The 60,948-nt window shown below is 48.5% G+C and overlaps 1 pseudogene; it reads right to left on the minus strand.

The window, feature by feature from the left end:
• Positions 1-48,791: 48,791 nt before the first annotated feature.
• LOC141998819 (E3 SUMO-protein ligase KIAA1586-like) lies at positions 48,792-54,359 on the minus strand (annotated as a pseudogene).
• Between the last annotated feature and the right edge of the window lie 6,589 nt (positions 54,360-60,948).

Genomic DNA, 60,948 nt, shown 5'->3' on the forward strand with positions numbered 1-60,948 from the left:
GAACCCTGGCCCTGCCTCCCCCACAGCCCCATTGGGGGACTATGTGCCCTTGGCAGGATAGGAACACATGCCAGATCCTCAAAGGAGGAGTTAGGAGCTTAAATACCTTTGAGGATCTGGGCCATAGCAGCCTTGCCATACCCCCAAATGTGTAACTGCTGTTCTGCCAGGCTCATAGATGGGCTCATTAAGGGGGAAGACACCCACAGCACACCTGTGTCAGCACAGGCAGTCTGGCCCTGATCTTCTCACCTTGCACTTAACCTTTGGCTGGAGGGCTTTCCAAGTGCTTTTGCTAATTGGCAGCTGATCATGAGTTCCCTGGCCTCTGGCTCCTCCCATCAGCTGGAGGGAATCACACACAGTGCTGCTTTTTGTAACCTGCCCAGACAGCTGGCTTGGCTGTTTAGCTGCGATGGGCTTTGCTGGATTCATCAGAGCTCACAGGATGTGCTGTAAAATGCTGTTGCAAGGGGTCTCTGCCCTGTTAGGAGCCTAGCTCGGGCTGTAGATCTAACTCATGTCCTGTTCTGCAGGCTTGCTTTACAATTCCAATGTGAGTTTCACCTCGAAAGACCCTGTGATACGGTGCTGGGAGGCCTAGTGGGTAGTAGACCTGGCTTCCAGTCCCTTGCCTCTCTGTCAGGGCGGTAGAGGTGCCTGTTCCTGTCCCTAAATCAGGAATTTTCAGCTTTTCACCCATATCTGGGCCTCACCCCCTATGCTCCCCCCTCAGGCTCAGCCCTCTGTCTGGCCAGCAAAGAACTCCTCTCCCCTGCAGCCTGGCCACCACCCTTTGCCTGGGCTTTCGCCAGTCAGAGGGGCTGGGCTATCTGTGCCCACAATTGCCTTTTCACCCCTTTGAGCCCAGTGTAGAGGTTGTATGCCTCATCAAAGAGCCCAGATTGCTCCTCATGTAGTGGCGCTGGAAAATTTTTAATAGTGGGGGTGCTGAAAGCTAGCCCCCCTCTGTCCATCCCCCCTCCCCAGAGTTGAGTCCAGGACCCTGGGCACGTGAGGCCAGTGACCAGGACCCCCTGCACCCTTAGTTCCTGTGCCTATGTCCACACGCACACAGCATCTCCGGGGGAAGGAGCTACCACACAGAACCACCACACAACGCCAGCAGGGGATGTTTTGGGGGATGATGTCCAAGCAAAGCTCTGCTTCGATGAAGAAATGCCCCGGTCTCTTCAGGGGCCAGACACAGTGCACAAGATGGTGGATTCTTTAGGGCTCATCAGGGAGGCTCACACAGTGAACTCAGTGGTTGCATGCCCTGTTGTTGTAGCCGTTTGGGTCCCAGGATATCAGTGAGAGAAGGTCCATCAGTCCCCATCCTCAAAGGAAACCTGCACAACACATTCAAAAGACGAGCTTGGGAGCTTAAATTCATCGCTCTGCTAGACACTAAAAAAAAATTGTCTTAATGAAGACACTAGATTTATGGCTTATTACAGCAACCTGTAACCCACCCACCCCCCTTTTTGTCCTATGAGTACAGGAGTGTTAACAGGTCATTTCACCTTGAATGGTCCCATAGAATATGTGCTAACTTCTTATGCTCAATAATCTGTTTGATCTGGTATTTAGCTGTGACACTCCAGGTAAACTTTCCAGACCTGTAGAAGAGCTCTGTGGGGCTCCAAATCTGTCTCTCTCACCAACAGCAGTTGGTCCAATGAAAGCTATTACCTCACCCACCTTGTCTCTGGAAGTCAGTGGGTCAGCTTCAGAAGTGAGGCTAAATTGACATAATTTACAGGTTCTTCTGGTCTTCTCTAGGAGTATATTATACCATTTTAGGCTCCCTGATACTCTCACGGTACCAGTAAGCAAGTATAAATAGGGCTAAACCAGTGGTTCTCAACCAGGAGTATGTGTATCCCTGAGGGTACGCAGAGGTCGTCCAGGGGATACATCAACTCATCTAGATATTTGCCTAGTTTTACAAAAGGCTACAGAAAAAAGCACTAGCGAAGTCAGTACAAACTAAAAGTTCATACAACAATGACATGTTTATACTGCTCTATATACTGTACACCAAAACGTAAGTACAATATTTATATTCCAGTTGATTTATTTTATAATTATATGGTAAAAATGAGAAAGTCAGCAATTTGTCACTAATAGTGTGCTGTGATACTTTTGTATTTTTATGTCTGATTCTGTAAGTTTTAAGTGAGGTGAAACTTGAGGTACGCAAGACAAATCAGACTCCTGAAAGAGGTACAGTTGTCTGGAAAGGTTGAGAGCCACTGGGTTAAAGGGCTGTAACCTACACATTGCTTCTGGCTTTGGCCCAGGTGCCCTACCTCAGAAGGATGAAGGGGTGAGCAGACCATACTGGGATTTGTGATTTCCACAGAGCCCAAGTGCTTGACATTGGTGTAGAAGGATGGCCCAGGGGTTAGATGCTGTGGGAGACCTGGGTTCAATTCCCTTCTTTGCCCCAGGCTTCCTGTCTAAGTTTGGGGAAGTCCTTTGTGTGATGGCAGCACGTGTAGACCGACCTGAACCAGCTCAGGTAACAATAGAAGCAAAGCCTAAAGCAAGGCAGGCTGGTCCTCGGAGCTCCATCCAGAAGGCCAGGCTCTTCAAAGGGGGAGGAACTGAGAAACTAGCTGGCTTTAATCTCCAATTAACCCCCAACTGCTCTTGCTCGAGTTTCCTCTCGGCTCAGCTGTGTCCTACACAGGCGGAATGCAATGTATATATTTGGGTCAGACCCTTTAAATAGCCTGTGATTTATGGCGGAAGCAGAATTGTTTTGCCATCCCTGACAGGCAGGATGTCAGATCAATAAACTCTGTTTCCTTCAACATTCCTTTCTTCTCCACAGTTGATGCCACGATATTGTCTTGTTTTAGCTAGTTTACAAAACTCTGGAAGTCTTGGCTGGCTCTGCTGTTACCCTAAATACACTCTCAAGCCGCAGAGCCGCTTAAACAGATTCTGAGCCAGATGTTCATTTGAGCCCTCCTCTTGCCCTGCTTGAAGCTGCATTCCTCTTCTCCGACACCATATTCTTCTGTCTGCTGTCTTGTTATACCATTACGGTCCGGTCCCAGCCATGCTCCCATTGGCTTCACTAGGAAGCAGGATTGGGGGCGTGATGAGGATGTTCCTCTGAATCAAAATGCTACATCCAAACTGGAGAGTGCTGGAACTTCAGATCTGGATCCCAAATGCTGTGCCCTGGGCTCAACTGTCCTTCAGATATTTCCCCCATAAATCACAGGCTGTTTAAAGGGCCAGCCACAAATCTCTGCATTCTGGCTGTTTAGGACACAACTGAGTCAGCCCACTAGGGCTGCTGTTTGCAGCTTATAAAATCAGTAGTAATATTATGGATGTGCCGGTCGTGATTCCCTATATTCTTCATAATTGAAAGTTTTTCCTCCATCAGAAACCTTAACTCTGCTGTGCAGTGGCACTTTGCAATAACCACATTATTCTGATTTGAGTATTTTACTGTTTGTGATAGAGTAGATTATACTGATTTCTAAAGACATAGTTGATTTTTCTTTTTTCTTTTTTTTTCCCTTTTAATTTCTTGTGGTGTAACTACAGGGCAGAGTTAAGGTTGTTTGGGTGCCCTATCTGTGCATTGAACAAGTTTGGATTTCTTTTAAATGTAACCTTAGCTGGGTTTATAGCACCCGGTTTGGGGATAACTATAATCTGATTACCTCATCTGTCTATCTATCTATCATCATCCAGTCATAGCTCTCGCAATTTTAACATGTGTCCCTCAACAATATTTGGTGTTTTTCTTAAAGCCCAACTTCTAGAATAAAGAGATGGCATGAGACTCTCAGTTTCAATTTAAAAAGAGTAAGTTTCTAGCCCTCATGGTTACAGAGAACATCTTGAAAACACAAAGTGAATGCACCATAAAGGCTCAGATACCAAAGACAAATAAACAGACTGCCAATTTTATTACCTGTAAACAAAATCTCATGTTTTATAAGCAAAATGGTTTTGGGGCCTGCCTCATGATTTCTGAGTGTTTGGGGTTAACAATTCTATAATCAGCTTTCCTATCCATCAGTCACCTACTCACACTATCTAGGGACATGCAGGAAAGGAAGGGGAGGGAAAAGTAAAAGGCTGGGGAACGGCAGAGAGAGGTGGGATGGGGAAGGAGGAGAGAAGGGAAGCGTGCAAATATGCCCAATGATGCAAGCAACATGCAAACCAAGAATTATCTACAGAAGAGATCTGGTCAGTAATTCTGAATATTGAATAAATGTGAGAAAAGTCACACTCTGTTCATGGACAGAACAGGCTGAAATTCACAGAGCAAATGACTGGTTATGAATGATTTGCTCAGACAGGGTCTAGTTTAAAAATTTAGCTTTTTTAGAGAACTGCTGGTCCACTCTGAAATCCTCCTTCACTAGAATCACCCCAGAATGCATCCATTTGGGTCAGCACTGGTGTAGTCAGTCCCAGCCTGTCCCTAAGGCCTGAATCCTCAAAGGTATTTAGGCACCTAATTCCCATTGAAGTCAATGGGAGCTAGGTGCATGAAAATCTTTGAGGATTGGGCCTAGGTGATTCATAATGGGTCCACTACAAAAACTACATAATGTGGGCTTGATACTGCACCCTGTCACCCCAGTTTTATACCAATGCAATTCTATTAACTGCAATGGAGTTACACCGGTGTAATGGGGTGGAGAATTAGGCCCTGACTGGACTCTCTGTAGTAAATGACTATTTACTGGCTTCTCAGAGTAGCTATTCTTCTTCTTCTTCTATATTCAATTAAGTTGTCGTTTCATTGCAAAATCTTTTGAGTTCTACATTTAACATAATGTTGGAAGAAAACAGGTTTTACTCGAGAAAGCTAAATACTGGGCAGCACAATATGGGGAGGAGGTGAGCAGCCCTCAGTGGTGAAAGAACAGGTTAAGGACTATTTAGAAAAGCTGGACATGCACAAATCCATGGGGCCGGATCTAATGCATCTGAGGGTGCCAAGGGAGTTGGCTGAAAACTCTGAAAACTCGTGGCAATTGGGGGAGGTCCCGGACAATTGGAAAAAGGCAAATATAGTGCCCATCTTTAAAAAGGGGAAGAAGAAAAATCCGGGGAACTACAGACTGGTCAGCCTCACCTCGGTCCCCAGAAAAATCATGCAGCAGGTCCTCAAGGAATCCATTTTGAAGCACTTGGAGGAAAGGAAGGTGATCAGGAACAGTCAACATGGATTCACCAAGGGCAAGTCACGCCTGACCAACCTGATTGCCTTCTGTGGTGAGATAACTGGCTCTGTGGATATGGGGAAAGTGGTGAATGTGATATACCTTGACTTTAGCAAAGCTTTTGACATGGTCTCCCACAGTATTCTTGCCAGCAAGTTAAAGAAGTATGGATTGGATGAATGGACTATAAGGTGGATAGAAAGCTGGCTAGATCGTCGGGCTCAATGGGTAGTGATCACTGGCTCAATGTCTAGTTGGCAGCCAGTATCAAGTAGAGTGCCCCAGGGGTCTGTCCTGGGGCCGGTTTTGTTCAACATCTTTATTAATTATCTGGATGATGGGATGGACTGCACCCGCAGCAGCAAGCAAGTTTGTGGATGACACTAAGCTGGGGGGTGAGGTAGATATGCTGGAGGGTAGGGATAGGGTCCAGACTGACCTAGAAAAATTGGAGGATTGGGCCAAAAGAAATCTGATGAGGTTCAACAAGGAAAAGTGCAGAGTCCTGCACTTAGGACGGAAGAATCCCATGCACTGCTACAGGCTGGGGACCAACTGGCTAAGCGGAAGTTCTGCAGAAAAGTACCTAGGGATTACAGTAGACGAGAAGTTGGATATGAGTCAACACTGTGCCCTTGTTGCCAAGAAGGCTAACGGCATATTGGGCTGCATTAGTAGGAGCACTGCCAGCAGATCGAGGGAAGTGATTATTCCCCTCTATTCAGCATTGGTGAGGCCAAATCTGGAGTATTACATCCAGTTTTGGGCCCCCCACTACAGAAAGGATGTGGATAAATTGGAAAGAGTCCTGCAGAGGGCAATGAAAATGATTAGGGGGCTGGAGCACATGACTTATGAGGAGAGGCTGAGGGAACTGGGCTTGTTTAGTCTGCAGAAGAGAAGAGTGAGGAGGGATTTGACAGCAGCCTTCAACTACCTGAAGAGGAGTTCCAAAGAGGATGGAGCTAGGGTGTTCTCAGTGGTGGCAGATGACAGAACAAGGAGAAATGGTCTCAAATTGCAGGGAGGGAGGTCTAGGTTGGATATTAGGAAAAACTATTTCACTAGGAGGGTGGTGAAGCACTGGAATGGGCTACCTAGGGAGGTGGTGGAATCTCCATCCTTATTGGTTTTTAAGGCCTGGCTTAACAAAGCCCTGGCTGGGGTGATTTAATTGGTGTTGGTCCTGCTTTGAGCAAGGGATTGGACTAGATGACCTCCTGAGGTCTCTTCCAACTCTAATTTTCTGTGATTCTATGAACTTCAGTCCATGGCTTCATATCATTGGGATGACAATGGAGTATTCATGACCGTTTCATATATTTGAGAATGAATCTTTATTATGCCAGAAAGGTACACCAGAAAGCGTGTTATTCATTGTTTGCCATTAACCAAACCTTCCGTTTAAAAATTTTTTTCGTCCAGTTAGAGAGCATAGTCAATACCATGTGACACAGCTGGCCAATCAGACACTGCAAACAACAGTCAATATGAACAGCCCAAAGGCTGAATATTCTTCACCCAAACTACAAAATGAATAATTACAAATAAATGAGCGCACCTAAAAAAAAATTCAGGGTCCACCCACAAATTGAAAAAGGGCAAAATTCACAACAAATATTATTTGCAATTAATCTATTATTTTAAAAAGCTAGTTTCTCCTAGCTTGCCAGCTTATGGTGGCTGAGCGTAATCATTTAGGCCTAGATTCCAGAACCCTCCTCAAAGTAAACAGCATCTTACTTTACACAAACACCCATTGGAATCAACAGAGCTCCTCACAGAGTGGTACAACCCTACTGTAGATGCAGTTATAGTGGGATATCTTATTCCCATTTCCATATGGGAGTAGGCTATGCTAGTATAAGCATCTTTATACCAGTGTAACGGCAACTGCACTAGAGGCATTGTATACCAGTATAGTTAAAGCCATACAACTTTCTAGTGTAGCCAGAACCTTAGCTGCCAGCAGTTACAGCTAACAGATGAAGAAAACTACAATACAAATCTTATACAGTCTTGAATAACACCCTACCTGCTCAATGTGAAATATGAGCAAGAATCCAACACACCTGCTGAACATTACATTGAAATCCCAAAGCATTCACTATACAACTGGGCTACACCAGTGGCATTATATAAAGCTGGACACGTAGGGTCTGTCCACGCTGTAATCGGAGGTGTGACTGCAGATCAGGTAGGCATAATCTAGCTAACATGGCTAAAAGTAGCAGTGAAGACACAGCAGCACGGAATCTGGCCTGGACTAGCAACACATACCCAGGGCTCTGAGCTGCAGTGACTGCTTTCACTGAACATAAGAGCGGCCATACCGGGTCAGACCAAAGAGCCACCGAGCCCAGTATCCGGTCTTCCAACAGTGCCAATGCCAGGTGCTTCAAAGGAAATGAACAGAACAGGTAATCATCAAGCAATCCATCCCCTGTCGCCCATTCCCAGCTTCTGGCAAACAGACTGAAGTGCAGATCTTCTTAATAGGTGAGTGGAGACTTTGGATGAGCATAGATGAATACAGTTTGGATGCAATGTCAATCAGATCTGGAACTCTCTTATACTGTTTGAGGTATGCCACAGCAGAGAACAAGCCAAATAACAGCTACAGATGCTCAAAACAATCAGAGCCCTTCACATCAGGACACCCCTTGCCCTCCATCAGTACTCTGGACTCTTTTTACAATCTTTCCCCTCCCCTTCAGCTCCATTAGCCTTGAACCCCACCTTTGTCTTCTTCTTTCCTACTTCCCCGTACACCTGAAATGCTGGCTCACAGCCTCTCTCTCTTCAGTCAGTTACTTGCTAAAAGTGCACTTGGATCCTACAGGCTCTGAGACAGGCACTTATTTAACTGTAACTGGTCCCCCCCCCCCCCAAAGAAAAGTAACTGTATTTTGGGAACCATTTGCAAAGAAAAGGAGTTTTTCTTGTGTTCAAATTTTTCCATGAAATATTTTCATTTGTTTTTGATGAAATGTCTAAAAAATATAAAAATGTTGGATATTTTCTAGGTTTTTTAAAAAAATCAAATGTTTGTTTCAGCGGTAAATTAAAAAACAAAACACAAAACCCTCTCATTTTTTTAAATATATTTTCCACTGGGGAAAAAGATGGGGGGAGGGGGAAGCAAAAGTGATATTTTCCCCAAATATTCTCCCCCAAAATCAAAATTTTTCACTGAAAAACAGAAAAATCAGAGAGGCAAAAAGTTTGCAAAAAATCATTTTGGTGAAAAAAGCATTTTCTGTCAAAATATATATATATATTTAGAGACACAACGTAGGTTTATTGGACCAACTTCTTTTGGGGAGAGAGACAAGCTTTCAAGCTACACAGACCTTTTCTACAGGTCTGGGTCCTAGGAAAGGTATTCACAGTGACAGCTAAATACAAAATGGAACAGATAGTTTAATACAGCGGTTCCCTGTTTTAATGGGGTCACCAGGTTTGGTTTAGACTTGCTAGGGCATGGGGCTGAAGCCAAAGCCTGAGCCCCACCACCTTTGGCTGAAGCCAAAGTCTGAGGGCTTCAGCTTTGGCCATGGGTGGCGAGGCGCAAGTTACAGGACCCTGCTGCCCAGGACCTTTGGCCCCCGCACCGGGGGCTGCGGAGCTGGGGTGGGCTCAGGCTTTGGTCCCCCCTCCTGGGGTCATGTACTAATTTTGATTGTCAAAAGGGGATCTTGGTTCAATGAAGTTTGAGAACCCCTGGTTTAGCATAAGTAGTTAGCACATATTCTAAGGCAGTTGTTCTCAAACTTTTGTATTAGTGACCCCTTTCACATAGCTAGCCTCTGAGAGCACCCCTTTTATAAATTAAAAACACTTTTTTATATACTTAACACCATTATAAATGCTGGAGGTAAAGTGGGGTTTAGGGTGGAGGCTTACACTTCGCGACCCCCAATGTAATAACCTCATGACCCCCTGAGGGGTCCCGACCCCCAGTTTGAGAACCCCTATTCTAAGGGACCATTCAAGGGGAAGTGGCCCATTAACACCCCTGTAGTCATAGGAGAAAAGGAGGGGTAGGTGGGTTACAGGTTGTTGTAATATGCCATTACATTACAACAATCTGTAACCCATAACCCCCCTGAAGAAGAGCTCTGTGTAGCCTGAAAGCTCCTATCTCTCCCCAACAGAAGTTGGTGCAGTAAAATATATTACCTCACCCACCTTCTCTCTCTAAGGCCCTGTCTACATGACAGAGTTTTGCTGAAGCAAGTTACACTGATGATCAAAACCCGCTATAATTACATCACTTGTGCATGTTTACACAATGCTCCTTCTGTTGGCAGAGCGCGTCCACAGTTGGTACTCTAGCATTGACAGAGAGAGCAGTGCACTGTGGGTAGCTATCCCACTGTGCTACATGGCACCTTCTGCAACTAGGAGTTGTGGGAAGGCAGAGTGGATGGCAGTGCATCATGGGTGCGTGCTCAACATCCCATGATGCAGTTTTTTCTATCCCATCATTCCAGTAGTGTAGACAAGGCCTAAGAGAGGAGCTGAAGAACAAATTGAAGGCAAAGTAACGTACCCCAGAGGCTTTACAGGCAATCAAGATACTGTAAAGAAATTGGGTCTACTCCACATCTGTAGATTGAGCTCTTCAGCTTTAGTACAGATTCATAGGTTTTCATTCAAGAACGGACCATAAGATTATCCAGTCTGATCTCCTGTATAACACAGGCCTTTACATTTCACCCAGTTCCCCCTATATTAAGTCCAATAATATGTGTCTGATTAAAGCACACATTCCAAAAAGGCCCCCAGTCTTGGGGAGGGGGATGTTGCAATAGTTCCTGTCGCTCACTGTCAGAAATGTGTGCCTTATTTCTAATTGGAATTTGCCTGGCTTGAGCTTCCCTCCTTGGACTCTTGGTATGCCTTTCTCCCCAAGCTCTAAAATACTCCCATTATGGATTAGGGAAAGCTTACCCAACTCACAAAGAGTCTAAGGGTGCTGCATGCACTCCAGGATGTCCACGTACCCTAGGGGATCGGATGTTTATCTAGTCTGCATGAGCCCTGGGTTCTGTTCCAAGCACTGACCAGCTGTGTGACCTTAGGCATGTTGCTTTATCTACTTCCACTGTAACCTCGTTGGGGTGGGGACTCTCTTTCACTCTGTGTTTGTGCAGCACCTGGCGTAATGGGACGCTGACATTTCATGGGCCTCTGTGCTACTGTAACAAAAACTATTGATAGAAATCCCATAGCTGGTATCAGGCAGATAAAACATATTAAGGAAAATGGCTGTTTCTTCTAGGTGTCTTTTGTGAGTAAATTGACTCATGGGCAAGCCAAGGCCGGTAGGTGGCTGTGGGGCCATTTAGCATACATACAGCTGGAGATGGGAGCATACCCCGGACACCAGGAAGGATGGTTTCAGACACAGATTCTGGAGTCTATTCCCTGCTCTGCCACAGGCTGCCTGTGTGACCTTGGGCAAATCACTTGGGCTGCCTGTGCCTCAGTTTCCCCATCTGTGCAATGAGGGTAACAGCACTGCCCTGCCTCACAGTGGTGAAGTGAGGAAAAATCCATTAATGTCTGGGAGAGGCTCAGATACTAGCTAGGTAGATAGATCCATATGCCGTGCTAGACATATTCCCGTGGGCTGATAACTCAGTTTCTGGAAATGCAGAATGGGGACTGGATTTCAGCAGAGCAGACTTGGGAAATGCAAGGGCCAGATTCTCCAGGGCATTGAGGCTGCTTTGTCTCACCCCATCAGCGTAACTTAGACTCATTGACTTTAAGGTCAGACGGAACCATCATGGTCATCTAGTCTGATCTCCTTCACATCACAGGCCACAGAACCTCACCCACCCACTCCCGTCATAGACCTCTAACCTCTGGCTGAGTTACTGACATTTTCAAATCATGATTTAAAGACTTCAGGTTACAGAGAATCCGCCATTTACTCTAGTAAGTAATCCACCATTTACACGCCATTTACCAGCAAGTAACTAGTGCCCCATGCTGCAGATAGGGTGACCAGACAGCAAGTATGAAAAATCGGGACAGGGAGTAGGGGGGTAATAGGAGCCTATATAAGAAAAAGACCCAAAAATCGGGATTGTCCCTATAAAATCGGGACATCTGGTCACTCTAGCTGTAGAGGAAAGCAAAACCCCCACCCCCACCACGTCTCTGCCAATCTGACCTGAGGGAAAATCCCTTCCCGACCCCAAATATGGTGATCAGTCAGACGCTGAGCATGTGGGCAAGACCTGCCAGGCCGATACCTGGGAAAGAATTCTCTGTAATAACTCGGAGACCTCCCCATCTAGTGTCCCAAAACTGGCCGTTGGAGATATTTGCTGCTAGCAGTTACCGATGGGCCACATGCCACTGTAGGCAGTCTCATCATCCCATCCCCTCCATAAACTTATCAAGCGCAGTGCCCCTGCTCAACATACAACTGGCTTAGTGAGGCCATAGAGGATCACCGCAGAGCAAGGACAATCTTCCAGAGCAATGGTGCCACTCACTCTCACTGCTGTCCTTGCACCAGGAGGAAGGGGGCAGGGCTAGAGACAAGGGGTGTGGCCAACTCCACCTCACTGATTAAATAGCTCTTGGCATCCCCTTCTACAGGGCAAAACACCAGGGAGAGAAGTCCATGCCCTGGCTGGATGATTTATAGGACTGAACCCAGGCCCTCAGGATAGAAACACACAAGCCTCTATGGCACGAGCTAATAGGTCCTTGTCGCCAATGTCCCAGGCAGTACCAGAATCAAACTTCCATACATTGCGTAGCCACTAGAGCGCAACTGCGAGGCACTCTGGTAGCTTGGGGTTACATCCTTGCCTGTCTTGGGTATTTGGACACCAAAGTGCCTTAGGGCAGCAGGGGTGGATTAGACCAGCTCACACAGAGGTAGGACATGGATCCTGACCCCTCGACTTCTGCTCTAGCCACCAGACAGGAGTATAGAAAACCATTCCCCAAACCATTATCTCACCAGTTCATCCAATGGAGCAAGGAGACACGTGTCACTTGCCACCTACTCAGGAGGTGGTTTCTCCTCAGAGGTGAGCAGCTAGTCGTTAATGCCATATCACAGCGAGGGATTCAGCATGCAGCTTCTGCCATCCTGCTTCCCTCGCCTGCCTGAGCCTAGGAACTGCACCTGTCCCTTTCTTGTGGTACTGCAGCTACTTGCTCGAGTGAGACCAAAGCCAACAGAGGGGGCAGCAGCAGGACTATGCCTTGGCTTGCTTTCACAGCTTGCCTCTCTTGGTGACAGGGCAGGACCATGCCAGTTACTGGCACTAGGACTCCCAGCAGAGAATTCTCCCTGTTCCCAAAGCCACCCAGCTGATTTGGCCTGACCATGCATTAAGGATGACTAGAGCTAATCAGAAGCTGATATTGCACAGCCCAGGCCTCACACCCACACAGGGACTGTGGGAAACAATGGGATCCACCCGGGACTTCACACTCCAGCTGCCACGTTATCTCATGGAAACACAGGGAAAAAACTTGAGCTGGAGCTATTTTATTTTCAGCTGAGTAAAATCATGTTGGTTTTATATTAGACCGGGAGCCCAAGGGAAATTAATTCACCCAACAGCAGAAATTCTGTCATCACACATATCAGTCAGTCTGGATAATAGGAAACTCCAGGTTACACCAAACAAGTGTATGTGGGGGGTCTGGCCTAAAATAATGATCAAGGGAGGCCATGAGAGAGCAAGCGAGCCAGAGATTTTCTTCCTGACTGCAAATTCGTGTAAGTGCACAACAGAGGTGCAGGGCAGTTTTCCTTACACCCAAGACAGGAATATTGCCAGTCATAGAAAGGAGTTTGCACAAGGCAGCATGATTGTGAGCCTGGGGCCTCATCTTGTAAGATGCTGAGCACCTCGTCCCTGGTGTGATGGGAGGGTGCTCAGCACCTTGCAGGACTGGCTCCCTGGTGCATCAGGCACATGTTGCACAATCCATTTGGTGCTGTTGGCCAGGCCCCGTTTCTCTAGCCCTGTCCTCTTTTCCCCGCTACAGCAGCGAAGCGGGGAGTGGCATTACAGCCCCTGTGTCAGCTCCATTGCTCTGGAAGATCATCCATCCACTGGGGCGCATTACACTTCCCCTTTGGGGACCTCTGATTCTCTTCCCGCCCTTTGTCTGTTCGGACGGCACGCTCTTCTGGGCAAGGGCCGTCTCTGTGTGTGCATCTGTGCAGCACTCCGCACGGGGGGCCAGCTCTAGGTGCTACTGGAATACACAGAATCGTCATTAGGTGAGTTCTGCTGCCCTCGATGGACCGAACGGCCCCTCTGACGGGCGGCAGGGAGCCTCCCCCAGGAGCAGGCTGGTGACTGCCCTTCTCATTGCCCACCTTTTCTCTGCACATTTGTCTCCTGAAAGCCAAATGCCGAGACCAGCTCCTGAGAGCTGAAACGTGTCATCAAAGCACACTGGCAGGTGGCAGCATCCCCCCATTGTCCTCCTAGATCTGAACCCCCGATTAATGCAGCTCGAGGGCCCTTTAATTGCTTTGGTCGATGAAATCCACTGCTTAGTGTCTGTTCCAGGTCCCCTCTGTTCCGGGTCCAGGGAGGCTATGAGTCTATTACAGCCCCAGCTTGGGACCTTTAGTTGGAGCTGTAGTTGCTCATGCTATTGGCACTAGAGAACCGGTTCAATCCCCCATGGGCTGGCACAGCCCCCTTTTGCTGTCTGTCTGGTTCAGGGGCACCGGGGTGTGTCCTTGGCATGCAGACTCTCTGCAAAAGTCGGGTCCTGTTGAGCCAGCAGCTCCTTTGGGTGTAATTCACAAGGATGACCACCACTTCCAGCAAACAGTGACCTCCAGAATCCCAGTCTGTTATGCTCAGCCAGCACTCCAGCCAGGACATGCAGGCGGTCACCCCTCAGCCAGGCTGAAGATGCCTTTGGAAGCCTCAAGGGCCCAATCCTCAGCACCGTACAGGCTCGGGTCCTAAGTTCGTGTTGCATTAGATGCGCCTGACGGGGGCTGTGATTCCCAAGGTAAAAGCTGTGAGGCTATAAGATCCTGGGGCAATCAGCCATTACATCAGACCATGGACAGCTGTAAGCACACGGATTGTTTTTGTGGTAGCACAACATGACAGCTACATGAAATGAGCTGATGATTTCACTCCTAGCACACAGGTGGCTCCATCCCATGCCATTGTCCTCATGGTAGGTTTCATCTGCTCTATTTATTACATGGGGAAACTGAGGCACATTGTGGCAAGGGGAGGGGTTTTCAAAGGGCTCCTAAGTCATTTAGGTGCTAAATCACACTGAAAGTCAATAGGCCTTGCCACTGAGCCCTTCTGGAAAAACCTGCCCAGGGAGTCCGTGGAGTAGCTGAGGCTAGAAGGTCACAACCTGTCTTCATCCCTGGAGGCTGGGTGGCCACTTTAATTCTGAATAATAATAATAATACCAATCCCTAGCTCTTACCTAGCACGTTCCACCCCCTGAGCTCAGAGCACCCTCCAAAGCAGGTCAGGAGCATTAACCCCCCATTTACAGATGTGCTGCGCTTTCCCCACCTGTAAAACAGGGACCATGACCCTCCCTCCCACCGCTCCCCACCATGGCAAAGAGCTCGGATTGTTACACGAAAGGGCAGAACGAGCAGGTGGCAAAGGCAGCATTTCATCGTCGCTATTTGTACTGCGGTAGCACCAAGGAGCCCCAGTCATGGCCCCGGGCCCCTTGTGCTAGGCGCTGTCCAGGCAGAACAAAGAGACGGACCCTGCCCCAGAGAGTTTCCCATCTCAGCGTCTGATCTGGCCTCGGAGGCGGGGAGCTCCGCACTCATGGCAGACTAAGAGCTCACTGAGGGGAAGGGAAGCGCTGCTCGCTGACACCTCCCCCAGCCCACCCCGCTCTGGTTGGTGAGGCGTAGAGAAGGGGTGAAGTGAAGGGGAGCTAGGACACAGATAACAAAGAGCGGGAGATTTGCTTGATCCTTCCTCCCTGTCATAAATATAAAGGAAAGGGTAACCACCTTTCTGTATACAGTGCTATAAAATCCCTCCTGGCCAGAGGCCAAATCCTTTCACCTGTAAAGGGTTAAGAAGCTAAGGTAACCCCGCTGGCACCTGACCCAAAATGGCCAATGAGGGGACAAGATTCTTTCAAATCTGGAGGGGGGGAACAAAGGGTTTGGGCTGTCTGTGCGATGCTTTTGCTGGGAACAGATCAGGAATGCAAGCCTTCCAACTCCTGTAAAGTTAGTAAGTAATCTAGCTAGAAAATGCGTTCGATTTTCTTTTGTTTAATGGCTTGTAAAATAAGCTGTGCTGGAGGGAATGTGTATTCCTGTTTTTGTGTCTTTTTATAACTTAAGGTTTTGCCTAGAGGGATTCTCTATGTTTTGAATCTGATTACCCTGTAAAGTATTTACCATCCTGATTTTACAGAAGTGATTCTTTTACCTTTTCTTTAAATAAAATTCTTCTTTTAAGAACCTGGTTGATTTTTCGTTGTTCTTAAGATCCAAGGGTTTGGGTCTGTGTTCACCTGTACCAATTGGTGAGGATATCATTATCAAGCCTTCCCCAGGAAAGGGGGTGTAGGGCTTGGGGGGGATATTTTGTGGGAAGACGTCTCCAAGTGGTCTCTTTCCCTGTTCTTTGTTTAAAATGCTTGGTGGTGGCAGCATACTGTTCAAGGACAAGGCAAAGTTTGTATCTGGGGGAAGTTTTTAACCTAAGCTGGTAAGAATAAGCTTAAGGGGTCTTTCATGCAGGTCCCCACATCTGTACCCTAGAATTCAGAGTGGGGAAGGAACCTTGACACTCCCTTTCCCACCATCCGTGTCCCCAGCTCCAGCAGCGACTAGGGTGACTCCTCCCCTTCAGGCCCAGGCTGTGGGGGCTGGAGAAATGTGTGTCTCAAAGCCATGCCCTGGGACGAAAGCTTCCAGGCAGTGTGAGAAGGGGCATGTGGGTGGCAGGGGGAGCTGGCCTGCTCTCCCCAACAGGGGACTCCTGTGGGAATGGCAGATTCAAGAGTCCTGCCCATGGAACAGGCAGGAGAGCTTGGTGTCTGTGGGCACCGGCACTATGGAGGGCGCCCCAAACAAGGGCATCCTATCCACAGTGCCCCTCCCTGATCAGCCAGGGTCAGTTACTATAAACATACAGCCCCAGCAAGCGCCATGGGCCACAGCCCCTCTTCCCCATGGGCTAAGTGCACGGGACAGGCCCACACCTATCAGCCAGCAACAACCAAGGTCCTCATGAAAACAATGGGACAAGCAAGTATTCCCAGGCTGCTCGACGTGTATGTGCGCCTGCACAGGCATGTGTAAATGAGTGTGACTCTGGAGTGGGGGTCTCCAGCTCTGCAGGGCTGGACTCTCTGCAGGGACAGGGCCCATGGAAGGAGGGTAGTGCCTGGTGTCACTCTGTAGTGACCCCCCTTCTGCTGTCTGGGAGCAGAAGGGGAATGAGGATAGGATCCCAGGGCTCTGCAGGTGCCTGAACAACCAGCCTGGTAAAGCCAAACCAAGGATTTAGAATAACTCCAAACTCTCAGAAAATACCAGCATGTTGAAACCTGGGCCCAGTGCTCATCGAGAACCCAGGGCTCTTTCCTATCACCTCCCTGCCAGCCTATTCCAGCCCCACACTTCCCCACACATAGCTCTACCAGTGTCCCTCAATCTCAACCCGCAGCCCCCTGTGCTCTTCCAGTCTTAGACCCCACCTGACCACTTCAAAGGATGCACCTCACTCCCACACAACAACCCGCTGCTGTTCCAGCCCTGGTCTCCCTCACCCCACCCCATCCCCTGCAGCTCTCCCAATGCACCTTAATCTTGACCTAAAGCCCCCCGCTGCTCCAGCTCTGGACTCCACCCTGCTTATAATAAGGCACATCAGTCCTGTCCTGCAGCACCGCTACCCCCCACGCTACCTATTCCAACTCTCAGCTCTCCACACAGCTCTGCCAATGCCCCTCAGGCCTGACCCACAGCCCTCCCTCACTGCTCCAGACCGAAGATCCCCACATACGCAGCTCTGCCATTACCCCTCAGTCTTGCTCCACTGCTATTCCCGCCCTGGGCTCCCCACACACAGACCTGTTGATGTACCTTGATCTCAAATTCCAGTCCCACCCCCTCTCACTCCAGTCCTGTGCCCCACACAGCTCTGTCCATGCTCCGTAGACCTGACCTGCCACCCCCTGTACTATTCCAGTCCGCCCCTCCCCACAGCTCTGCTAACACCTCTCAAGTCTGACCTGCAGCACCCCAGTGTCCTAAATGTGAGAGCGCGACAAAGACTGAGGCATGCTAGATCCCCCCAGGGGGCTTGTACCACTGGCAAAGAGTTCCTAGGAACCAGTGTGAGACTTTGAAAAAGTCATGTACTCTTTTGCAGTCTGGACGCTTATCTCCCTAGGCAGCTGGCCAGCACCACGCCTTGCTCCTGCGGCATCCTGCATTGTCCCGCACTGATGGAGTGGAGCCTTTGGAAACGTGTTCCTCGCGGTTAGAGCACTGTTCCACAGGCATTCTACAGACCATGTGTGTATGCAGCTCGCTGACCTTCAGTCATGATACGAGCGCACCTCCTTGCAACACAGCCCACAGGAAGCGCCCCTGCCCTGCATTTAATTCCTAGCTAGCTCTGGATTTGGGGGGGCTCAGGGCTGTGGCAGGGGGTTGGGGCTAGGGGTTGGGGCGTGGACTTACCTCCAGTGGCTCCCAGTCAGCGGCACATCAGGGGGGCTAAGGCAGGCTTCCTGCCTGTCCTGACTCTGCACTGCACCCCAGAAGTGGCCAATAGGTCTGGCTGCTAGGTGGAGGAGTGGCAGGCGGCTCTGCTCACTGCTCTTGTCCACAAACACTGCCCCTGCAGGTCCCATTGGCCACGGTTCCCGGCCAGTGGGTGTGCGGAGCCAGTGCTCAGGGTGGGGGCAATGCATGGAGCTCTGTGGCCCCCCCACCTGGGAGCTGGACCTGCTGCCTGCTTCCAGGGCACAGTGTGGAGCCAGGACAGGTATGGACTAACCTGCCTTAGCCCTGCAGCACTGCCAACCAGACTTTTAAAGGCCCAGTCGGCAGTGCTGACTGGAGCTGCCAGAGTCCCTTTTCAACCGGGTGTTCCAGTCGAAAACCAGACACCTGGTCACCCTATGCTGAACAGACATCACCAGTCATTGTCCAGCAGAGGAGTTGCAATTCAATGAATCACTCACAGGACACACACCAGGGTATTGCTTCACCTTGTGACTCAACAATGTCTGGACATGCCTGGACTTGTATTCTCCAAGCACATGGTCTAAGGGTATAAAACAGAACACAGTGGCCCCATGCTTGGCCTTTTCTCTTCCCCCTGCCTATGCTACAAACAACAAGGACACTCAGAAGACTGAAGACTCCAACAGAGGAGACGGGCCAGGTTTCAAGGGCAAAACCTGTATACTATGAACAGCACCTCCAGTGGGGTGAGAAAAACTGCTTAATGTAGATGTTGCCCAGTTTAACTGGGTTGAGAGTTTAGACTGCGTGCTCATATTTTCTTTTCTTTTGGTAACCACTTTGACTTTTTGCCTATCACTTATAATCACTTAAAATCTATCATTTGTAACCAATAAACTGGTTTTACTGTTTATCTTTACCAGTGCGTTTTCCTGAAGTGCTTGGTAAATCTGCTCAGGTTTACAAAGGCTGGTGTATATCCACTTTCCATTGATGAAGTGGTGAACCAATTAATAAACTTGCATTGCTTAAGAAAGGGTCTTGAACAGTTCAAGACAGTATATTCCTGAGGTACAAGGGTGGGAGCTGGGGGGATTTGGCTGGTGCTTTTCTCTGTGTGATTCATGAGTGGCTCAGGGAACATTCTTACAATCTAGCTGGGTGTGGGGCTCCACATGTGGTTGTGCTGAGTCATCACAGCTCCTGGAGGAGTTTGCTGCTTGTCACTAGCAAAGCATTGTGAGCAACAGCCCAGGCTGCAGAGTTAAGGGGGTACAGCTGTCCCACAGTCCCAGGCTACACCCTGGGGAACCCATCATACCCAGATCCTCCTAGACTGGGTGTGATCACCAGGTGTCCTTCAGGTGCCACCCAGGGGCCTAATTTGGCTCAGACTCATGTTAACACATGGTTATCCAGTGTGGGGTTTATACATCTGATCACAGCATCTCTTCTGGCTCACTTTTCCACAAACATTTAGACGAGTCTTTGGGGAGGTCTGTTATTCCAGTGGCTGCCTGGGATCCATGTGCAAACGTGTGTATTCATGGGACATTATGGGTTTGTTCATGCCAGAAGTGCTGTCATACCCCAGCAGCCAGAGTGTGTTACATGTCCCCTCAGTGCTGCATCTACAGAGGAGAGGTGAGTCTGCTACAGCCCCTGTCATAAATATAAAGGGAAGGGTAAATGCCTTTAAAATCCCTCCTGGCCAGAGGAAAAATTCTTTCACCTGTAAAGGGTTAAGAAGCTAGGAGAACCTCGCTGGCACCGGACCAAAATGACCAATGAGGAGACAAGATACTTTCTAAAGCTGGGAGGAGGGAGAAAAACAAAGGGTCTGTGTCTGTCTGTGTGATGCTTTTGCCGGGGACAGAACAGGAATGGAGTCTTAGAATTGAGTAAGTAATCTAGCTAGATATGTGTTAGATTATGATTTTTTTAAATGGCTGAGAAAATGAGTTGTGCTGAATAGAATGGATATTCCTGACTGTGTGTCTTTTTGTAACTTAAGGTTTTGCCTAGAGGGATTCTCTACGTTTTGAATCTAATTACCCTGTAAGGTACTTACCATCCTGATTTTACAGAGGTGATTCTTTTTTACTTTTTACTTCTATTAAAATTCTTCTTTTCAAGAAACTGAATGCTTTTTCATTGTTCTTAAGATCCAAGGGTTTGGGTCTGTGGTCACCTATGCAAACTGGTGAGGATTTTTACAAAACCTTCCCCGGGAAGTGGGGTGCAACAGTTGGGAGGATTCTGGGGGGAAAGACGTTTCCAAACAACGCTTTCCTAATAAAAATAAACCCAGATAAACATTTGGTGGTGGCAGTGGAAGTCCAAGGGCAAAGGGTAAAATAGTTTGTACCTTGGGGAAATTTTAACCTAAGCTGGTAAAAGTAAGCTTAGGAGGTTTTCATGCAGGTCCCCACATCTGTACCCTAGAGTTCAGAGTGGGGAAGACACCCTGACAGCCCCAAGTTAGGGGGCCTGGCTCTTTGGCTCCAGAGGTCTCTGTTGTGTCGGCCAAGATGGCAGACTTCATACAGGAATGATCCCCATGCACATTTGCACAATTACTTCTTGTGAATATGTGAGGGGACAAATGAATGCATAATCTGCTCTGGAGCCAGGAATTGAGGTTTAAATCCTTCTCACTCCTTCAGCCAGGAAGGATCTGCGTCCACATAGTCAAGGAGAATTTCCATCAATAGTCACCCTCTCTTCGACTTAATTTTGCTATAATAAGATTAAGAGCCCAAGGTCACCTCTACCGGTGTGGCACAGAGACTGGGAACAGCATGTGGGCTACAGGGACCCTGCTTAAATGTAAGCGGGGGAATAGTCCCGCTCTTGTGGGGAACTTTCCAGGCTTCTGCACTACCCCGGTGAAGTGGGCCAGTGAAAGGATCTGAGTCCTCGCTCCCACTTCCTTTACCCAGTGGCCTCCCTGCCCTTGAGGACTCCCCTTCCACTCTCCTGTCTGGCAGAGTCCTCGTAACCCCAACAAGGCTGGGCCCAGGATTCCTGGGGGGCTCGACCCCCAACCCTGCTGTGGTCACCTAGGACAGGGGCTAGGGTGTCCCCACTCCGGGGTACTCTCTCTGCACTGGGCACTTCTCTGACCCACTGACCATTACATACACTTTAAAGCAAATGCAAGTTATTTAATCAACAATTAATTTTAAAAAGAGTAAGGAAAAATAGGAAAGGTTAAAGGAAACACATCAACCCGCTCTGTGGCCGGGAACATCACAAACAATGTCTCTGGAATGTCAGGGCAGTTCACAGTCTGTTCCTTGTAAGTCCCAGGCCTTCTTCTCAGGCCCTGGCTGTGCTGCAGGGATGCTGTGGGTTGGACACTTGCTCTGGAGGGGCCACACGCTCTCAGGCTCTAAGTGGTAGGACCCTTCTTCCCAGTGTCGCCCCCGCCCTGTCTGGGTTACGATCCAAGCCTGGCCTGCAGAGCCTCTTGGCTGAGGCGTCTCCCTATGCTGGGCCCGCTGCCCAGGGTCCCCCTCACTCTCCCCAGCTGCTCACCACACCCAGCTCCAGACTGCGCCAGCCCCAGCTCCACCACTCGGTCTCTGCACTGCTGCTGCTGCTCTGCCTCCAGCTCCCTGGGCTGCTTCTTTGGCCCCTCTGCCTCTGGTTGCTGCAGCTCTGCTCCCAGGACAGGGTCTGCTCTCTCTGGACTGCTTTTCTGGTCCCTCTGGATCTGGCCCAGCTCTGCTCCTCAGCTTAGCTTGGGCCCCCGCTTTCTCCTTAGCTCGGCCCCACTCTGTCTGACCCAGGCAAATCCAGCTCACATGGAGGACGGGACCTCCCTGGCCTCCTGACTCTCTGATTAGCCTGCCCGCCCTGTCATTCAGGCTGACCTGGAGCACTGGCCTCTCCCCATTGTTCCTGGGGACTGTCAGTCTCAGGGTCCTGATTTCCCATCGACCCTTCCCCTTTTAGCACTGGGAGCTAGCAACTAAAACACCCCCACTGAATGTTAGTAAGGGGGCAACAGTCCCCTTACATTTAGCAATAAATGTGCTTGCTTAGAAAGGGCTGTGTGGGAACTTGTAATTGTGGCAATTGCTCCAGGTACCATCTCTGGAGGGGAAAAGCAGAACAGGCTGGCTTAGGCAGCCTGACTTTGCTGGGTATGGTCTGGAAATCCCCCCTCAGGAGGGAGAGAGACATGGGTCTCTGCTCAAGAAAGGCGATGGCTGGGGAGCTGGGCACCAAAGGTGGGTGCCCTGGCTGGACCACGAGGGTGATACAGATGCAGTTGCCCTGAACTGTGACACTCTCCATGGACAGCTGGCTAAAGGCCCCTTGGCTTATGGGTGTTCATTTAAAATGTTCCCTGAATGAAGGGATAAAACCCAAAAGGCACCTGTGGAGAACCCATGGGCTGAACTTGTGACTCATTGTGCCATTTGCAGAAGCCCCTAAAACTCAGACTCAGGAGCACACATCTCACCGACCGTCAATGGCACTTCAGCCCCTCAGTCCCTCTGATGCTTTTCAAAATCATTCCTAAATTGTTATGACATCATTATTCCTACTAACCAATTCTATTGTGGTAGTGCCTGGCAGCGCCAATCAAAATGAGGACTCCGTTTTGCTAGGTGCTGTACAAACACGTAAGACAACATGGTCCCTGCTGCAAGGAGCACTGCGATCTGCCTTGCGCTAGGTCAACGTGGCGCACAGCTATGGATGCTGTCCGAGACCCCTGGGGCAATCACTGCACACTGCCAGAGTGTATATTGCAACCTTTATACAGAGCCAGCATTCTCCTGTAGCTCCACAATAGGACCATTCCTATTGTGACGTTCTCCTCTGGTGTTGTCTGGACGGGTGATCTGCTGGGCCACTCCAATCCTTGACTCTGGGAGCCAGCCTTACCCTGCTCTGCTGTGAGAACCCCCACTCCTGGGCTGTTCATGCGCAGCCTCTGGCATGTAGGCTGCTCCCAGCTACTTGCAAGTGAATGTCTTGCCATTATCTCCGGCCCCAGACACAACCCTGGGAACCTCCACCTTGCAGTATCCAGTTATGCCCACTGGACGCTGCAAGCTTATATAAGTTCGTCAATTTAACAAAGAAATTGATATGTACCAGGCTTGTTATCCCAAGGAGAGTCTCTGACACACTTCAAACCAAACGCACTGCTTCAGGTAGAATAAACAAACAGATTTATTAACTACAGAAGAAAGATTTTAAGTGATTATAAGTCAAAGCATAACAAGTTAGATTTGGTCAAATGAAATAAAAGCAAAACGCATTCTAAGCTGATCTTAATACTTTTAATGTCCTTAAAAACTTAGATGCTTCTAACCACAGGCTGGATGGTTACTTTTCAGTCAAGCTCTCTCCTTTAATCAGCGCTTCAGTCGTGTGGTGGTGGTGGTCGTGGTGTCTGTAGATGTAGGTGGAAGAGAGAGAGCATGGCACAATGTCTCCCTTTTATCATGTCCTTTCTTTCCTCTTGGCTTTACTCCCTCCCCCCCCCCCCCAATTCAGAGCAAGGTGAGCAATATCTCATCGCAGTCCCAAACTGCCCAAAGGAAGGGGATGACTCCCTCGAGGGTCTAACAAATTCTTTTGTTGCTGCCGAAGCCAGTGTCCATTGTTCCTGTGAGGCTGGGCTGGGTTTGTCCCATCCATGCCCTGATGAGGTGTGAACTGCCTCTCTGTTCTTGGAGAGTTTTTGCATGGGCTTGCTTTAAGCCATGAGGATACCTTTTCAGCCTCATAACTATATACATGAAATTATAACCTATAATATTACTATAACATTACTGTAACAATTACTATAACATCACTATAACAACCATACTCAGTGCATAATGAGCCTTCCAAAGACACCCAACATGACAAACTTTGCATTGGATACCACACAATCATTTTATAAAGATGAACATGGGGGTGCTGGGTGTTCCCCCGAGGTACAGAGTGTCACACCTACACAGTAGGGAGAGAGGGAAGTTTGGGGGTTGGCTGTGAGTCCTGACTATAGGGACAGTCCTGATTTTAACTGTGCAATAAACTATGTCTTTAGGGACTCTTCCCCCGCATGAAAAGCCTGTGGAGAGCACGGGGAGTATCCAAAAATCCCCCTACCCCTACCAGCAAGGGCCCCGTGTATGTGGCTCAGACACACAAGCCCTCGTCTGGCAGCCCCCCCTTTCACCAGTAACAAGGATCAATGACCGACCTCAGCCCAGCCTCCCATCACATGGGCTTTGAGAGGCACAAGCAAGCTGTGTCTCGATGCCACACTCAGATACCGTGGTGATGCGTGTCGTAGGGAAACCTAGAGAACAACCCCAGATGTTCAGATCCTACAGTGGTTGGCACAGTGTAAGAACAGAATAGAAGGAATCTGCAAAGCTCCCCTTGGCTTCGATGGGGCCAGGATTTCACCCCGGGACTTTGCTCATTGACAAAGGCCAGATGAAGCCAATAGGACTCGGCACTGGAGTAATAGCCCAGATTTAGCAGGGAAAGAGGAGGAAGCTTTCTGCAATCCCGGTGGAGTCCCTGGTAGGACGGAACTGGGCTCAGAGCAGTATTGCCCCAGCCGCTGCTATGTCAGTGTTTATTGAAGGCAATAGCTGGGCAACCGCAACAGGGAAATGCTTTAAAACCCCATTACTGGGGAGTCAGAGAATCCATTAGGGCAATAAACAGCAGATGAACCTAGCAGCTGCAGCTGTCGGCATTTCCAGCCATGTCATCAGTGCAGAGCAAAGGCTTGGTCTTGCTCCCATTCCTCTCTCCTGTCTTATGTCTCAGCAGTATTGGACGTTCATGGAATATGTAAGCCAAGCAGCTTCCCATCTCCCACGGAGACATGGTGGGTTTCCCTAGCAATGCGACTCCCCCTTGCCGCAGCTCTGCAGTTGCCTAGCAATGTCAGATTGCTGCAGGAGAGGACAGGCTGCTCTCCCATTGAGCAGTGACCTTGGCAAGGTGCTGCAGGGCTCTCCTCGGTCTCTGGAAATCATTACAGGAGGATTTCACACTCCGCTACCCGGCCTTGCAGCTCAAGGGCTCTCTCGAGATGTATGTTCCCGTGGAATCTCCGTCCCACTGCAAACAGCAAGGAGACCCTGCTCACAGGGAAACTACACAATCACATCCGCAAGACATGAGGCAAATTATCAGAAGTGCCTAAGTCCCATTGAAAGTCAAGGAGACTTGGGCCCCTTATGAGCTAAGGCCACAGGCATTTAGGCACCTAACGCCCATTGATTTCACTCAAAGTTAGGAGCCTAAATACCTTCGAGCATCTGGGCCAAAGTCATTTAGGCTGGTAAGGTGCTTTTGAAAAAGTTATCAACAATGTTCAAGATGCCAGCTTACTGTGGTACTTGTGGCTGACCTCTCTCTGCCTGACATGGAGGAGGCCCAGGTGAGCAGGGGGCAGAGCTGAGTCTGGGGACCCTCCCTGCTGCCTTTCCACCCTTTCCAGCTTTTTAAACATTTAACTTTTCTCTTAGAATTTCCTGGCTTTGCAACGTCCCTGGGTTTTTAACCCTGAAGGGTTTTGCTTGCCTCTTGACCTAGCACATGTTTACAACTACCGTAACTGCGACTTAATGGAGTTCTCGGTCTGGGATCATGTAGTATCATCTGCCCAGTTAATAAAGTGCTTGAATCCCTCTCAGATTGAATGAATAAACTCTGAATGTTTTCTCAGGAAGACACCCCCCCACCCTCATTGAAAGTGACTGAATGGAGCCAGCAGCAGATTTATGGCTGAAGACAGGGAACCACTCAAGCCTTTTCTTCTTGAAGTGCAAAAACCAGTTCCCCACTCTGGGCTGATAATAATGACTTACATGGAGGGAGGCTGAAGTTGGCAGATGCTTCAGTAAAGAATGGGGCTTTGCTGGAAACAGAAGTTAAAGTTTCACACAGGCAGTTAATAGAGCATTCCAGGAGACCGGAGACCGAGGCCTGAACTGAGCTGAGATTCCTGATCAGCTCCAAGAGATGATGTAATAGTGGGCTAGAATCTGGCTTGTCTGCCACATACCTAATTTTCCCATATAAGGCCAACAAGAGCAATAGGGCTCTGGCAAGCAAATCAATAAAAACAGATGGTGGTCTTCTAATCAGAGATTAGGCACATACCGATCCAGGACAAAAAGACCATCAATCAGACGGGAAGGAGGTATTTATACTTTATATCACATTCCTTAATTCATTCAAAGTGGCCCAGAAAAAAAAGTATAAAACTGCTCTTTTTGTCCTTTGCTCTGATCTTGATTTAGCAAAGCTGCATTCTTTCTCTGGGGGAAGGGGATGGGGTAGCCACAGGAAATGTGCTGGTGAGCCGATCCTTGTCTTGCTGCTGGGAGAAGAAAGCAAGGGCTGGTCAGAGGGAAAAGAGGCACAAAGAAAATCATTTACATTCCAATGATATAAAATTCACTGGATTCCAAAGTGTGTGTGTGGCAGAGTCATCTGTATCCCAGATGGAGCACCCTCTCCCCCCCGCCCCCGCAGGATCACCTTTAACCTTCCCACACATCATTATTATTATTGATTATGTTTATTCCGGCAGTGCCTAGGGGCCAACCAAGAATGGGACACCATTGTGCTAGGTGCTGCACAAACACAGAGGAGTAGGTGGTCCCTGTCCTGAACAGTTTACAATGCATCTCTCAGACCCTGTGTCCAGTAACTAGGGTATTGGGATGAAATCGATCAAAGAAAACTCAGGCTGAATATGAAGGGAGCTTTCCAAGCTGAGAGGCTGTGGGGACATTTCAAGGAGAGAAGTGTGAGGAGATCCATTCACTGGGGACATTTCAAACAGCCTTGAACCCTGTTCTGGAGAAAACCTGGGACATGATCCTTACTGATCCCTAGGGGATGGGCTACATATGGCCAAAGAGATCCCTCCCTGTGCTCATTTCTATCACTCTGTGATGCTTCTCTGGGGAACTGGACAGGACTCCCTTTGCAGCCCATCAACAAAGAAAGCTAGTGTTTGTGGAATACTTCACATCTGCACCGCACTGCACAAATGCTGGAGTAACCCACCGTGCCTCTCCAAGGTAGGGGAGCCAGTCACGGAGAGGTTAAATGAGGCCAGAGGCTCTCTGGGAGTCAGTGTCAGAGCAGATCTCAGGGGTTCCTGGCACTCAGGCTCACCCCACCTCTTTAGTTGTTGAGGAAATTTGCCCCCTGATAATAATTCCTGGCCCTTCTGCAGTGTTTTTCCACCAGTAGGTCCAAAAGGAGGTCTCTTTACCAAGGAGGTCAGCACAGATTTTACAGATGGGGAAACTGAGGCACAGATCGGTTAAGTGACTTGTCCAAGGTCATCAAGTAGGCCAGGGGTGGAACCAGGAACAGAAACCAGGCTGCCTTCTCTCCTAGGCTGCCCTGCAGAGGTGTCAGGTGCCTGATGGGACAGGAACTCTCACATGGTGGATATTTGGCCTTCCCTCCTAAACCAGAGCAGGTAATCTTTCTATATTATTGCATACACCAAATGCAGACAGATGGGGCTATGTACCACATTATTATATGAGATGTAGTGAGAGCTCTGCGTGTCCTACGGGGACTCGGAATAGATGGGACCTATGAAAATAACCATGATCCTGATCCTGCAATCCCTTAATCCCATAGAATCACAGGACTGGAAGGGACCTCTAGACCCCCATCCCCCACTCAGTCCCAGGCCCCACCCCCACTCCACCCTTTCTCCCAAGGCCCCGCCCCACCTCTTTCTGCCCCCACTCCATTCCTGCCCCTCCTCTTCCCGCCCCCTCCCCCGAGCGCGCCCTGTCCTGTTCCTCCCCCTCCCTCCCAGCACCTCCTGCATGCTGGGGAACAGCTGTCCTGCGGCATGCAGGAGGCACTGGGAGGGAGAGGGAGGAGTTGATCAGCAGAGCCCACAGCCCCAGACATGATTCAGCCCCCTCCCTCGAGCGTGCCACCTCCCCGCTCCTCCCCCTCCCTCCCAGCACCTCCTGCATGCTGCTGAACAGCTGTTCCCCGGTGTGCAGGAGGTGCTGGAAGGCTGGGGGAGGAGTTGATCAGCGGGGCCCGAGGACCCCCTGGAGTACCCTCATGGACCCCCAGGAGTCCATGGACCTCCGTTTGAGAAACACTGATCTAGACCATACCTGACAGGTAAATACCATCTTACCTGCTCTTAAAATCCTCCAATGATGGAGTTTCCACAACCTCCCTAAGCAATTTATTCCAGTGCTTAACCACCCTGATAGTTAGGAAGTTTTGCCTAATGTCCAACCTAAAGCACCCTTGCTGCAATTTAAGCCCACTGCTTCTTGTCCTAGACTCAGTGGTTAAGGAGAATGATTGATTTTTCTCCCTCCTCCTTGTAACAACCTTTTATGTACTTGAACAGTCCTTGCTGCCCCATTGAGTGCCGGCAGAGCTGTGAGTCTCACCTCCTTTGACAATCAGACTCAAAGTACCTCAAGCTGGAGGCCCCAAATCAGATGCCCGAGTTGGGAAACATGGGCCTGAACGTCTCTGTGCCTCATTTTACCTCTCTATCAAATGGGGATAACAATGCCAACAGGCCACCGGACTCAAAGTCCACAGAACTCAGTGGAAAGACTCCCATTGATTTCAAGAGACTTGGGATCAGGAGCCTGGCACAGGGGGTGTTGTGAGGGTTAAGTAACACACATACAGTGCCAAGTGCAATAGGTGTGCCATGTATTGGCATTAATGCCATTCAGGAGTGGCTGAGGACATTTGGCGTTAGAGTTTCTGCTGCCCTGAGACCTGCGGTTTTGGCACATAGCACAACTTGTCATGCTCTCCTGCTTCCCTGCCAGCATACAGACCCGCTCATAAGGGGTGCAAGAGTATTATCAGCAGACTGCTTGAAGTTCAAGTGAATGACTGAGCACATTTTTCAGATAGAAATTACCCTATTAAAATTAACCAGCCCTATAAAAATATAATAGGCTAGTCTCTCGAGGGGACTGTTCACAGAAGTGAAGTACAATGCGACAGAGAACAAGAGACAAGCACCCTGATTAGATCTTAAAATAGACCAGAGCCTGACATCTGAGATGAAGAAGTGGATGGACAGTTTTCACCTCCCGGTAACCTCAAGCCAGTGAAGCCACAGTATGACTTGGAGCCTCACTGAGCTGCAGGGATGGCACGGTGCCTGCTGGCATCACAATGGGGTATTGTACTACGGGAAGGGTGAGCCCTGTCAATGAAATAGAAAACAGCAACAGTGCTTTGAATGTGTCTGGGCTTTTCAAGGAATCTAAGGGAGTTAAATACTTTTGAATTTCAATGGGAATTGGGTGCCTGACTCTCATAGGTTCTGTTGAAATCCCTTGTACATGTCACCCAAAATTGGACCAGCTAGTAAGCTTAGGGAGGACTTATGACCCACCAGAGTTTGGCAGAAAACAGTACGTTTATTATACTGATAGCTAAGCTCAAAAGAAAGGGGGTGGGGTCACACTCACACTCGCATACTCATGCTCCCAGGACAGGCACGGCACTGGAGATGTCAGGATCCTTCAAGGGAAGCGTCCCACAGTGCAGCGATGGACGGTGAGGAAGTCTTCCCAAGGCATGATGGAATGCAATGCGGTGAACCACTGGCCAGGCAGTCCAGGCGAAGGGCCTTCATGGGAGGTACAAGCTTGTGAGTGCACTGCTCAGCACATGGCCCCTTCCCATTTTCAGGACCTGCTCCTCATGGCCTGCAACTAGAGATGACTTGGCCGCATTTGGTTGGTCACACTCCACCTTCGGCAGTGTCCATGCATTGGGCATGTGATCACTACCTAATCAGAGTCCCAGACACCTTGTCTACCTGGGAGCTCTTCTGATCTTCCAGCTGCTCAACAGCCCATTCATTCCACAAGTATTCCAGGAGGGAGTGGGAGGGGGAAAGCCACTTCACAGGTATTCAAGGAGGGAGAGGAGACAAAAGAAGGGGGGGAAGGTGTAACAGACCTTTTGAACCTACAGGTTATAAAGAGCATACAGATCACTGCTGCTCCTACAACAATGCAGAGGACTAAACAGATGTGGGATAAAATTTTCAAAAGCATGTAAGTGACAGAGAAGCATGAGCCGCACTGAAGGTCACTCTGAGCAAAGGCAAAAGGGTTTAGGCTCCTGCATCACTTAGGTGCTTCTGAAAACATTCTCTTTCTGTTAACATCAAACTCAGATTCAGGCAGAAGTGTCACGAAGAACCACAGAGATCCTCAGCCAGGGACGTGTTTTAACAGCACAGGGTTCATGTTCACCATGGATGCTGTTTGCTTGCTACACTTCACTCAGTGGAACTTTCCAGGCCAGTTTTGTCTCTGCCTCACACCAGTGTAAATCCAGGGTAGCCTCCTAGATTTCAACAGATTTACACCAGTGTCCCCCAACCCAGAATTGGTCGCTGGTTCTCATGCACTAGCACAAGCCCTTCTGCGTACTAGAGCACTTGTGCTAACACTGAACATCATCAGTCAGCAAAGCAAGGCCTCATCCCATGAAGTGCTGAGCAACCTCAGTGCCCAGGGTGGATAATACAAACAGTGACCAGCCAGCCCCTAGCAGATTTGGGCACTTGGGGTACGTCTACACTGCACTAAAACACCCACGTCTGGGCCGGGTCAGCTGACTCATCAGCTGTGGGGCTGTTTTACTGGGGTGTAGACATTCAGACTCGGGCTGGAGTCTGGGCTCTGGGATCCTGTGAGGTCAGAGGGTCCCAGAGCCCAGGCTCTAGCCCGAGCTCGAATGTCTACACTGCAATCTGACAGCCCTGCAGTCCAAGCCCCATGAGACCAAGTCAGCTGACTGGGGCCAGCTGTGGGGGTTTATTGCAGTGTAAACATACCTTTAGAGGACAAGGGAGAAGCAAGTACAACCCATCTCCTCTCCATGTGGCACTCTGTCCCCCTCTTATGGTGGCTTGGCCCCAAGGCTGCTACCTCACCAAAGATATCCTATTCCTTTATTGAATGTGCATTGGTTATGTACAATTATTTCACCGGTGAGCCCAAACCTGCCTCAGAACCAGACCCCCAGGCTTTGTGGATGTCTGAACTTCATCCCAGATCCAAATCTTGCAGGTGACTCTATCCACCCTTATGGGAATCCAGGTTGAGTGCTTGGCCTTTCCCCATGGAGTCTGTTGTGTCATCACCCCAAGGTTTAGCCTTGAGGAAGCAGCATGGTTCCATTGAAAGGGAACTGGACAGGGAGGTATGAGGTCTGGGTTCTGCCCTGGCTCTGCTACTGCCAGCTGTGTGATGCTGGGCAAGTCTCTGTGCCTCTTTCCCCCCCCGCACACACAGACAACCACACCCCTTTGTAAGGCATTAGGGGCAGGGACTGTCGCTCACTATGCATATGCAGGACCCAGCATGATAGGGCCCTGATCTCAGGTGGGGCCTCTAGGTGCTACCATAATGCAGACAATGCTATCAGAGCATCCTGGATAACATAGCCATCTATTTGGAGTGGTCACAGACATAGGCGCCAACTTCCCCACTTTTCTGTGGATGCTTGACCCCCCCACAGCCCCCAGCCCCACCCCCACTCCACCCCTTCCATGAGGCCCTGGCCCTGCCCTGCCCCTTCCCACCGCTTCCCCTTCCCCTTCCCACCCCTGCCCCGCCCCCATTCCAACCCCTTCCCCAAAGTCCCCGCCCCAACTCCGCCCCCTCCCTGCCCCTATTCCAACTCCTTCACCAAATCCCCCCACCGGCTCTGCCTCCTCCCCTGAGCGCACCACATTCCCACTCCTACCCCCCTCCCGGAGCTGCTAACACCGCCAAACAGCTGTTTGGCAGCGGCTGGGAGGTAGGCGGAGGAGCCGGGACGCGGCACGCTCAGGTTGGGAGGAGGAGGTGGGGGGGGGTGAGGGGAGCTTGGCTGCCAGTGGGTGCAGAGCACCCACTAATTTTTCCCCGTGGGTGCTCCAGGCCCGGAGCACCCGCAAAGTGGGCGCCTATGGCCACAGCTGTCCTGCAGTCAGTCCGTTAACCTTGTGGTTTGACATGAGGAAATGGGTCACCTTTTCAAACATACCTAAGGGACGGAGGAGCCTCATTTCCATTTTCAAAAGTGACCTAGACACTTGGGAGCCTCACTGAAAGTCACTTGAAAATGAGACTGAGGGCTAGTCCACACTGGCAATGCTAAAGCGCTGCCATGGCAGCACTTTAACCCGGCTTGTGTAGTCGCGGCAGAGCGCTGGGAGAGAGCTCTCCCAGTGCTCTAAAAAACCCCACCTCCACGAGGGGCGCGGCTCCCAGTGCGTCTGCACTGTCTACACCGGCGCTTTACAGAGCTGAAACTTGCTGTGCTCAGGGGGAGTGTTTTTTCACACCCCATAGCGAGAACGTTGCAGTGCTGTAAAGTGCCAGTGTAGACAAGCCCTTAGGTTCCTAAGTCTCTTTAGGGTCTGTCACGTTGCAGCTGATAGCGAGCCTCCCAGCCTGGAGGGACAGACTTGCAGTAGTGTGGCTTGAGCTAGCAACAGACAGGGCAATTTTCTGCAATAACCTAGTCAGACCTTAGGGAATTAAGTTCACAGATCTCAGGAGTTCATCACATTAAACATGCAAATGTTTCTGTATGCGGGTGAAATGTATGTAACTTCTTTAGGAGACAGCATGGCTAATGTAACCCCTAGGAAGTGTTATGAGCTTCAAAGGACTCTTTGTAATAAGGGGCTAGACAAATAGGGGGATTCCTAGGAAGTCCTTGGGAGGAGGGGAATGCAAATGACCTACCCCTGGATCCAGCCTTTCAAAGCCAGTCTTCAGCAGGATCCCATTGTCTGGCTGATTACCTATTCACAGTCTCTTCAAAGACCCAAACTGGATAAAGGAGTGATTCTCAGGGTATGTCTACACAGCAAAGAAAAACCCACAGCTGTCCTGCGCCAGCTCGGGCTCGTGGGGCTCAGTCTATGGGGCTATTTCATCGCTGTGTAAACTTCTAGACTCAGCCTGGAGCCCAAGCCCTGGGACCCTCCCAACTCACAAGGTCCTAGAGCGCAAATCTGGAAGTCTACACAGCAGTGAAAGCACTCCGCATCCCGAGCCCTGCAAGCCCAGGTCACTGGGCACAGGCCAGGCGCGTGTTTTTCTTTGCTATTTAGACATATCCTCAGAGTCTTGAGGGTTCTGAGCAAAAGTTATTCTGAATTTGTAGCCACAGGAAAAGCCTGGATGGGGCTGGAAGGGCTGTGCACCAGCCAGACCCCTTGTCGGAGTTGGGTGGGGTGATCTCTGGTGAGCTTATTAGTGTGTGTGCGGGTTATCTTATTGTTTTAATATGTTGTCTCTGTAATGCTTTTACCTTAAGAAAAAATGTGCTTGCTTAGAAAAAGCTGTGCAGTAACCTAACTGTGGCAATTGCAGTGTGTGCCTTCTGGGAGGAGAAAAGCAGAGCAGGCCGTCTCAGGCCATCTGACTGTGCTGGGGAGCTCATACAGGGCTGGAAACAGGACACTTGGTTCTGTTCCTGACTCTGCCATAGACTCACTGTGCGTAACTCACTAAGGCAAGGCTTGTCTGTGCCTCACTTTCCCCATCTGCAAAAGGAGACTAATATCTAAGACACGGGGCAGGTTTTGAGATTTAACCAGTGAGTTCACTTGTGTAGAGTGCTTGTAGACCCAGGGATGGAAGGCACTGCAGAGATTGGAGGATGATTCTGAGTCATCCTTGGCACACTTTTCTCTCCTGTATTGACCAATAAGGGACTTTGGAATTAAATATTCAAGATAGACTTTATAGGGGTCCAGGCAACAGGTCACATCCTGAAGCTTTACTCATTTGCTGCCCAAGCAAAAATCCTTTTGGCTTTGTAGTGAGGTGGCCGCCCCACTCTTATACTAGTGGGGGCTCCAGCAGGCCAGAGGGGTGGTGCGGGTGGGCGCCAATCAGAGAAAGCCTGCTAGGGAGCCAATCAGAGGCCGAGTAAGAGATAGCCAATCAGGGCCAGGCTCAGCCCTATATAAAGGCGGCCCAGGAAGGGAGCAGGCAGTCTCTCCTTGGCCTTCAGAGGGTGAAGGTCTGTCTCCTGTGTGAGGGGACTAGCACCAGGGACAGTGTAGTGTGGGGGCAGGTGAGGGGAGGAGAAGGAACTCCAGCCCGGTATCTGCCAGGCTGCAGGCCCCGAGGGAAGGGCCGGGCTGGTGCAAAGAGGATGAAGGGGAAGCGACCGAGGGAGAGAGGTGGACAAGGGGAGAGAAGAAGGGCAGGAAGGCTGCCACCAAAGGGTCCCTGGGTCGGGACCCAGAGTAGAGGGCAGGCCTAGGTTCCCCCTACATCCCCCTTGTACATACACCCAGCCGTTGGATGTGGTGATAGAGGACTGCACTGGACCCCTGGCAAAAGGGGTTAGCCTTTGGGGTGTGGTTGGCCTCTGTGGCTGGGTGAAGTGAAAGACTGCTGATAACCACCACCCCTCCCCCTTAAGGGGGTGAATGAGGACTAGGGGGTACTGCTGGAGGGCAGTGTCTTGAAGAGGATGCCACAAGAAGGGAGCAACACGGGTCCAGGCACCAAGAGAGGGTGAGAGATGAATGGGACACCACCAGTGGAGGGCACTTCACACTGGACTGAGCTAATTCCCTGATGAGTCAGCAGAAGGTGCTGCAGTGGTGAGTCCCAACCCCTTCACAGGCTTCAATCGGAGTTTGACCTGAGTGAGGACTGGCTGTGAACTGGGCAAAGACCTCGGGTTTTGCTCAGTGAATAAAAGTATGGCCCAAAGCTGCAAGGAGCCGAGCACCATTGACTCACCATGCACGCTGAGCCAAGGGGAGATGACAGTGCAAAATCTGTTCCAGGCATGGAAACATAGCTAATAATCAATCTGGTCCCTAGAGATCAGCCCAAGGAAGGGAGGTCTCCTTCCTAAGCCCTACCCCACGGTATCCCAGCCAGGAGAACAGAAAGGCAGGAGGATCATAACTAAAAGAAGAGCCCTTTGAAGGTCATGTTTGTCCTTCCTTTTGTGTTCTCAGTCAAATGAAGGGAGTGAGGAAATTATTCCTGGGCTGAGTAGCTGCCAATGTCTCCGGGAACCAGACAGCCAAGCAGGGCACCATGGCTTTGATCCAAAGCTCACTGAATGCCTTGTGTGCTGTGGATCAGACCCCCTGAGCAAGGAATCCACCCCCACACTGACCTTCTTCAAGGGTGGGAATAGGCACACATCTGATGAACAAGTGTAATCCGCATGCAAAGTAGGCTCTATCATACATGTGATAAGTCAGCTCTCCAGGATATGGGATATAACTTTCATCTGTCACAGGGGCTTAGGGGCAATTCAGTCAATCCTGCTGCCATGCAGAGGGAAGGAGTGTGTGACTTTCTCCAGACTGTTGCTGAAATTCTTGTGGCAGGTTGACTATTGTGTCGTATCTTTCAGAGTCTGAGGTCCCAAAGCCAATGGCTCAACAAGCTGACACTGTTAAGGCACGCTAGCTCCATAGCCAACAGCACACAAGGCAGTGATGTGGTCAGCATTGTATCCGACCACCTGCACTGCCCGAGCCCCATGGGTCAGGTAGCTATGTTATAGATAGGAGAACTGGAGGTGGCCTTTCAGTGTGAGATCAAGCAAGACCCAGACCCTCAACCTTCAGGACTGTAGTCAAGCACCTTAGTTGCCTAGCCACCATGCCTCTTTCCAGAGCTGTAAATTAATGAAACGCTGTCAAATGTGTCCTGAGGTTACCTGGTTTGGAGCAGGTCACAGCAGAGTGACTGAGGAGGTTCCATCACGTTGCCGGTAATTCTCCTTTGGATCACACTCTCCTCAGCACGTAGCTTCATAAAGCTGTTGAACAAACAGCCTTCTTTCAGAATATGAGATCTATGCTGCGAATTCAGAGATGTTTGACAAAAGCCACATTAATGACAACAGCCATTCTCTATAACGTTCTTGCTGCAAGACGTGTGCAGGTGTGATCAGACATCCCCTTGTTGCGTGAGAACAGCATGTCAGCTGGCTCTCGTCACATTGCAGAGGCTTTGCTGGGCTATGCTTAAGACCCTTTGTTTTAAGTTTTTACTGATTTTTACCAAAAGTGTCCTGGATTTTACAAAAGCCATTATTCAATTTTTACTGATTTTTGCCTGAATTTTGGGAATGCCAAACTCCCTGGACCCAGTTCCTGCTCTGGGCAGAGAGATGTTACTGAGCCAGAAGTTCTTCTTCTAGAGCATGGAGCCTGGGCCAGAAGTACTGGAATGACTCAAGCACTGGCATATGTACTGTTGTTAATCCCACACTCACCATATACACATTACCAGCTTTACAGATACAGTAATGTGGATAATTATTAGCATTCAAAGCAAATAAAAACTAGTGAGCTACTTTTTGTACTGTAATGGGTCGGAAATGAAAAACTGTATCTGATTACATTTCAGAACATACAAGTTTTTTTTGTTGTTGTTGTTGTAATAAACACTGATAAATCCCCAGGAAATGTTAAGTGCAATCAAAAGTGCAAACAAAGGGCTTTAGATGTGCTGTCCCAGACCAGGTACGCCTGGGGAAGGTGGGAGGCAACAAGGATGGGAGCGAATGAAAGCTCAGATCATTTGCCAGGAGACAATATTTGCCTTGTCTCACTTAAAGATTCACAATTCGCTATGCTCTCCAGCCTGATTCTCATAGGAGCTCAGTGCATTGTGTAGTGGGTCAGGGAAGACCAAGGTTGCTTTGTGCTGACTTTGTGGCTTTCTGGATTCTGGAAACAACCAAGGACTATTTCAGTCCTGAGCAGCCCTGTGGTCCCTTGCATCAGCCCAAAATAGCTAGAGTGTAGTGCACACGGAGTGCAACTCTCCCGCCTCCCCCCCAACACAACACGCTCCTACACGGAGGCTGGCAAGGGATTGACAGTGTAGGTCAATTCTTCCAGCCCTGTGCCATCCAGGGCAACCTGCTGCGTCCAGGAGGTTCCCAGGAGACCACTTCCAGTAGATTTATGTCCTCTGCATACCAGCTCCACCAGCATAAGAGGCCATCAGAATAGGGCCTGACCTTCCGTGGCCTCCTGCCACTGGAGACAGCCTCCTGAGCATCCCCAGTGAAATGACTCCCCAAAGGATTGTCTGCAGCAACTGACTAGGAGCACAGAATACACAGAAATGATCCTGATGTCTCTGCTGGACAAAGCTGGGCGAAATTCTCCCTCAAAATGCTTTCTTGCTGGCAAATGGCTTTTAGACTTGGACATCTGATCTGAAAAAAACCCTGGTTTTCCTCAAAAGTTTTGGGGGTTTTGTCAAATCCTCCCCCCTGAACCCAATTTCTTTTCATCTTTTAGCATTTTTTCAGTTAAAAAACACACACATGTTCATTTCTCTTATGAAAAAATGTGATGAAAAGTTAAAGTTTCTGTTGAAAATGTTCACAGAAAAAATCATTCCCCAACCAGGGCTGCGGCTGGCACAGCTGGCTTTGAACATAAAATCTCCAAGACCCTTAACAATTCAGAGAGGACAAGGTAGCTAGGGTGACCGTTGATGGGACGCAGGGTCCTTCAGCTCCAGGTCATCAGTTTAGCCGGTAGAGACCAAAAGCCCTGTTCATCGTTATTATTGAGGCCCTGTTGTGTCAGGCGCTGTATGTACACATAGCAAGAAGACAGTCCCTGTCCCAAAGAGTCCTTAGACAAGGCAGAGCCATGCCCATTTGATGATGAGGCACAGAGGGATTTGCATAGCATCACAGAAGGAAGCTGTGACAGAGCCGGGCACTGAACCGAGATCTGCTGAGTCCCAGTGCAGAGCCTTAGACATACCGCAGTCCTTCCTCTCCAGCCACTCTGTCATGGCCTGCGTGAAATGACTGGATGGTGGCTGCCCAACCCTCAGCAGTCAGGTGCCCTCATGGGAAAGAAACGAGGTTCACAATCAGGACTAACTGGGCTCCTCTTTGGCATTCTCAGGCCCCGGCCTGAACAGAGAGGGGGATTAAATGATACCATCGCCCCCAAGGGGCAGTCGCTCCAAGCCAGTATGGGAGGGGGCATACTGGCATGGCGATGGGGGAAGCTTATGCCTGCAGTGCCTGTGGTCTAAACAAACAGAGCGGGTCGCTCTCCCAAGCGCTTAACTGAGCACTTTAAGATGAAGAACCCTCGACAACTCTCTGTAACACCGCAAGCCTCCAACATTCAGTATACAGGCAACAAACACTCCTGTGTGCAGGGAGACGCCAACCCCAGCAGGCTGGCTGTGGCCTCGCACGATGCATCACTCCTGCTTCCGAGCTGAACTTTGAAGTATGTGCTGCATCAGCCGGGTGCTGTCTCTCCGCATGGAAGGGTGAAATTTCCCCGCCCCGCCCCCTCGAAAGCTCTCTTGAATGGGCTTTCATTCAGCAGGATTTCTGCTGATGGGCTCAGAAAGGTTGAGCATCCCATCTTGATTAATTACAGACTTTCTTCAGCATCCCACCTTTCCCAGAGTAAGAGGAGGCCTCTCCACAGCTCTGAGCAGCCTCAGCTGTATGCTTCAGTCTGGGCCTTTCTGGTGAATGCAGGCCAGTCTGCTGTTATCCCTCCTCTTTTGTCTGATGGGAGATGGTGGCTGCTGTGAATCTCATACCGTGATGGGGCCCAGGACTGCAACCATAAGTGGCGAGAGGGAAAACACTGACCCATGTCCAGCCTGTGGGAGGAGTTCTGGGGTTCTAGAGAACCTGGAGTAGCACAAAGAAACAGACAGGTAAGCTGCTTCCCTTGAGGCTCAGCCAAAGTAAATGGCCATGAGTTCATATGGCAGCATTCACACCCACACACCTCTCAGCTGTCCTTCCTTTCCTTTCCAAGGATGGGCCTTATTTTAGACCGTGGAACGTGCTCCATCAGAGCACAGATTTGTTAACCTGAGCACACTGCAAAATCTCTCTCCCCCCGTTGGGTACGTCCTCACTGCTGAGTTAACCCAGGCTCAACCTCCTTCACCATCCACACAGAAAACCCTCTAAGTGGCTTTGGAGGTGCTTTAAGGCTGACTTAGCTGACGTGGCTGCAGGAGGTGGGTTAGAGCCAGCACTATATATTTACTTGGACTGGAACCCATCAACTTTGCAGTGAGGATGCAGGCTGAATCTCTCAAGTGCTGAGCGTCTTCTGATGCTTTCCCACAAGTCCCCGCAAAGGGCAGGCAAGTTCTCCCACAACTGACTGGGAAAGAATCCGAGAGTCTCTTACCACAGAGCAGCATGAAATATGCTCCTGACACTTGTGCCCATGCAGAAACAGTGAAGACACAGTAATTCAGATAGGGCTTTCCAATGGGGATGCTCACTCCCAGGGTAGGCTAACCCTGGTGTATGATCCAAGCACGAATCACCCAGGCTAACTTTATAATGAAGACCCTGGTTAAGGTTGTGGAAGAGTTAATTAGGGGCAGTGCTTATTTGCCAGCCCCCATATTGGCCAACACACTGGGGACTGAACCAGGAACCTCAAGAGCTAAAAGTGTGAGCTATTAAAGCTTGCACTAACACTCCCAAGCCATAGGTATGACACCCTCATAGCCTCTGGAGATCAGGCTTGGAGGGGGACCTGTAACACACACACTCACCAGTGGGTTATACTTTGTCTATACATATGTTATAATTTTACATCAGTGTGATAGGCACCCAGAGCACTGGGTCGGTGTGGCACTCTGTACCTCAAAGTAGTAGCCTGAAATCCCCATATTCACCACTGTCATATAATTATGATTTGTTTTGTACAATGCATGCCTTGTGAAGTATCATTTGAAAAGCCTTGATCTGTTGAACATTAATATCCTCTTGGATTGTATGTGCTGTCATTGTATGTGAAGCTATGAAGCATTTCTATATGTTTTACTGAAATATGTTGTGAGGTTGGGAGACTCCCACTGCCAACCTTTCAATTGCAACAAAGGAGAAGCCAGACGTGTGCTGTTGGCCCATTAAAGGGAATCCACTCTCCCAATGGCCAGCCCAGAGACTTCTGAGAGAGAGCACATATGCAATGGAGACTCCTTGACCAATGGGGACTGCCTGATCCACACGTCACAGCAAAGATCTTCCCAGCAAGCTGGAAGAAAATATAAAAGAGAGAAAGTGACATCATCACTTAGTCTCGCTTTCCCTCCCTGGAAGAAAAAGACTTTGAACTGGGGAAGTGAGGTCCCAGGCTGGAAAAGAGTCCTGGTCTGCATATTGAGGAACTGTAACTTGCTTGTACCATCTATCAGGGTGAGACACTGCTTGATTCAAATCCTGCTTAGTTTGTAGAACTTAGGCTGCAAATGTATTTGTATTTCTTAAGTAACCAGCTTTGATCTCTACGCTTGTTACTTATAATCACTTAAAATCTATCTTTCTGTAGTTAATAAATCTGTTTGATATTTTACATAAAACGGTGTGTTTTGGTTAAAGTGCTTGGGGAATCTCAGCTCAGTTTACAAAGGCTGGTGTGTGTCAACTCCATATTGAGGGAGGGGCAAACAGGATAATGAACTTACATGGGCCAGGCTTCAGACCAGTGCAAGACGGTACAGTTGTGGCATGCAAGTCTGGGGAGCTGGGGGGAACTGGCTGCAGCTTCTCTGTTGATGGTTCATGAGTGGCTGGGGAAAGCATTCATGTAACTCAGTTGGGTGTGTCCCTGCCTGTGGATGTCTGTGTAAGTGCAGGATCTGCCAGAGGTTTGTAGTTTAATGTCAGCATCGCAGTGTGAGAGGTAACCCAGGTTGATGGGTTTGGGAGGGCTCAGAGATCCCACAGTCCAGGTTGCAGCCCAGGGACCTCATCACAGTCGATGCCTAGACACGTATTTGAAAAAATAAACGTTAATCCCAGAGGTACCTACATTCCACCTAGACCTGGTGTCCTCTTACTCTTGAAAGTCATTTACATCAGAATATGGCATGCTGCTCCTGGGATCACAGAGTTATTTATGTGAAGGGAAGGAACCGCACAGCACCAGGAGTTTCCTACATGAATAATTCCCACGTGTCCCTCATTCCAGGCCTTTGTCAAACATCTTGTCCTATCTCTGGGCCCTGGCAGGATGAGAGGTATGTTCAGAGCTGAAATATTGTAGCCACCCAGCGGCAGGAAAGCTTGCAGTCTCTGAAGCTCTGCTCCTGTTGTTCTGAAGTTGAACAGGGAGATGCTCCCATAAATCAATTCACCAGAGTCTGCAGCTACAATCTGGCCACTTTCATCTGCCATTAAATCACTCCAGGAATCCTCCTTTAGAAACTTCTGGGGAGATGGGGGTCCCAATAAAAAGCTGTTTTCTCAGTAAACTTGAAAAAAATCTTCCCTTCATCTGGATCCAAGGAGAAGCCAGTCAAAATATTTGCATAAGCCTCATGAAACTCATCTTGCCGGTGCCCATCCCAATGGCAGCAATGCTCTAAAGCACAGCTACACACCCAGAAATATGAAACCACCGAGCCCCCTCAGGGGCTGGGGAGTGGCCACATTCCATGCTCCAGCCACATTCCACGGCTTACACTTCATGTTACCACTCTGCGCTGCAAAGAATCACATTTGTTAAATGGCTGAAAGCCTTTGATATCGGTGTGAGCAGGAGGGACCGGGAGATTTGGTTGTTCGATTGGGGTGTAAGCAAAGCATCCTAAAAACTTGTAGGTTACTCAAGCATAGGAGCCAATCCCATTCGACTCCTTTATTTCTGACCTCGCTGCACAGCTCTGTACAGCACCTTGTGCCAGGTAGTGTACTAGACAAAAACCTAGCAAGCAAGATTCCTCACAGCCTGAGTGTTACATTGCAGCTTGTCCTGCATGGGGAACAGAGTCTTTTCTCCACCCTCGTGCAGTCCTACAAGATCCGGGCAGCCCACTGACGCAAGCGCTCCAGTGACCAGTGCACGAGAGGGTGTGGTTAATGCCCCCAGTGGCATATGATGCCACCCAAATGGGTGTCGCCAATCAGGTTGTTGGTGTAAGCAGAGCACCACCCCATGGTTCTTTAGCATCTGGCAGAAGGTGCTGGGGAGGGATGGCTGCCACACCTGCAGGTGAAAGGAGAGCTACAGAACATGTGATGTCTGCCGCGGTACTTCCGTGGCTGTCAGCGCCACAGCATTTGAACACAGAGTAATCCCTAACAAATTGTATCTTCACCGCACTCCTGTGAGGAAGGGAAGAATTAGCTCCATTGCTGAGCCAAGGAATGAGGTGAATTAAGTGACTTGCCCAAGGTCATAGAGGAAGTCAGTGGCAGAGGCAAGAAGAGGCTCACAGGGCTCCTGAGTGTCTCCCCAGTGCCCAGACTTCCGACACTCAAGCTACTCCTCACGCCAGTGCTCCCTGTAACCTCTGGCCTGTCTCTCTCCTGTGCAAACAGAGCACCTCCAAGTGCCACAGCTCAGCCACTGCAGAGAGGAGCAAGAGCATAAATAGGCCCATACGCTAGGCTGAGCAAAAAGCTCTTTAGAGCACTTTGTGATTGTCCACCTGATCAGAGGGGCCCGCCCAAGCACCAACTCTTTCCCCCTCACCAAAGTTTACCCTAGGGACTATAAAATACCAGCTGGACAAGTCTCCAGGCAGGCGGGCTTTACATTCCCGTGCCCAGAGCTCATAGAGACAGCCAAGCCTGAGGACCTGGCTGGGAAGCAGCCAGGATTCCTAGACAAAACACTTCCCACTCCTTCCCCAGTCCCGATGAAATCACCGAGCAAAGTGCTCATGAAAGACAGGCAGCAGCATGCCCCATCCCAAGCCAGATGTCTGCTTGGGACTGCGAGGGAAAGAGAGACGGAGAATTAAACACACCTTCCTGCGAAAATCCCCTAGCTGCTAGGAGGATGCATTAGCTGTTAAATCAAATACATATTAATGACCCAGCTGTGAGCTTGGCTGCCTCGAGTCCCAGAACCTCAAATAAACATGTGTCCCCAGTCACTAGATAATAGAGATACCTCCTGGGCAGAGAGCTCCAGGGTGGGGGAGGGGACTTGCTCTGCCTAATTTTGAATCCATGTGTAGTGGAACATTAGCCACCGAGCAAGGCAGGCAGGGAGAAATCCAACAGGAAAACAGGGTGAAAATGGAACAGAGAAGGGGCTGGGAGAGGAGCAGAGGAAAAGAAGCAGAGAGGAAAATTAGTGCCAGTGGGCTATGGTGGCTTATGTCCCGTGGGCCTTTGATGGCCCCCTGGGGGCTTGGACTGGGGTGGCCCTGGCTAGGGCATGTGCCAATTCAGGGCATCCCTGCAGCGTCCTCTGGCAGGGTTCAGATGAATAGAACTGACTTCGCCCTCCAGCAGTGAACCCTCAAGGGGAGAGCTCAGGCACAGTGACCCTCCCCCACCACTGACATACACCCTGCACCTGCTAACCCTGCAGGGGCAAATGGGGGGCTGCACTGGTGTAAATGGCTGTACAAGGTGCTGCGCAAAGGTGACCCGGGCCTCCCAGGTCCTGACTCCCATTCCCCTGCAGGACACTGTGCTCCCAGCACCCTCCGGTCCTCCCACACACATCTCCCGCTCTGCTCTCACTCAGGGGTGCTATATAGAAACAGGACTGACTTTAACATTGAACCCCAGACCTGGAGAGAGAAGCACTTCCAGAACAGCACGGTAGAGGAGAAAGCTGGGGTCCTCCAACAACCTGCCTTTCCAGAGTGCATGGAGTTCCCTGGTGCCTCTGGCAGACTTTGCATGCTAATCTCACTCCTCATCCAAGAGAGGCCCAAGCCCCAACACCCACCCTGCAAGGTTGGTTTGAACCCAGGGTTTCAGTTCAGGCCCATCACTACCTATTATATAGAGTGCCTCTTTGTTTAAGGGAGGGTCTGAGCTACTGAGATGTTTGTCTGCTCCTTCTATCCACACAACTTAACAAGCCTGGACAACGCAGCTTTGAGGTTCCCCTCCAGGGGATCCAGTGAAAGCTGTGATTTAGTGCGTTCTGCATATGGCCTTTCCAGAAGCATGACTGAAATCTTGAGCTGAGTGCCGCCCCTAAATAATGTTACAAACTTACTTTTCCCTCTGGTTGTTCTGCTGAACAGGTTGTTGCTCTTTGCCCTGGGGAAAAGCCATAATACTGGGCCAGTATTTTGCCCTTTCATCTGGGAATCCCAAAGTTCTTTGCAGACATTCCTTACCCCTCAGAGTAGGGTTGTCAGGTGTCCAGTTTTCAACCAGAAAGTCTGGTTGAAAAGGGGACCTGGCAGCGTCTGGTCAGATGTACTGACCAGACACCAAAAGTCTGGCTACCGTGGGAGGCGCCAGGTCATCAACTCGCGCCAGCCCCTGCTCAGCTGGGGCCACCTCCTACCTGCATCTCATGGGCAGGCGCCGCATCAAGCTGCGGAGCTGAGGGAGCCCAGATGTGTGTGTGTGGGGAAGGTGGAGAGGATCAAGCAACAAGGAAGGGGGAGAGGGGAGAGAACCGAGCGATGGGGGGAAGGAAAGAGAGGAGTGAGCAGGGGCAGGGCCTCAAGGGAAGAGACGGAGCAGGGGCAAGGCCTTTGGGAAAGGGGCGGGGCAGGGGAGGGGGGTCTCAGGGGAAGTGGCGGGGTAGTGGCGAGGCTTTGAGGGAAGGGGCCGAGGCGGGACAGGAGTGAGGCCTTGAGGGAAGAGGTGGGACAGGGGTGGAACCTTGGGGGAAGAGGCAGAGAAGGGGTATGTGGTTTTCAGATGTTAGAAAGTTGGCAACCCTACCTCAGAGGATCAGAAATATTATAGCCATTTTATAGAGGGGGGAAATGAGTCACAAAAAAATGAAGGACTATGTCCAAATGCGTGCCAGAATCTATTCTCAAACACACAGTACACCGAGAGTCAAGCTGTGTTGGAATTACTGTGTATGTCTACACTGCAGCTGGAACTGAGCATCCCAGTCCAGGCAGATAGATTTGTATTAGTTGGGCTCATGCTAGTGTGCTAAAAATAGCTGTGTGGATGTTGCAACACTGGGAGAGATTCAGGCTATCCACCCAAGCCCATCTATCCCCCTGGGTCCAAGCTCCAATGGCTAGCTCAAGCCTCTGCCAGTGCCACAGCATCCACACCACTATTTTTAGCATGTTCACACGAGCCCCACCAACACACATCTGTCTACTCAGGCTGAGAGCCTGGCTCCCCGCCGCAATGTGCCCCAAGCTAAGCTGGGCTGGTAACTGGGCAAAGGGAGCCTTTGGAAACAGGCCCCTTTAAGATGTCTCAAATAGTGGGCCCAAAAGTGACGTCTGAAGGCCTTGGTCACTGACTAACAGAGAACATACATGAGGCCTCATCTAAAGTTGGGACTCAGCCATTGGTGGCCTGCAAGAGGAGCCTATGAAGCAATGCAAATCCCTACGGAAGACAAGGAACACTGACATTTGTACTGCTTGAATTTGCCTCTGCATGAAACTGAAGTTAGTTTGGGATTGAGGCAAAGGACATGGATCAAGGAGTCCTTTGTGTTGCTCACTGGGTTGTTGTCTGACAGATGCACAAGAAATGCCTAAGGGTCATGGACAAGAACTGAGCTGATGAAACAAACCATGGGATAACTGTATTGGTGGCCGACTGTATTGTCATTGGGTCCCTCAGTGTGATGTTTGCTGCAGTGCTGATAGACCCTAAGTGGGTCTCTGAGAAAGAGATTGGAAAATATGCCTCTGATAGGCTCCAGGAGCTCAGTTTATTCAGCTTAACCAAGAGAAGTCTAAGGGGTGACTTGATTACAGTTTATAAGAACGTAAGAATGGCCACACTGGGTCACACCAAAGGTCCATCTAGTCCAGTATCCTGTCTTCCAACAGTGGCCAATGCCAGGTGCCCCAGAGGGAATGAACAGAACAAGTAATCATCAAGTGATCCATCCCGTTGTCCATTCCCAGCTTCTGGCAAAGAGGCTAGGGACACCATCCCTGCCCATCCTGGCTAATAGCCATTCATGGACCTATCCTCCATGAACTTATCTAGTTCTTTTTTTAACCCTGTTATAGTCTTGGCCTTCACAACATCCTCTGGCAAAGAGTTCCACAGACTTACTGTGCATAGTGTGAAGAAATACTTCCTTTTTGTTTGTTTTAAACCTGCTGACTGTTAATTTCGTTTGGTGACACCTAGCCCTTGTGTTATGAGAAGGCATAAATAACTGTAACTGTAATTACTTTCTCCACATCAGTCAAGATTTTATAGATCTCAATCTTGTCCCCCCTTAGCAGTGATGCAAGTAGAAATAATTTCTTGCCGGTACTGCACTCATGCAAGGGACACAAGGGGGGGACATGACCTCCTCACGTGACCCTCCATGTGACTCCTCCCCACCCCGCCCCCAGCCTAGGGCCCCCCATGCTCTCCCCGTCCGCTCCGACACAGATGCAGTTGTAAAATGATGCTTTGGGCCCCTGGTGCCACCTGTACTTCCAGGTGTCATTGAGGATCCAGGAGCACCCCAAACTGAAAACTTCTTAAATGAAAGAAGGATAGGAAGGACAATCACCCCTCTTTCCCTTAACACACTATCAGTGCCTCCCTTATGTCCAAACTAAGCTCCTGCCAGCTTTCCTTTTTCTAAGTATTGCTCTCCGCCAGGCACTAGGAAAGCAAAGATGCTGAGCCATCTGGGTTTGACGGAAAAGAGGCATAGAACTGTGTGTGCCATGAGCATCTTGATAGAACTACAGTTTTATTATTTTCCTCAGCATGACGTACAGGAGGGGCAATCAAAATCAGCCTGGCAGAACATGCATGAGAACTGTCTCTGGACAGATAAGCAATTGATCAAAATCACATTCTCTGATCTCTTAGGGCCAAATCCTGTTCCCCTTGAAATCAAAAGGTGTTTTGCTATTGAGTTCAATGGGAACAGGCTTCGACATTTGGAAAGGAAAGAACAACACCACTCAAGCAAGGGCTATGTTGCTTATATCACAAGTATCAAAGGCTACTGACTCATGTGAGAAATTCAGCAGAGCAGACATCTGATCTTTGTCCATTGTAAGGGGAAAATCAGCAATCAATGAGGCTAGAACAGTCTCTGTACCATGTCCAACTCATAAGTCCATCTGCAAAGGATCAAGGAAATATGAATGTGACGTGTTGGACCCCACTTTCAGAGTATCATTGGATGTGTGAGTGTCCCACTGAGCCTGCTGTCCCTACCAGCCTGGGTTTCCCTTGCACTGGGTTTCTGTGCCACTGTGGTGGGTTGGATCCCCTGTCCGGGATGCCACCTGATGTACTGGGGTTTCACTGAGTCTCTCCTGCCCCACAAGCCTGGATTCCCTCTCCCTGTTTTGCTGACTTAGGCTCTCCGGCCTCTTGCAGCACGCGCGCACACACACACACACACACACACACACAGAAAGGTATGGCCACACCCAACTGCAGACACTGTCTAAAGTCAGCTCTGTGGGAGAGGACTCACCTAGTGCTCACGTGTACACCCTTTTGGGGAGATGAACCCATAATAATTCTGTCTTGCACTGTATAGAAAGATCTGCACAGCACAAGCTCATAAGAATTCACCCTCTCCCTCAATGTGGAGAGAGGTATGCTCCGCTTTTTGCCACTCCCCACCTCAGATATGAATTGCACAAACTGGGCTTTGAAATAAACAAGAAATGAGTTTATTAACCACAAACGGTAAATTTTAAGTGGTTATAAGACAGAACAAACAGAACAAAGCAGATTACCTTAGTAAATAAACAAAACCCGCAAACTGAGTTTAGCACACTACATAGATGGGATATACTTAAGCAGATTCTCGCCCTGAGTGATAAACAGGCTGACAGATTCTTAAGGCACAAGTTGCCTTGGCTTTCTCAGGTTTTCATACACAGGCTAGCAATCCCTTAGCCTGGGACCATCATTTCCCCCCGTTCAGTCTTTATTCCTCAGGGGTTTCCAGGTGTGGTGTTGCAGGGAGAGTGAGGTCCCCTCATGATGTCATTTCCCGCCTTTTATATCTTTTTCCCACTTGCTGGAAAGCTCTTTTGCTGTGACCTGGATTATACAGTTCCCCTTGTGTAGTGCTATCTCTGAGAGACTTCTATTGTACACAGTTCCTGGAGTAATCCTTGTGCTTGTGTGCATTTCCTCAATAAGCCATTAACACTGTTTGTCTTTTTACTATTGTACCTGAAAGGCTGCTTGTGGGGGTTTTCAACCTCACAACATATTTCAGTAACACATACACAGCCAACCTTCATAACTTCACACACAACAATAGCACATACAATCCACTGAGATATTAATGTTTAGCAGACCAAAACTTTTAGAATGATACCTCACAAGACATGCTTTGTACAAAACATATCATAATTACATGACAGTGGTGAATACTGAGGTGTTGGGGTGTAACAATGAAGGCTCCAGATTACCTTAAAGTTGTCTAAACTCCACCTTCCTTCTCAAGTGTCCCTAAAAAGGAAAGATTAGAGACAGGGTGATAACTGACAAAATTGAAATGGTTTTTTGAACAGAAGCCTAACTGCCGTGTATTTGAGGGAAGATGGTATGTTGTGTTCCCACAGCAGGGAAGCACTAATCCCAACCAATATTGGATCTAATATCTCCAGGAGGGGCATGGTAGGTCAAATTTGCAGGCCACAAACTAATGTCCTTCCTAAACCTCCAAAACTGTAGTAACTGCAGAAACTGGCCAAATTTGTGCCAGAGAAGAAGCTGCATTTATCCCTTCCAGTCACAGTTCTGTGGATACTGGTGCGGAGGCTGCTTGTCTTGATGATTAGAGGAAATAGAATGCAGGAGGTGGACAGTTCATTTGTCTGACCTGTACTCCCCGCAGGTAATTCACTGCCAAGGAGTAGGTTTTGTTTGCTTCTCCTGTATGATGACCTTTACGTATCTGATAAGAATTACACTTGTTCCCTTCCATCCCTTGATTGGTCTTGTGAAGCTTCCTCAAAATGTTTAGATAATGCTGGGTAAGTCTGCCAGACTGCATTGACAGCTCTCCATGCTGAAGCTACCCATCGTACACTGAAAAGTCTGCTGATTTTTTTAAGTACGACATGCAGCTCGTTCGTATGTGCACTGAGCTCACAGGCGTTTTTTGGTGACTGACTGTAAAGTGGATATAAGCAGTCCAAAAATGCCCTGAAATCATTTGTACCCCCAGTAATATCCAGTGCTTGATCAACCACCAGTTCAAGTCTATGGTTAAGGCAATGCCACAGAATGAGATCTGGGAAGTCTTTTTGTAGGAGTTTGCCCACCCCAGCTTTGACTCCTAGCATGACATTTGCACCATCCCTGCAAAAACTGACAAAGACCTCGGTCAGTAATTCCATAGTGAATCCATAACGCAGTAAACATTTGGTTCTGTCTTGTTTTATGTTCTCAGCTGACATGTTGTCTAACTGAAACAAATCCAAAGGAAATGCTACTGGATTCATATCACCGTCGACACTGGATTTAAAAAAAATTATAAGAGTAGATTTTCAAGCAAGAGTAGCAGATTTGTCAACTAGTACAGTGATCTTGGATTTGGTCTTGATTATCTGTCAGATGATTTTTTTCTTCATTTCTGCAGAGACATGCTCTATGATCTCACCACAGACAGCTCTGCATTGAAGCAATCACTCCATTTCCACCTCATTCACTTTTTGCAGGTCAGTCAGGCTCTCACGGTCAGTATATGGCCGATTCATTTTCGCGATGTAATAAGCTGTCTTGAACACACGAGCAGTGGTTGCAAATGCTGCTTCTTCACTTTTTGCATTGACGTTTATCAGAATGTCTTTCTTAGCTGCTTCTTGAAGTTTTGTGTGTGAGCAGCTGAATTTTTGTGTTCGTTAATTTTTTTTTAAGTGATGTGAGCTGTGTTTTTCTATTTTTCCCAAAAGATGAAATCTGACATTCAGCCCATTAAGAAGCAATATTCACGCCTCGAGCAGAGAAAAGCTTTAAATTGGAAATGTGTCTACATGTTCTACACCCCAGCTCTCCACTGGACGCAAACAACCAATCATTTTTAATTTGGAATTCACCAAATTGAACCCTCGACCACACAGTTGGGTACTGCTTTTCATCAGTAGTGTTACCCCACAATTCAGCAGACCTGTCACCCTCCTCAGGCTGTAGATGTGGTCTTTCTGTGGCTTCATGCAGTGTTGGTGACTCATTTTTCATTTTTTTAGAGGCCCTACTTTCTCCACATCCATCCTCTGCTTTAAGCTTGAACATTTTTATTAACGTTTGTTGCACTGATATTGTGATCAACCCTTATTAACCCAACAACCACTTAATAAAAACCTAACTAGGTAGCTAAATTTGGTTTCAGAGTAGCAGCCGTGTTAATCTGTATTCGCAAAAAGAAAAGGAGTACTTGTGGCACCTTAGAGACTAACCAATTTATTTGAGCATAAGCTTTCGTGAGCTACAGCTCACTTCATTGGATGCTTCTCAATTTGACCCTCTTCAATTTCACTATCTGCCCAGATTTTTTATTTTTGTGCCATTCAATATGACTGCAGTTTAGCTAGGTAGGTTTAGAGCGAAGTTTGTTGCAGAGCTACCTAGTGGAAATGCAGCTGTTTTACCTTTCTGGAGGGAGGCTGAGAGTTTAAGTCCAGCTGCTGGGATTGTGAATTTCAGGTTTGTAACAGTGATGGAATAAACTGCTGGCTTAAAGTCTCTGGTTGCTTCCAAATCATTAGAAAGTCCTCAGTCCTTTGGTTAGAATCCTCCCATTGTCCAGAGGCTGGAGCAGGAAGGAGGCCAGACCAGGATAGAAGCAAAATGGAGATGTTTCCAGGGCTTTTTAGCTTCTGCCAAGTGCCAAGTGAAGGGAAATCTGTTCTCACTGTGAAAGATGGTGTATGGAGTCACATGGGCAAATTACATGTCCATTGTCGCCACCCATATTCTAGTTAAAACATTAAGTGTAGACAGGAGTTTTCCAGGATCCATTGTGAGCTAAGTGTTCCTTATAATGGACCATTCAACTTGACTTGTCCCTTCAAGTGCGGGCTAAATATGCTGTGGGCGTTACCACAGGAGCAAACATGTAGTAAACATAGCTAATATTCATAACTTCAGATACCAAGATGATACATGCATAGAAATAGCATAATCATAAGTACCAGCTATTTCATGTACATGATTAATCCCAAAAGAGATTCTGAAAAATTACACCACGTACCTGAGACCTTATGTGCTAGCACTATGCTCCACTGGAATTTTTGTTATCTGTAATGTAACAACAGAGATGGAGCCAGTGACATGACTCTGTTTAGCCTAAAAGGGCAAGGTTATGTTTTTAGCTGTTCTGGTGTGACTGCGCCTTTAGTCAGTGACGGCACACTGGCACACATTTGGGTTAATGGACTTCAATGTTCCTATGAAGTTAACTTTTTAAATGTTCATAAACCTGGTATGTACTGAGGTGGTTTAAAGCATAACAGGTTTTTAGGTTTGCAAATCTGTGAACTGCTGCTTCTTTGAGATTTTATTAATTATTAATTATTATTATTATTATTATTATTATTATTTATTTTTCCTGGTCATAATGTGGGAGGGTATCCTCTCCGCCCTCTGCTCATAAGGTTATGTATGTGTCTTGTAGCACTCTTCTGAACACCAGTTGGAAGGAATTTTTTTTTCAGTAAGTGTGGACTGATTCTTTTCTCTTAGAAGGCGTGTAATTTTTTCAGATACACACTGATTAACACAGAAAACAACTGGGGCTGTTAAACTTTCTTCAAATTCCACAGAAAATTAAAAATTCAACTATATTTTCCACTACAGTGATGAAATGCGTGTTTGTATATACAAACATCAACATGCTTAACTACACACTTTCCACCCCAAATATGTAGTAGTATTCAGTCTGTTTATACGGAATATGGGAGTTGGGTGAGGAGCCATTTCAGCATATGTATGATTTATTAAAAGATAAATTTCAAGTAGAACTGTATCCTAAACTGCATTATGGTATTGTACCCAAACATTGCATTGCAATGGGAGATTCAACTTCCTTTATAGGAACAGAACAGACTCCTGAAACTCTTACCATAAAAGTGGTCCATAGTCATGCAGATAGTCCCATTGTCTTAAATGGGATTGATCAAATGATTAAGGGTTAGGATTAGGTTCCAAGTTTGTAAATTGTTCTGGATGAAACTGACAATGCCTGAACTGAGCTGTCAGATCAGAAGCAGCTTCATTCGAATAAAGGTGGGCAAATGTGTGATAAGTCTTAGCTCCATTGCTAAAATGATGAACTTATTTTCCGCAAAGTTCAATTCCTGAGGCAGCTGGTTTAAGGCCATCAGTGTCTGGCATTATAATCTGCACTAATAGTTCTCTTACCCACAAAGCTGGAAAATGAGGCATTTGTTTTCATTGTTTTGCTGCTCCAGTTCCAGTTAACAAAATGCACGTTAGACTAGCTTGGCTGCAAAGAAGAATTCTGTGTTCACTGGGGACAACACCTGATTCCTGTCAGGCTGCAGAACTGGGCTGACATCAGAATCCAAACATCCTCTGGTCAGTGCAAACAGAGGCAGGCATTCCTCTAATGATTTGGACTTGATGTGATTCAGTATGGATGTCATGGATAATTCAGACCAATGGGGAGAAACAATGTTTTTGATTCTGTTTAAACACCTTATGTCCCCCTTACCCCTTCCCGTCCCCTCTTGAGGACTTCTGACTGACCAACATAACAGCACACTACATATGCTAACAAATTTAAACAAAGGCTTTGTTTAAGTTTGTTAGCATATGTAATGTGCTGTTAAAGCCATATAAAGAATGAATGCCCTCCCTAGCCGCATTCTGCTCCTTTAAGGAGCAGAGTGCAGCCCTAGCCCCACCCCCACCCGGGGGAGCTAGCCCCCCCTAGTCTTTCCAGTACCCCGTACCCACTAAAAGTCTCTTGCCGGTACTGCATACTGGAGCATACCACCCTACTTGCACTCCTGTCCCAGTCATCTCTTTTCCAAGCTGAAAAGTCCCAGTCTTATTAATCTCTCCTCATATGAAAGCTGTTCCATACCCCTAATCATTTTTGTTGCCCTTTTCTGTAACTTCTCCAATTCCAATATATCTTTTTTGAGATGGGGCGACCAGATATGCATGCAGTATTCAAGATGCGAGGGTTTATATAGATTTATATACAATGGATTTATATAGAAGCAATATCATATTTTCTGTCTTATTATCTTTCCCTTTCTTAATGATTCCTGACATTCTGTTAGCTAGTACCTACTTCGTACCTACATGGGGAACAAATGTTTGATAATGGGCTCACCAGTCTAGCAAATGGAGGAATAACAAGATCCAATGGTTGGAAGCTTAAGCTAGACAAATTTAGACTAGAAATAATATGTACATTTTTAACAGTGAGGGTAATTAACCATTGGAACAACTTATCAGCGATTGTGCTGGATTCTCTCTCACTGGCAAGTTTTAAATCAAGACAGGGTTTTTCTTAAAAATCTGCTCTAGTTTAAACAGGAATCATTTCGGGGAAGTTTTATGGCCTGTGTTACACTGGAGGTCAGACTAGATGATCACAGTGGTCCCTTCTTGCCTTAGAAGCTATAAAAAAGAGAGATGAAATATCAGGCTAGTGTATGAACTCAAAGCTTTAATACCTAATTTATTTGACTAAGTTCCTAGTATGTGCCCATGTTTAGCAGAAAACTTCCATGAAAAACATGCTTTCCCTCTTTTAATTATAATAGGTGCTCCTTAAGAATATATTATACAATATATTATGATAAAAGAACACACATCTGGACATAATCAGCTATGGAGCATCTGGCTGACATGGCAAGAACAAAGCCTCCAGAAAACAATATTTACCAATCTCTTTGTGTTATCAGCAAAGGAGCGAGGTGCTGAGCGCCAGTTCCAGTGCAAACACATTAACGCGTGCATCTGGCCCAGCAGAGCAGCCAAAGGGGCAATTCTGAAGCACTGAAGGTCTTTGAGAATTCCATACTGGAACTGATGGAGTCCATCTAGGGGGATGAGGAGAAGCCATTTTTTGCCCTGAACGCTTCTTAGTGCTGAAATATGAGGCCAATGTCAAAGTTCACAGTGCACAATGCAAGACAGAAATCTGCCACGTGTGGTGGGAGGGCCTAGGAAACCACCAGTTGTTAGCAAAGCTGGTTGGGAAAGGATTTTTTCCCTGGAGAATCATTTCAGGTTTTCAGCAAAAATCCAAGGACCTGAATATTTTCCTCCAAACTAAACTTGTTTGTGAAAAAATTTGGTTTTGATAAAATCCCATTGTCGACAAACACACACAAAAACAATCTTTTAATCTTTTAATACCACTACTAGCCGTGAGGAGCTTGGAGAGATTGCAAGTGGAAGGAGCAGGCCTGACTCAGCAAATCCCAGCAACAGGTTTCTCATAGAGCAAGATGAAATTAAGTAGGACTATGTACCTCACACTTACACGACATGGCTCTGTCATCCTCTAGTGACTAGTCCTTGGGTAGCAGTTTATTAGTCTACTACAACCCAACTGTGGGTATGGTGTCTTGGCTCCTTAACTCAAGCAGCAAAGACTTATGCTTTTAACTCCAGAAGTTTGGGGTTCAATCCCTGCTGCCCATATCCTCCAGGGTGGTGTCATACAAGCAACCATTTTCCAGCAGACATGGCAGCAAGAGCTGGCATTAGCCCCACACCGCATTGTGGCAGGTCTTGAGGCCTGAATGTGAAGTCAACCGGGTTCTGCTTCAGCAAAGTCACCTGTGGTTTGCCGTATAAATGACCCTAGTTCAGAATGGACCGAACTGTGGCTGCTGGACAGTCAGAGAGGTGCATCCTCTGGCTGTAGAGGAGGCAGCACTGGGAAGGGAATGCTGAGCCGACCCAACATCCGGCCAGAGAACAGGGAATAACGGAGAGGGAGGTGTTGATAGGCTGGAGCAGAGATGATCTGACCACTCGTTGTGAAATGAGAAAGAGCTGAAGTGCTGGGCCCTGCTGAAATCTGTCCAGAAGGAGTTTAAAGCCATGGGCCTGCACTAACCAGGATACCTCTACAGGGTGCTCATCTAAGAATCTCACCAACAGCTGAGACAGCCGGCCAGGTTGCTCCTAGACATGTGTGAGTGCCTGATGGAGGGAGAAGGAGCCTCTGCCCCCTCCTGCTCCCCCACCATGGGCCCCTGCTCAGAAGCCACGCACAACCTTAGCTCTCACAGTCTGGAAAGCAAGGAAAAGGGGTTGTAGTTAGTGCCAAAGATGAGGGCAGCACTGGGCATGGGGTGACACCGCTGTGGTATGAGCTCTCCCAGTTCTCCCAGAGCGGTCTCACACACAGTGCCTCAGGGAGCTGCTGTTGCTAGTTTGGTATTCCCAACCTCAAGCATTCCAAGCTCCTGAGTCAGGCCCCACAAAATCATGAGATGGCTTAAAATCATGAGATTTTAAAAAAAAATGAATTGTGGGTTCTTTTTATTTGTCTTCTAGTTTCTGCGCATTTAGGCCGCACTCTGGTCACATTTTCACTTGTTTCTCCACAAGGTCTAGGAACTTAACTTTTTTTAATGAAAGCTGAGAGTCTCCTGCATGCTCCTGTTTCCAGGTGCTAGGACTTTTAGAAATCACAAGACAGAGCTGACAACACTCATTCCTCTAGCTGATAATCCCTGTAGCACAGGTAGTGCACAGTAGGTGCTGTGCAGAGTAGATGCATCTATCAAAGGCTCTGCAGACTGTTATGACAGGCCAGGTTTCTTCCTTGTAGGCAATATTGCCTCTCTGTGCACAGTGATGTGGGTTTTTTTCCTACCCAACTACAAGAAAACCTGCATCTAGATTTTCTTTGAGGAAATATTCTCCTGTCTCATATTTGAAGAAAACAGCCACAGCTCTTTCCCTTCGTTTGAGGAAGCTGATCCCATGCCGATGGAGTGAGACCCTGCTCTAGTCATCTTCAGGGATTGAACCAGACTCCTCCAGATCTAAAGAGCACAAGCCTCTGCTGCTTGAGTAAAAAGACCAACTTTGCCAGCCTAGATCCACAGATAGGCTCATTAACCACTTGATATGGGTAACTCACTAGCATGGAACAAAGCGCTCCACTGGGCTAATGTAAGTTGCCCATGTATGTGAAAAGTACAGGAGTCCAGAGGCTACAATGGCTGAATTCTGGTGTAGTAGAGCTTAAGGCCTCACATACCCTGTGCTTCGATCCCATCCGTACTGCAAGAAAGAACAGCGTAAGCGATAACCTATTGTAACCAGGCTCCCCAGAGGTGGCTGCATTTATAGCCCAGACAAGCCCTCAGTCACTCAGGGGCTCCAGTCCTGGTCTCCAGTACCAGGGCACATTATTACCTCTCCCTGTCCATTCTCCAGCCCTTCCTGCACAAAGAATGCTGCAAATGGCAAAGCTGACAGCTGCCCAAAGCAGCTTTTCCCCTTATATAGCTATCTATTTACACTCTCTGCTGAAAGCAGGGCTGGAAAAGGCTTACACCAGTGTGTGCTGCTGGAGTGTGGGTAAATATTTGTCATTGTACATCACTTGGTAAGAGCAGCGATCAAGGACCCCTGTCAACGGTGCAATTATCCCAGATTCCATTCTGATTAACCACGCACTGGCCTGCCTCTAAAAGCTGGCTCCTTAACCCTTTAGATGCTGCCTGTCTGAAAAGGCATTCAGCTAGCATCAGGCACAATGTAGGCAAGCGCTGATAGGGTTAGCGTTAGTGCACCAAGCAGACTGTCACTGAGATCAAATGGTAAGTCAGAACGTACTAGGGTGTGCTCTAAAGCCAGCTTCCACACACATCCAGGGAGGGTCATTGTCTGTGTCAGACAAGCAGTGATGGGTCAACTAGAAGACAGTGACGAATCCTTGGTTGAAGCCCCTCAGTATGAATCTCCTGTGCTTGTAGGCTGCTAGTCTGTGTGCCCAGCCCAGCTAGGGTTGATATCATGCCCAGAGTCTGTTAATTTAAACAGTTCAGCATAAATCCAACAGCTCAAGCAGGCCCAAGCACATCCTTGCCAGAGTACTCTGAAACCTGCTCCAGGAAGTGCTTCTGCAACCCTCCTGCAGGCCATCTGCCTGCTCTGGGAGCTAAGCGGCTTCCGATAGCTCTCTCTTCCCTCAGCTGAGCTCTTCCATCCTTTCTAGGAACCAGGTGCTCCCCAGGCAATCACCTGCCCCCTTGCAAACTACCAGGCCCCAACAGGGCTCTCCTGGAACAGAGCTGGCTGGCCCCCACCCCCCTAGCCTTTAAAGGGGCAGGCCACCCTGGGATAGTGTGATCATGCCTAAATTTGTTCCCGTGTCTGCAGCGCTCCCACAGAAATGTCACCCCGTCTCAGGCAGGCAGGAAAGCCGCCATTTTGAAACCCGGGGGGTTGGTTCCAGCAGAAGGATTTTGATCTACTGACTGGACATCCAAAGTCCAGTTACTCCAGGAGAGGGAGGCAGGGAGGCGCCAGGTCATCACTCGCGCCAGCCCCTACTCAGCCAGGGCCGCCTTCTATCTGCGTCGGGCGGTTGCAGTTCCCAGCCCAGCTCAGCAGGCAAGTCCCTCCTGACCCACGCGGGGGGTGGGAGGAGAAAAGCAGCAAGCGACGGGAGGAGGGGGAAAGAGAGTGGATGAGGCGGGGCCTCAAGGGTAAGGGGTGGGTGAGGATGGGGCCTTGGGGGAAGAGGCAGGGGTGGGGCTTTGGGAAGAAGAGGCGGGGCAGGGGAGGTTCCGGCACTCGTGTTGGAGTATCCGGGTTTTAGATATTACCAAGTTGGCACCCTACTCACCCCTCCCGTCTTGTAATAGACCCATAATCTTCCTGGGCCTTTAAGGCTTAGAGCAAACCAAACAGTTTTGTCATCACAAATTGATCTCATAAGTGCCCTTGGGCCAGCTACCTCAATAGTGCCCAGCCTTGAGCAGCTCCTTATAGGGGCCTCAGCCCTCAGCGAGATGGAGTCAGTGCAGTTTATTTATTTACACTGTGTGAACGAGTCCTGTTGACCTTAAACAGGGCAGTTCAAACCACACACAGAGACCCCCAGCTCAGTCCACCACCTCTGTGCAAAATGCTGGACGCAGCTGTTCGCAGCACGTGGCCTCAGCAACTTTCTGGGTCATACAGAACACATGGACAATGCTGTGTACTCCTGAGCGCCACCTACTGGCACTTTATCTATGAACTATTTATACATACCCCTGCCGCTCTTTCATGGAGCATTCCTGGAACAGTCAGCACTGCCCTGACTCCAAGGCACAGCCTACCAAGGCCATCCAGGGCCCTAGGCCCACCATGACGCAGGACCCTTCATGACCCCACCCTTGGGCTGTGGTCCTACTCCCACCTGGAGTGATGGAGGCAGCCTTCCAGCAGCAGAGGGGCAAGGCAGTGGCATAGGGCTCCCTTAAGCGGGGCCTCTCCAGTCTTTACCCCAGCAGTCAGGGTGTATCTGCACGGATGGGTGGGTGGTCTGGGCTCATTGCTCCTCCCCTGCAGAGTCCTCTGTTGGGCCCTCCAGAGCATCAGGGCTTGACGTTGACATCCCATTCAGATGCATCGGACAGTTACCTCTCTCAGAGCTATTCTCAGGTTCCCTGCAGACTCAGGCAAACATCACTGTGTTAGTTAGATAAGAGCCAGTTCCCCCTCTTAGAGCTATTGTCCCAGGCTCTCTGCAGAGGCAGATAGATGTCAGTATGTCAGTCACATTTTCAACCTTTTTTCACAAGCACAAAAAAGTTAGAAATTCACTTTTTTGACTCCAGGAGCTGGGGTCCCAAGTATGGGCATGTAGTACATGTATACTTTGCTCCCTCTGTCACTGTCTCTGATGGTCTCCAGCAACTCTGTCCCACTTTGAACACGAGAGCGTTAGAACATTCTGTTGCAAGCATTAGAAACCCAAGAAATTTACAGTTAAAGTTCAACTTGAATGAAATCCATCCATATTAGGTATGGAGTTGGACATGTAGTCAGGGAACCCAAACACCCTTGTCTCTGCCCTATCACAGACTCTGCAAACTTCCCATATAGTTAAAACTCACTGAAATCTTGTGCAGAGGCTACACTGGAATATATTTGTTTTAGAATTAAAGGTAATTTTTTCCCCTGTTATTCCCGATAGCTGAAAGTTTCTCCTTCAGCAGAAACCTGATCTCTGCTCTATAGTGACACCATGCACTAACCCTTCAGTTGTGATTCAGGCATTGTTATGTTTGGGGACCCAAATCAGATTAAACCTCTTTTTAAAGACACATTTGATTTTTTCATTGGTCACCCCTCATGGTGTCTCTCCAGGGCAGAGGTGAGGTTGTTTAGATGCCCTAACTCTGTATTCTTAACATGCTTGGATTTAAGTTTAACCCTCACTCTGAGTTTCTTGGGTTTTTAACAATTGGTTTTAGCTTCATTTCAACACCACTAAATTACTAATATGTACTTTCAACCATAATGGCATCTTAAAGTAGTTTGTGTGTGTAATATGCTTCTAGGTTATGATTTTCAAAGCTGACAAAAGGATTTGGACACCCAATTCCCATTCAAATTAATTTGATTTCCCAGCCCAAGGTAGCTTTGAAAATATCACCCTTAATCAGAATGCTCCCCCTCCACCCCACTCACTCACACGTGCACACAGTAGCACTGCAGAATTCAGTGAAATGTATCTAAGCAATCATCCATTCACCCTCCAGGACTCTTGAGTCTCACACATAGCTGTTATCTTAGCAGCCATTAGGATGCTGGCATGCTACACGTAAGAAACCTGAGCCTGCAGAGAATTTGTCATCAGATGAGCAATTATCCATTACTTATGCATGTCTTGAGATGCCGACTGGGCACCACGCCCCCCTCATTCCCGCAGGTTTCACACTGGGATAACTTTGTTGTCTTCGATGGAGTAACTCTAGTGGAGGTGCAAGAGGAGAATCTGGCTTGTGCTCTTGTACAGCAGAATCCAAGTGCTTGTCATTAGCTTTTTAGATGAGATTTGTTTAGCTAGTAGGAAGGGGATGATTGTTACAACTGTGGAGATGAAATATGTATGGCAGGTGAGAATAGGCAAGGGAAATTTTTCCATTCATTAGCATTACCCTGTGGCCATGTGTGTATAGTTTGGAGTAGAGACTCTAACCGTGCAGCAGTGTTATAATTCGGTTGAAGGAAGACTAGAAATGTAACCAGGTTTTTTTCATTATTCTTTCTGAATTCTCCATTCCATGTGTAAAGCCCATTTCAGCATCATCAGCTTTTTTTCAGTCAATGGTACCGGCAAGAAATCTCCTAAATATTTTTAAACTCCATGGAATGACACTGATTTACACCAGCTGAGGATCGGGCCTCATCTGCCACCTGAATTAATTTTGCTTTTTCTGGGTTATTATTAAATCAACATGTATGTGGGGGAAGGGAGGTAAAGCCCATCAATGTGCACAAAAGATCTCAGATTGTGAGGGCTTTTCTAGGTGTTTTACCACAGACCACAGTGTCAGTCACAGGAAAGGCTCTCCCAAAACCTTCACAGCTACGTACAGTCTGGCCACACAAATACGCTGGACATGGAGCCTCTGCCCATGTGGTCATGAACTGGAAGACAAAATGCAGTCAGAGACAGCCATAATTCAATGGTTTCTACTCCCACCACAAGCGGCTGAAGGAGGAGAGTCCTGCTCTGTTTGCTATCCCTGGAGTCAAATGGCTCTTTATCACGATTGAAGGACAAGAGGCCAAACCAGGCCAGCGTAAACCAGGAGTAACTCCATTAACGTCAGTGAAGTTAAACGAGTGGCAAGCCAGTGAAAGTGAGATCAGAATCAGGCCCCAGATTTGCATTAGTTGTTCCTACTCCTTCTCCCTCCCTGTGTTAGCGTGCTAGAGAGTTTTCCAGGCAGGCATCTGCAGCAAACATACTTTATCTTTAAGAGAACTCCTGCAGACAAACCCGCATGGCAAGTTTGAAACAGCTGCTTCACTTGGTTGTGTCTCTCTTATTTTCCGCTCATTTTCTCCTTCCTGATTGTTTCAAACAGTTGTACTTTAATTAATTGAAAC

This window comes from Natator depressus, chromosome 14, assembly GCF_965152275.1.
Source record: "Natator depressus isolate rNatDep1 chromosome 14, rNatDep2.hap1, whole genome shotgun sequence".
In the NCBI taxonomy this organism is placed as follows: Eukaryota; Metazoa; Chordata; order Testudines; family Cheloniidae; genus Natator; species Natator depressus.